We start from the raw sequence: 60,948 nt of genomic DNA, 5'->3' as shown, positions 1-60,948 counted from the left end.
ATGTATTGTAAATAAACTCAAGTGAGTATCCCTGGGCCTAAAAAGTATTGTTAGGGCAGAGTAGGCTGTGGTCAGGGCTACAGAACGTGTTCCTACCTGCTGTAAAACCAGAAATCATTTGTTGCTTCAATAATTAACGATGGATATAAACACACTGATCACTAAGCCTCACAGAATCATTAACACTAGGGAGTAAAACACTATCACATCTCTGCTATCTCCTGTGATAAATTGATGACAAAAAAAAAAATGTTGGCCAGGAGGTATTGTGCTGCCTTAAACACACTCCTGTTCGGCAGCACTATTTTAGACACCCCCACACACTTTTACCTGTAGTGGGTTACCATGAGGTTCTTCCGGCTGCTTAACCTTTTGAACTTAAAAAAAATTATAGCATTTACTTTCACTAGCTTCTTAGATGAAGCAATGTGACATGGGCTAACAAGCACTGTTTATTTCTCCACGATCATCCTCTGCTATCCAGGAAGAGACTTAGATACAAAAATGTTTCTAACCTCTTCCCAAAGATCAGATCAAGCTAAATTTAAAAGACTAATAGACATTGCTAATAAAAGCAAGGCCTGAGCCTGTTGCAATTGAAGGAACACTGAGACATTGTTTGATTTCCCTAGCAACGTAAGAATGAGTAACTGCTTCCTGTGTCAATAAGAAAGCACTCCCCAACACACGTCTGTTCTCCCAGGAGGGCCCTGATGATCTGTGTTCTTAGTAACATCATCCAGGGATCCCAAACCCACTGCGGCGTGCGGGGGAGGGGGGGGAGGCAGAAAATGCAAATAAGTGAAGCAGGCCAGGAGGAGCTCTGGTGATCAGAATATTCTCCCCCCTCAAGGAGCCACTGATTCTGAACCTCATTCATTTAGTGCTATGCATGGTTGCTGGCCTGGTGTTTCCAGAACTTCAGTTATTTAAGAGATGCTCCATATCCCAATTTTTAAATGCCGGATGTTTTTAGTGCTGTGCCAACCAAATAAAACACCTGTGGGGCAAAGCAGTCCACAGGCTACCACTTAAGTGATGCTGACCACAGCTTGTTCTTGCCATTAAGTGTGAAACAAAGCTTGTACCTTATTGAACTTGCCCGGGGGATGTATATATTGGATCACACTATCAAGTGTGGCCCTGGCTGGTGTGGCTGTGGATTGAGCACTGACCTGTGAACCAAAGGTTCGATTCCCGATCAGGGCACATGCCTGGGAATTGCAGGCTGAGAGGCAACCCATCGATGTTTCCCTCACACATTGATGTTTCTCTGCCTCTCTCCTTTCCACTCTCTCTAAAAGCATATAAATAAAATCTTAAAAGATATATCCAGTTGTCTATGTGAGGTTTCTTTTAAGTGGCAAACCAAAAGCCCTGTCATGTGATACCTCTTTCTTTTCAACAAGAGCATAAAGCAATTCAATATATGCTGTCTTTAAAATATAAATTTCAGTCCAGGCCAGGGAGCTCGGTTGCTTAAAGCGTCGTCCCAACACACCAAGGTTGCAGGTTCCATCCCAGTCGGCGCGTACAAGAACCGACCAATGAATGCACACGTAAGTGGGACAACAAATCAGTCAGTCTCTGTCTCTCTTTAAAATCAATAAATAAAAACATGTAATTGTTTTCCAGCCTAGTGTCCTGGAGCCTCACAGCCAAAGCCTTAAACTCACGTTTCAAATCGGTTTGCTCTGTTAGCGCAGTCACCCGGCAGAAGCTGCCAAGGAGATGAAACCGGACTGAGTTGGCCATCTGCTGTTGAGTAAAACACGGTTTTGTTGTCTGCCCAGTCCCCTTTGCCCAGGTCAGGCTGGGTGGGTTTTGTTTTGTTTTTTCAGGCTGGGTGATTTTTTTCCCCAGGATTTTAAACTAGCCGTTTGAGGAATGCTGTCAGGACAAGAACCCTACTAGGTATTTCCTACTGGTAGACCTGCTACACCAGCTTCATCCTATTGGAACTGCTACCACCCGTCAGACATTACCTCACCACTGCTCCCACACACCAAGTCTGGGACTCCCATTTTTATTATTTGGTTAATTTTAAATCCCTCAAACCCATTTACTGAGGGCCTAATAAAGGTTACTTGCACTAGGCCTGATTCTGCAGAGAAAAAAAAATCTGGCACCTCTTCCTTCCAAGCGTACTTTCTAGAATAGAAGGTAACTGGCATCTTCAGCAGGGACATGTGACAGCTTGCTTTGATGGTACATTCTGCTGCCTCATTTAAAACACCATCCAACCAACTCCACCAGCCTAGTTTGAGAGCAGAGTGCTAGCACCAGCTGAAACTGGAGCTGCTTCCCCCCTTTTGGCATTAGAAAAGAACTGCAGAGACAGTGTGCTTCCCCCCCACCCCTGCCCTTTGCAGTAGATCAAGGTGAGGTTCCCTTCATTACACAGTACACCGCAGGAAGGGGTTAGGATATATCGGCACTAACCTCTCATGCTCTTTTATGGGCTTTTAGCCAGGACCGTGCACCAGGGAGGTCAAGGATGGGCTTCCATTGGCCTTACAACAAAATCATACTATCTTGTACAAGAGATATCATCTGGGTGACCATGAACCTCTGAGACCGCTCATCCTAATGAGCCAACTTCCTGCAAGAGCAGGAAGAGTTAACGAACCACAGACAGAGATGCAGAGGCAGTGGCAAGAAGGCAGAACAAATGCAGGCACTGAGCACAAACCACAAGTGAGCCTGTAAGGTGGCTTTAATGTAGCCTGCTTGCTACTCGTGTGTCTTCGCCCATCAGTTCTTAGGGAACGAACATAAGACCCACCAGCCTGAGGTGGTAATTTAGTGGGGAGTGAGCTTTCCTTCTGCCTTCTGCTGCTTAGCAGTGGGTTTCTCCTCACTGATTTCAGCTCTGGGTAGATCTGGGAGATGTAAAAGTTTCGTTCTTCCTGCTTTGCATCAAATTATTCTCCCACTTACTGCTGAAGAGAAGCAGAGCTTCCTGGAGCTATCGAGGAGGTTTCCACTGTTGTCTGCTCAACTGTAATGCTTTCTTGGAGGTGGAGGACGGTTCTTAATGGTCTTACACTTGGGAATGTGCCGCTCAGCCACCTTGGGAGCAAAGTGGCGGCTACAGTGAGGACACTGAATATAGTCTGGGTTTTCTGCAGGCGGGATGGGAGGCAAGTCTGAGGCGTTTCCACCTTTGGCAATGACCTGCTGGACCTCTCGAGCCTGGCGGAGGGTACGGATGAAAGATTCATGCTTCTGTCTCCAGTTGCTCTTCCGAGGCGGTTCAGCCTGTAGGTAGAAGGAAGACCGATCATTCAACTTGGCGGTTGTCTCATCTCCTGAGTCTCCGCTAGAATGAGAGTAAGGAAATAAAAGGGGTGCTACTCCTCAAGGTCAAAGAGAACAGGAAAGGAGCGCCAGGGAAAACTGACTTGCCTGAGTGGAGGCACATAAACCCAGGGCCTGCGAAGGGGAGGAGTCTTGAGAGGCAAGCCCTTCCCCCAGCAGAGACCTGAAGAGCCTCTGTGCTCGGGAGCACCGGGCCCCAGGGCGGCTACCCAACCTTGCCCACCCCGCACCCTCACAGGACAACGGGGGTTTATTCTTTGGGAAAATCCAACCGGGCAGGTGTCAGACTCAGGAAATCCAGGCACAGGGAAGGAAAGGGTTCATCTTGGGGCTGAAACTAGGCATTAAGTGCAAGTATATATGATGAAGTGTGGACGTGTCAGCTTCCTTCCCCCGCTCGGCTCCCAGGTTACCAGGCACATGGGCACCTTCTCAGGAGGCTGAAAGGGTTTCAGGAGGCACCGAGCAGGCGACAGAAAAGCCATCAGACACTGGCTCTGGAGGACTCCAGTGAAAAGGCTATTTGAAAACCCTAATGCAACAGTCTTTAGTCAAAAAGCCCCACTTAAGCTTAAAGATAAATGGATTAGTCAAGTATAATGGATTAGTTAAGTCAAGTATTAACAGACATTTAAGTTCCAACAAGAGACAAAACAAAACAAGTACACACGCAAACACACAGGAAACAACAAAGTAGGCAGCAGAAGAAAACATTTTTTAAAATTTATTTTTAGAGAGGAAGGGAGGGAGAGAAACATGGATCGGTTGGCTCTTGCACACCCCCCACCCAACCCAGGACCTGGCCCACAACCCAGGCATGTGCCCTGACCGGGAATCGAACCAGCAACCTTTGGGTTCACGGGATGGTGTCCAAAGGTTGGACACGGAGCCATACCAGTTGGGGCACAACCTAGTTTTATGTGAACCAAAAATAAAGTCCTTTACCTTTAAGGTGTTTACACTGTAAATGGAGAGAAGAATTCCAAACTTAATCGTGTTTCATGTTTTTATTTAGAACGTATACCAAAATTGAGCCCTGGCTGGTGTAGCTCAGTGGATTGAGCGTGGGCCTGCAAACCAAAGGACCTTCAGTTCCATTCCCAGTTGCAGGCCAGGTCCCCAGTCGGGGGTGCTCAAGAGGCAACCACTCATTGATGTTTCTCTCTCTCTCTTTCTCCTTCCCTTCCCCTCTCTCTAAAAATAAAGAAATACAATCTTTATAAAACATTGCGTTAAAAAAAAGGAAGTATACCAAAATTGAGCCAATCTTGAAAACATAGATGTGGTTACAGGAGTGATAACAGAGTTTAATCTTGGGAGGTGGCAAAGTATATTGCAAATTGAAAGTAATTCTCTAGAAGTAGTGAAATACAAAATAGTTTAATTTTTAAAAATTTTTCTACAGTAAATGTTTATTATTTTTATAGCCAAAAGGACATATATTTTTAAGTCTAGATTTTGGAGTCATTCCAACCCAGATTTATATGCTGACTCTGCCATTTAAAGCTGTTAATATTCACCCTGGCTGGTGCAGCTCAGTGGATTGAGTGCTGGCCTGTGAACCAAAAGGTCGGAGGTTTGAGTCCCAGTCAGGGCACATGCCTGGGTTGCAGGCCAGGCCCCCGGTTGGAGGTGGGCAAGAGGCAACCAATCAATGTAATCTCTTGCACAATGATGCTTCTCTCCCTCTCTCCCTCCTTTCCCATCTCTCTAAAAAGTAAATAAATAAAATCTTTTTTTAAAAAAGCTGTTGATGTGCATCTCAAGCAAATTAGCCTCTGTGAGACTTGACTTTTGAAATAAGAGATAATGAAATCTCACACGGTTGTGGTAAGGGCCATATGAAAAGCTCCTATCACAATAATAATCAATAAATGTTTTCATTTTCTCTTTCGCTCTATGACACTTGCAATTTTTCTTTAAAAAAAAGTAAAAAACCTTATGAAGAATAACAGGCCCTTGCAATGATCCCCACTCAAAGTCAAATCTATAAGGCCCTCGTTACCTTGACTGAGGCTGGTCCCTTCCAGTTCAAGTACTGTTCTAGTTCTGTGCCCTTGGCCCGGGCCCTGGAGGAGTCAAACACTTTCCTCTTGGAACCCTGCATCCTGCTGCAGACACTGGAGTGCCTCTCTAGCCTGAGCAGGAGGAACTTGCGTCCACAGTGACTGCACTCGCCGAGCTCTGGCTCTTCGGTGGAACAGCTGGAACCCGCGGAGTCTGGTGCCCTAGGCAAGTTCGAGTTGCTGGTGCACCCTGGCAAAGCACTGCCTGGCGCCTGTGAAGGCTGAGAAAACTTCTCTTTCACCGGCTCCGAGACTTGGTCTTGGATTTTGCTATTGCTTGCCACTAGTCTTTCCCTTTTGAGGATCTGTATCCCATAATCAGAGAACAAGAGTGGACTGGAATTTTCGTGAGACCGTGCCCAAGTTTCAGCCTCTCCACTGTCTCTACCGAAGGCCTCCTTAGGCTCGTATTCCTGGGAGAAGACCGGTTTGTGCAGGGCGATGCTGTTCCCTTGAACTCTCCTCCTGAGGCGTGTCAGTCTTTGTACCTCTCCTTCTTCATTTTCCTCAGTCTGTTCCTTTCCTTTCTGGATCCTTCTGAGTTCCTCTTCCGTCTTCTTCAGTTTTTCCCTCAGGAGGGTCTCTTTTCTTCGGATTTCCTCCTCTAAACTCTCCCCTGCGGCTTCTAGTCTTTGGATCTGCATCCACTCAGTCCTCTTGGGGTTTGCCATGGCCCTCTCCACCTGCGTGGCAGCAACAGTACCGACTACAGATGAGTTTGCCCAGTTCCTCAGACCAGAGCTGCTGCTTGAAAACTCCCGTGGCTCGGGGGGTCTTGGAGAGACATTCGGGTCCCAGTCCATGCCACTCTCACCTGTACTTCGAGACTTCCGATGGAACACGGGTTTCAGTGGGTATGCCCGGTCCACCCCAACTCGCTTCCTTGTAAAGGGGATGAATTCCTGGTTATTTGCTTTGGGATACCGCGATTGAGGGCCTGATGAGTAAAAGAAACCCTGTGCTTGACTCTGGAGATTGCTTCTTGGATCTGGCTGCCCGGTTCCAGCACAGTGCGGACAGAAGTAGCTCTGGGTTTTGGTGCAGGTGTGCCATCGGGACTGAGTGTGCAGACTACCCAGCGCTGGCTCTTTGTTGCTCAAAAGCTTCTCCTGGGAATTGCTCCTCAGGTGCCCCATGGAGGACAGCAGGGAAGAGTCCGTTTTTTCACAGGGGCTTTGCTTAGTTGAGTGGAACTCTGGAGCTTCCGTTTTTTTATACGGCAGCATAACACCCACAGGCAGAGGTGGTGCCAAATGCAGACCAGCCATTCAGGGCCTGGACTGAAGCCTAGGGGGGATGTAAACCAGATATATGTGAGAAGTTTGTCTGAGATTCCCCCTGGGGGCTAAGGCAGACTGTTTCTACGTTTGTTCTACCTACATTTTCCTTTAAACTTTTTAGTTTAGGGACAGTGGTGCTGGGTCTGCTAGGTCTGCTGGGTCTGCTTTTAGTTTAGGGACAGTGGTGCTGGGTCTGCTAGGGCTTTCTTTCAATGGGCATTCGGTGAGTGCTTATTAGGTCACGTGAGGGCTTGTTAGGTCCTGAAGTTAGAAAACGGAGTGTGATACAGGTGTTCCTGCCTAAGCCCGTACCAGCCTCCTCTGTACACAGTGATGCTCCGCCCACACTCTGTAACAGGTGGAAGGAGTTACTGAAAAGAGCTATTGGATTGAAAGTCAGGTTTTAGTCTTGTGACACAGGACAAGCAACTTGCCCTTGCTGGCTCCAGTTTCTTCTCCCATAAACCGAGGGCTTCGCTCAGAGTTACATGACTGTAATTTAGGGATATTAGGACTACAAGATCATTTTACAGGTGAGAAAACTGTGGCCCAGACATAACACCTGGCACACAGAGCTCTCAGGGCTTCCCACCTGCTGGATCCGTGCTTGACTCCCAGGAGCAAAGAGGCCGCCCAGGGCCTGCAGCAGGTGCTGGCTGTCAAACCCTCACCCAAGGAGTAGGAGTCCCTTGCCGCAAGACTGCGGGACGTTTGTAACCTGACAAGCGAGGGCCACCTGACCTGACTGCGGAGCCTTTTGGATCCGGAACACGGAAGTCACATTCTGTCCTGGAAGGTCAGCCGGGCGCCCCCACTGGGGACTCCGCTTTGGAGACAAGCCTTCACTCTTTTGTCCACCGGGCCCTTGGGAGGTCGAGGTGCTGACCCCATGTCTCCCCGCCCTTCCGCATACCTGAGGCTCTTAGGGTCAACGGCTCAGGACTTAGTTTTCCGGACCAAACCCCCTTCACTCAACCGACGGCCACGCAGGCGCTCTCAGCTGGCCCCTGTTATTCCCGTTGCCTGGAGACGGGAGCGCATGCGCGCCCAGCCCCTCTTCTCGCCGCGAACGCCCCCAGCAGGGGGCCGAGGGCGGTGGGGGTTGGGGGCGCGGCGAGGGGCGCGGCGTGGCGGGGAATGTCGAATCACGCACAGTCGCAGTCCTAATCCGAATGGGAGCGGCTCGGCAGGGCCTGAGGTCGCCCTAAGGGTCACTTGACCCGGAATCCCGCCAACTTTGCAGCTCCGTCCAACTTTGCTCTTGGGGAAAGGAGGAGGGGACGGGAAAGCTTTCCTGGGCCTCCATCAAAGAACTTGTGTTTTTCTGAGAACGATGACCCGTGACCTGGGGCATGCCCTTCTCCGGCAGAGAAAGGAGGCCCTTAGCTGTGCCCTCCAGTCATTGTGCCGCAGGACGCCGAGGCCCGCCCACTTAGCGGGAGTGGGCCTGCTAATAGTCTTTCTTGGCAGCTTGGTAGGGGCCCCAGGTATGGCTATATATTATCTCTCCGTGCTTTTTCTCGCCAATGGTTTGGACTTCGCGGTCAGGTTTTAACAACTTGGCGAGGTTTTGCCAAGTGTCTTTCTGGGGTAGTTTTGTAGCCAATCTAATTATTTTGATTTAGTGTTTTATTCTCACGTGGTTACTCTGTCTGTCCGTCTCTTAGGGCCCAAGAATGACTCAACCAAATGTAATGCTAATAAAGCTATCAGATGGAAAATAATCAGTATAACCTGGTTTCGACACTAAATGATATTCTATGACTTGTTAACATCAGAAGAGGTTATTTCCCCCATGCTTCAGTTCATTTGTGTAAGCTGTTTGGAACAAGCAATTGGTTATTTTCCCTGTAACTACTTAAAAGATTCATGCACATGGAAAATAATATAGACAGCAGTAGTCGGTGTTAATACTTCAACATCTCATATTATGGCTTTTACATATTACAAAGAAATCCTTGGTGAGTCCTCCAGAACATTTTTTTTTAATTCCTTGCTTTCTTTCCTAGTTGACTCTCTCCTGCCGTCTCTAATATGGGAGTTCCAGACATTTCCACTCTTAAGGTTCCAATTACCTCGGCAACTGCCTGCCTGTCATCAACTCCCTTCCAGTCTGGCAGAATTTCCTAGGGTGCCTCCTTCCATCTTGACTTCTTTTCTTTTCATTTTTAAAAAATTAATTAATTGATGTATTTATTTAATCCTCACCCAAGGACATTTTTTTCATTGGTTGTTTGTTCAGAGAGAGAGGGAAGCACCGATGTGAGAGAAGCATCCATGGACTATCTCTTCTTGCACACCAGAAGGGTGGGTCGAACTTGCAACCTGGGTACCTGCCCTGACCCGGAATCTAACCTGCCACCTTTTGGTTTACAGTATGACACTCAACCAACTGTTCCACACCAACCAGGGCCCTTCCTTCTTGTTTTCGAGGAAGAAGAATCTTTCCCTTTCCACGAGTTCCAATCTTGAATTAGTCCCTTTCAGGAATGGACTCCACCTTGTTAACTCCGAGTTGTACCTATCAACATATTCCTTCTCTTTGGTTTTAAAATACAGGGGTGGCAAAGGTGAGTTTACAGTTGTGAGTACTCAAAACAGTTTATTCCTGTGTTATTTATTAATTGTTGTATTATTTATTTGTATTACAACTGTGATGGGGGACTCAAATGGTGGAAAATTTTTAGTTTCAGGTAATAGCTAATTAGGTTAGTAATCAATGCAAGTAAAAAGCTGTTGATTCAGGAACTGAAGGTATAACCCACCCTGACTCTAGGAGACCATAAGCAGCTCCACCTTTGTGCCTCAGGAGGACTGCAAGCAGTCAATAAAGTGTTTAAGCCATTGTGCTCCAGGGTGAGACTGAGCCCACTGCCCAGGGCACAGATGAAAGAATGCTGCAGCTTTTTATCTGATTAACTTTCCCCTGAATTCCAACCCCCTTACCTACACTTTTCTTCTCCTTATAAAAAGGGTCGGTTTAAAATGGAATTGAAGATGGTCTGTTAGGGTACAAACCCCTGTCTTCTCAGATCACCGACCACCTGAATAAAGTGCCAGTGAGGATTCAGTCCCTGCCTCTGCTTATTGGGTCTGGTAGGTGACAGCATCTACACCAGCTTTTCCAGTTTCAAACCTGCTTTTGCTCACTCCTGTATGCTTTATTTCCCCTATAAAACAAACCTTATTTCCCTTGACCTGCCACCTCTTATCTTAGGGTCCCGTTCATTACTCTTCTTCTAAAAGAAGAATTCTTGGTAGAAAACTTTACATTTGCTGCCCCCCCCCCCCCCCACACACACACACTTCCTCAACTCCTCCTCACTGTCCAGAACATTATAGCGGGCTTCTACTCTTTTCACTTTACTTAACTGCCAGGCTACTGGTGACCTTCCAATGACCAAAGACAAAAGCTGCTGCTTCTTCCACTTGCTTATTTGATATTATTTTCCACTCCCTGGAACTGTCTTCTCACTTGTTCCTCTGCCTTCTTGGTTTCTTCTGTCATGTCCTTGCCCTGTCTTCTTCCAGGCCTCTGTCATTTGTCTTTTCTTCACCTGCCCCCCACCCCACGCTTAAGTGTCCTCCTGAGCCCTCTTATTTCTCATGTGTGTGCAGGTCCAGACATTCTCTTCCTTAATGTCTCAACAAAATGCAGAAATCTCAGGTGTCACCTATGTTTAAATCATATCCAGCTTATCTCTCTCTCAATTACAGACACAAATTTCCAACTTACCATTTAGTTCCCCAGGAATCTCAAACTCAATATGGCAGGAAACACACTTGTCCCCATCCTCCCAATCCACTTCTCCAGTATTCCCTCTCATGCTGAAAGCATCAACTGCCTTCTAGCCACCTTGTCACCCCTTCCTTTAACTGGCCAGCAGGCTCTGTTGAATTTACTCTGCAAAGTCTCATGTATGACTCTTCCTGTACAGTTCCAGCTGAGTTCTTCCTCACTTCTCATTGGAACGGCATGCATCCCTGTCCTAACTGCTATTCTTGTCTTCAGAATCTGCTGCCCAAGCCCATCCTTCATGCTGCTGCCAGAGTAGTTATCCTAAATATTCCTGATCCTATCATTTTCCTACCCAGTGGCTGCTATTTCACTTATAGAATAAAGTTGAGATGTGTAATTTTAATCTGGTATTTCAACCTCTAGCCTCCCTTTGAAGCCCTTCCTCTCCAGAGTCTACTCCAGTGGATTTCAACCCTAGCTGTGGATTTCAGAATTATCTGAAAAGCAATTTTGGGGGATGAGTCCTCGGTATCAGCCTTTTTAAAAGCTCCCCCAATGCGCAGCCAGGATTGAGAACCCCTGGTCTAGCCACATCTGACTACTTGCACTTTCTTACCTCAGTGGTACTGCCTTACCCCAAGCACCACAGACTGGGAGGTGGTAGAGCATAGCCTTTATGGGAATGGGCTCTGTACTTAGACAGTTTGCAACTAAATCCCAGCTCCATCACTTGCTGGTTGTGGTTGGATAATAGGCTGTTTCCTCCAAGAATGTTTTCCCAATCTTCCCACTCAGAATGGATCTCTTTGCTCCTTTGTGCTCTTGTGTTATCTTCTGTTCTGGTTATAACACAGGGCTGGCTCATGGTTAACTCTCAGTGGATGTTCATGGAATTGGGCTAGTATGTTGTGCATTGTATTGTCATTATTTGCATGCATATTTCTTGCACTACATTTTAAAAGTCTTTGAGGACAAAGATTATATATCATTCATTTTTATATATCCTATAATGTCCCACACATAGTAAACAGTCAATCAGTTTTTAATTCTATAGAGAAACTAGTTTTTAAGTGAATTTTAGAGAAAGAACATCAGCCACATACTCTGTTTAGCATTATTTCCAACTACTGCCAAGCATAGCATGCAATCCAGCTTCCCCCCACCCCCCAACTCCACCCCATGCTAGCACTAAGATGATATGACTCTCCAGGATCCAGGGCCTCACTTTGTAGCGGGGAACTAATGAAATGACTAATCAACATGGCTTCCATTGCAAAGCCATCTCCCCTTGCCAAGTCTGCCGCCGTCTCGTATTCACATAGGCGTCTTGTATTTGAAGGGGTGAAATGTGTACAAGCAGTCCAAAGGCAGACTCTGGTGGGCAGCTTCTAGTAGCACAGAAGGAGAAGCAATCACCACTAGGACCTCTAATACGTGTATCTCCTCTGCCCCCCAGTTCCAGACTTAGGCATGACTTAAAATTTGAGAACTGAAAGAAAAAGGGAAGAAAGGCTGCATGTGTCCTATTGCAGTTCTTTATGACGCTTAATGTTTATTGTCTGCCTCCCATCTCCAGAATTTAAGCTCCCCCAGGAATCCTTTTTGTTCACTAATATATTGATATGTCAACTACCTAGAACTGTGCCTGACACAGAGAAGACTCTCAGTAAATATTTACTGAATGATTGAAATAATCTCAAGTGTTTCTTCGTCACGCCCTTCTTCCCACGAGAAAATGAGAAAAGAGATGCGCTTAGTGATAGAGAAGGGGTAAGGACTGGGGCTGTCCAGTCCGAGCTGACACCCTGGACAGATCCCCAACGGTAGGCTCTCGAGCAATCCCACACGTTGGGTCCCGAAATCCCACCCTGTGGGCGGGCTCTGGGCCGAGCACACAGTTTCTGATTGGTTGGAGGGTGTGATAGGCATGCAAGGCCGCGAAGGAGGAGCTGCGCTCTGAGCTTCCGGATGCGGCGGTTAGCGCCTCGGGAACCGCGCCGCCGTGGTTGCCCGATTTCCCGACCAGGAGGTTGAACCCGGGACCAGGCCCGGGGCGTGCCCATTAGTTCGATTAGCCTTAAATGTTAGTAAAAGGGGATTCTGGGGAGCTTGTGGAAGCGAGGCCCGTGGGAAGAAGGAAGGGATGGAGAGGGAGCGGGGACCGGTGTGGAAAGGTCAATGAAGAAAAAGATAAATGCCCCCACAGAGGCCTCTATGGGCCATTTTGACCCGAAGTTCCCTTGCCCAGGTGCCTTTCCGTTACTTCGCACACCTGCGCCGACGCGTAACCGCTTACCTGCGCTGAAGTTCCGGGACCTTCAGGTCAGGGACAGGTGGGAAGTGTGGGTGTGGCCCTTTCTGCCTCAGGATGGGGGTCCTGGAATTAATGAGTCCCGTTTATTTTTCTGTTTTCCCGGTTTCTGACAGATTTGAGCAGGAACATGGCAGAAGGGGACACCCTGATATCAGTGGATTATGAAATTTTCGGGAAGGTGCAAGGGGTATTTTTCCGCAAGTACACCCAGGTATGTATGTGGCCTACAGGCTTTTGGGACGTGCCGAGGTTACTTACGTGCGTGGAAACGAGGGACATGTCCCGACCAGGTGCATTAGGAGGAGAAGCTGGCTGTTTAGTAGCTGCATGGCAAAGGCGGTTTGCAGAGCAGTGGGTATGAAAGTGCTTTGCAACGGGTAAAATACCATGTAAATGGAAGGCTCATCTGCTTTTTAAATTTTTTTTTTCTCCTGACAGTGGTACTTGAGTACCTAGACACATATTCATGAGCTTCTCTCCTTCAAAGGGCAGTAGAGGTCTTTCCCAGTTCCCCCAGTTGTGGCATCATGAAACCAATCACAATTCTTGTAGGAAAGCTAAAGTTGACCAGGGAGATGGCACTGAGATGAACTCATGACATTTATGTAATTTATGTAACAGCTTCTTCTGTGGCTGCTGCCTTTTCTTCAGACCTCTTTCACGTTCCCCATCCCCCACTTCATTCATTTCTACTCATTTTGGCATTGAACGAACAATTGTCTTTTCCAGCCAAAGCTTTTTTAATGAAAATACGTAATCCATTCCAGGATAAGTAATAGTAACACTGAACACGGAATCTGGTACGGAGTAACTGAGAGGATGAACACACAACTGACAGCGGCTACCTTTGCCTCAATGTCATTAATCTCCCCTTAGCATGCACACAGAAATGCAATCTCCATTTCCCTTCTGTCTTTGGGGGCGGGCTGTGTCTGGCTGTTGCCTGCCCAATGTGTCTCCAGCCCCGAAGATAATGAGTTAAGACCGCAGAACTTTCCAAGGGTCACATTCCTGGGACTGTAGTACTTAAAATTCAACCTGAATCTTTGAAATATGAATGTTAAATGTCACTGCCTCTTTTTCCAATTACTTGCAAATCATTTCCCCTGTTTTACACTCATATATAATAGTTTAAAAAAAAAGAATTGTTGAAAATCATAGCAAAAGAGCTATGTTCCAGTTCATTTTGCTACCATTTATGCAGGGTAAGTTTCTGTGATACAGTAAATGGAGGTGTTGACTTCAAAGATTAATTAAAGTTGTGGAGGTCAAAGGACTGCCATTCCCCACCCCCCACCCCCAGAGACAATAAAAGAATGCAGAAAAACAAATACTGATTTGGAAAACTTCAAGGAAAATGCCATCTCCCCCCCGCCCTTAATTAGACTTGTTGCTTATTCTTTACCACCTATAATCACTTAAATGTGTTCTAACACTTTTGTTTTGCTACAGTCTGCATGTTGATATCACCTAGCCTCTTTATTAAATTCCATCACTCCTAGAATGAGTGATGAGGATACTTGAAGGAACTTTAAGTTGGAGTATAACTCGAATCCCATGAAATTCACCTTTTTAAAGTAATTCAGTGGGTTTTAGTATATCCCCAAAGTTGTACATTAATTCCTGAAGATGTCATCAGCCCCATAAGAAACCACATACCCATCAGCACTCACCCCTTATCCCTCCAGCCCCTGGCAGTCACTAACCTCATTTCTGCCTCTATTGATCTGTCTCTTCTGGACATTTAATGTCAGTGGAATCCTAAGAATATGTGGTCTTTTGCGTTTGGTTTCTTTTACTTAGCATAATTATTTCAAGGTTCATTCATATTATAGCATATCAGTCCTTAATTCCTTTTTATGGCTGAATAATATTCCATGTATGGATATACTACATTTTATGTATTCCTTCATTCATTGATGGGCATTTAGGTTGTTTTAAATTTTTTGGCTTTTATGAATAATGATGCTGTGAACATTTATGTACTTGTTTTTATGCAAATATTATCTTTAGTTCCCTTGGGTATATATACCAAGGAGTACTTGCTGGGTCACATAATAGTTCTATGAATAACTTTTTGAAGAATGGCAAAATTATTTTCCAAAGCAGCTGCATTATTTTACCTTCCCACTAATGATGTATAAGAACTTCAGTTCTCCAGATCCTTGATGACAGTTGTTACCTATCTCTTTTATTAGAGCCATCCTAGTGTGTGTGAAATGAAATGGTATCTCATTGTGGTGTTTTGTTTTGTCTTGTTCTGAGGTGTCAATAAACGTAAAAGGACTGAAGTCACACAAAGCACGTTCACTGACCACAGTAGAACTAAACTCAATAACAGAAAAATAACTGGAAAATCTCCAAATACATGTAAACTATATAATATGCTGTAAAAAATTGTGGTAAAATATACATAATGAATAATTTACCTTTTAACTATTTTTAGTACACAGTTTAGTGACTTAGTGACCTTAAGTACATTCACATTGTTGTGCTACCATCACCACCATCCCTCCAGAGAACTCTTCCTCTTGCAAGGCTGAAACGCTGAACCCATCCAGCAAGAACTCCTGATTCCCTCCGGCCCCTGATAGTCACTGTTCTACTTTCTGTCTGTGAATTTGACTACTCTGGGTACCTCACATAAGTGGACTCATACAGTATTTGTCCTTTTGTGACCGCCTTATTTTACTAGCCTGATGTCCTCAAGGACCATCCATGTTGTGACATGTGTCTGGATTTCCTTTTGAAGGCTGAATAGTATTCCAGAGTATGTATATACTCTCATTGTGGTTTTGTTGCCTTACTGTAATGACTAATGATGTTGAACATCTTTTCATATGCTTATTGGCACATGAAAAAAAGATACTGTGTATCTTCTTTGAAGAATTGTCTATTCAAATCCTTTGCCCATTTTTAGTCAAATTATTTCTTATTGTTGAATCGTAAAACTTTTTAAAAAGAGTATATTTATTAATTTTTAGAGGGAGGGAAAGGGAGGGAGAAAGAGGGAGGGAAACATCAATGGGTTGCCTCTCGCACACAGCCCGACTGGGGACTGAACCTACAACCCAGGCTTGTGCCCTGTTCAGGAATCAAACCCACAACCTTTTGGTTTACGGGACAATGCTCCAACCAACTGAGCCACATCTGCCAGGCCAAGTTTGTTGATCTTTTTAAAGAACCAACTTTTGGTTTCATTGACATTCTGGGTTTTTTCGAGTCTCTAGTTAATTTTATTAACTCCTACTCTAATTGTATTATTTCCTTCTTTCTGCTTTTTGGGGCTTGGTTTGCTCTCATTTTTCTAGTTTTCTAAGGTAGAAGTCTAGGTTACTGATTTGAGGGGCTTTGTTTTTAGATTGAGAATAGAGTTGGTGAGTATATTCCTTAAAATGTTTCCAAAATAAGGTTATGAGGGTGAATTAGCTTTTTGGAATTTTCTTAAGAAAAAAAAATGCTGTTTCCTTGTTTAGACAGATATTCAAAACTGAAAACAAGTCAGCAACATTATGCCATTGTTTAAAACGTAGGAACAGAATTGAGCACACAAATAAAACCTGTAGGAAATTCCCATTCTCAACACCAACGTTGGCAGTGTTTTCACTTTCAGGAGTTCAGATAAATCACATTGCAATTTAAAGACTTATTTGACTGTTACAACCTCGAGCTCAAAATTCAATACAATCAATTTTATAGCTGGTTACCATATAAGGTAACTCTGAGAATTAGGGCTAGCCACCTTCCCTAGGTTAATGTGAAGCAAAAGAGTGTAGTTGTTGTACAGAGTCAGTTGGATGTGGAGTTTTCCTCAAAATCCATTCTCTGCATTTTTTTATGTTGACATCTTCTGCATTTAATGCACACTGTAGGTGCCTCCTATTTTTCTTCATTCCTTAGTTTCTTCTGTGTGCCATAAATTGTTATTTGACTGCAGTCTCTTTTGTCCATTATGCATTGTGTCTTTGCTTTGAACATATGATTTGATGGATACTTCAGTTCCTCATCAAACATGGTTTTGCCATGCATAACATTTTCTTTGGCCAACTCCAGCAGTTTCCCACAATTACTAGGTCACTACTCTGGCATTTGGGCATGCGATCATGTAAACTCCATTTTCTTTTGGAATCCAATCCCTTCTATTTAGATAGATTACTTTAACAATAACTTTTATAATATCCTTACTTGGAAACTTTACAAAAATGAAATTACCTCTTAAAACATTGGTACCTTTCCAAATGTTTGGTGATCCCACAGTTTAATGGCTTAAAGGAAAAAACACTGGAAAGGCTAAGAAAAGAGCAGCTACAATGATTAGGTGGTGTTCATACACTTACTCAACTTTAAAGACATGATTATTTAGACTGAAGAAAAGACAGTAAAGTGCAAACCTAATAGTTATGTGATCTCATGAAACTTTGGTTTTTCAGAGGCTGATCACCAGTTGCTTTTTCCTTCTCTAGGAGAATGATGGAAAGTGGGCTTTGGATGCACCATAAAGACAGTGGGCTAGACAGTTTCTCTACAGGGAGAACAATGGAATGAGTTGCCCAGGAAATTGTGAAATACTTTCTAGTGATCTTTAAAGATATAATGGACCCTTATTCATCTGGATTTGTTTAGGTGTGGCCCTGGGTAAAGACAGAGAAGGATCAGATAACTTCATGCTTTCTCTATTTAATATACCCAATAGATTCTTGATTAGGAGAAGGGAAAATGTACAAGATATAGCCCAGTATTCTAACAACATTTAGCCTTAGGGAATCATTTTGAAAGCATCTGATTTGGTCTTCAGTCATTAGTACTACATAGAGAAAAAATTCTGGTGCCTGGGTTTTACAGGGTAGAAGGAGGAAATGAAGTACAGTGGCCAACACTTTATATTAAACTCAGCAATGAGATTCTTCTTGCTGTTCTGTTTTGACTGTTCTGGACAATATCAGATTTGTTTCAGTGGTTTGATTCTAAGCCAAGATTCTGGCAACATATTGTAGTCTTGTTTTGTTTTGTTTAATCTCACTGGATTTCTCTCTCTCTCTTTTTTTCTCTTTTTCCTTAGGCTGAGGGTAAAAAGCTGGGATTGGTAGGATGGGTCCAGAACACTGACCAGGGTACAGTGCAAGGACAGTTGCAAGGTCCCATCTCCCAAGTGCGTCATATGCAGGAATGGCTTAAAACAAGAGGAAGTCCCAAATCACACATCGACCGAGCAAACTTCAACAATGAGAAAGTCATCTTAAAGTTGGATTACTCAGATTTCCAAATCATAAAATAATGGCCTGAATTTAAATTTTCCAGGAGAAACTCAGTCGTTTTGTTTTTTATTGTTAATAGAGATAGAATTATTCTGAGTTCAATTTTAGAATTCTTCAGTAAGTTATTTTAGTATCAGACACTTCAGTATTACTGTATATGATATGTATGATGGAAGGGAGGATTACAACTGTACACAATTCTAATAAAAACATATCAGATCCATCTGTGTAGCCTGAACTTCATTGGGACAATATAAGAGGTACTTACTCACTGAGCATCTGTGGGAAGGTAATTTTGAGTAAAGAAGTCTGGCCCTGACCAGTGTGGCTCCGTTGGTTGGGCATCGCCCTGCAGAGAGAAAGGTCTCTCTGGTTTGATTCCTGTGTGTATAAGAGGCAACCGATCGATGCTTCTCTTTCACATTGATGTTTCTCTCCCTCTTTCTTTCCCTTCCCCACTCTCTCTCTTAAAAAAAAAAAAAGAAGAAGAAATTAAAAATAAAGAGGTCTGAAAGAAAAAGTTAGTTACTTTGTGAAACATTTCTTTAAATGGTCATGAAGTTTTCTTCAGGAAATTGCACACCTAAAAAGAACAAATGCCACAAGTTCAATTTGTTAGCTGCTCAAATGATATTTTGGATTAATTACTCTTAGTTTTCTTGAGTTTCTGCTGTCATTCATCTTCCCTGGGAAAGGACTTCACAAAAAGTAATATTATGGGCTAAATTATGGACCTCCATTCATACATTCAAGTCTTAGCCCCCAGTACCTCAGAATGTGACTGTATTTGGAGACAGCACCTTTAAAGAGCTGATCAAGGTTAAATGAAGCCATTAGTGTGGGCCCTAGTCTAGTGTGCCCCAGTGTCCTCACAAGGAGAGGAGATTTGGAATCTGACCTGCATGCACAGTGGAGAGAACACTGAAGACGGAGACGACAGCCATCTGCAAGACGAGGAGGGAGTCTGCAGAGGAGATCAACCATGTCTTATACCTCGATCTCAGACTTCTAGCCTCTGGAACTCTGACAAAATATATATAATATATATCTGTAGTTTAAGCCACTCAGTGGTGGTTTATTGTGGCAAACTAATATAAGCAACAATCAGGATTTTGCCTCATTATCCCCAGAAATCTCTTGATTGGTTTGGTCAGCCATTAAGCAGGTATATATCAAATGCTTACTGGGTTTGACAAATTTGTCACAAATTCCAATTTTTAAAAATGTTTCAATGAAAATGAGAGCTAACACTGGTTAATGATCCCCAAATCGCCTATTTTCACAGTGTTCTTAGGTCTCCACTCTCATTCTGCTAGCAAAGAAGTTGTGGTGGTATTGGGAAGACACCCAAAAAAGCAGTGGAGGGCGTCTTGGCGTCCTCATCCATAAATTGAGACTGTGAAAGTAGACAGTTTCTCAGTCTTCCCAACTCTTAAACGATATGTAATTTAATACTATAGAAGGTTCTGGATTTATTCATTCATTGAGTGCCTAACATAAGCCAGGCACTGTTCTTGGCCATGGGGATACAGCAGTAAACAAAACAGTCAAAACCCATGTCTTCCTATTGCTTACACACTGTAGTGAGAGAAGACAATAAACAAATATAATATATTGAATTAAATGGTATATGCAAAGGAGAAACAAAAAGAGGAAACAAAAAAACAAAAGTAAAAGTTGCTAGAAAGTTTTTCACACCATGCTAAAAGGGGATAAGGATTGGGAATTTGAGGCACCAGCGTGAAAAGACCTTGGGACCCAACGAATGCGCGTGCGCCTTGAGGTGTCACGGACGACTGGGATTTCTCGGCGAATCGCAGAAGCGCATGCTCTGAGCTCGCGCGTGCACGACCCTCGCGAGCCAAGGAGCGCGCAGCCGGCGTCCGTGGCGGTTGGTATTTGGAGTTGGTAAAGCGGGATTTGAGGTGACTTGGAGGAAAGCACGGGACGGAAGGAGGATTCCGGGAGCTCTTCTAACTCTCGCAGCGCCGTGGCGACTGCTGCGAGTCAGCTTTCTGCACCACGGAGGCCTCGCGGCCTTCCTGACAGCGGGTGCCGAGTCAGGGTGGGCGGGGTTTAAGGTTGCGAGTCGGGGGAGGGGCAGGGGTGGAGTCTGAGCGCGGCGTGGGGGTGAGGGAGGGGGGTTCTGCGGCGGGGGCCGCACGGCCCCATCCCCCAAAGCCTTATTACGTATTCTTTGAAATCGACAGGTCTGCGATTATAGCTCTCTGATTTTCCTGGGATTGAAAAAACTAGCCATACCACCTGCGGGAGGTCTAGCCCCTGCTGTTCTCTCACCTCCGGAAAAGGAAGGGGACCTTTAATTGCATTATAATCTTAATGTTCCTTTTTTTCCCCATCTAGGAGAAAACTTAAAAATCAAGGTTAGACAGCCCCTTACCATCATTGTTATTGCCAAAGTAGTTTGCGCCTGTTCTAACGACTAAAAATAAAAGGATAGTAGTAATAACTTTCTGAAAACTGTTTATCAAAGGAAATACACGAACAAAATTTAAAAATCAAACGACAGAGAAAGGCTTATAATGAAGACATTTTCATGCCTTATCTTTTTCCTGTTCTCAGTCTTTTCCCCTGAAGGAACTACACTTAACCATAATAATAAAAGTTAATAATAATAATCTCTTAATGCCCATCTCTTCTTGATACAATATTTTGACTTTATTTCCTCCTCTTCCTTCACCTTGTTATTACAGTGTCTTCATACTCTATTGTGAGCTGTAAAAGTCATGGTTATTGTGTAATGTATAAATGTTATGAAACTAGCATGGATTTTTTGTGTGAATAATTTCTAGCTAATGTTTTCTAGCAGAATTTAAGCATCTGTTTTTGGTGAAGTGATTAGAATTTCAAACACTGTCTTTATGGATTAACTTCAGATGTGACTATGATTTCACTTTAGGGCATGTGGAATGTAGAAGGAACCGGTGAAAATTATGAAATTATCAGTGCCGCTTTGGATGTTAAATCTGTTGCCTCAAACATGAGCTGCGCGATCTGCCAAGAGATCAGAGCTATAATTTGTTTTGTTTTGCTTTACATGGTTTAATAGATTTCATTTACGTCAGATGATGTTTTTTCGTAGTGCTTCAGAGAAATGGGGAATGCTGTGTTAACTCTGAAGCTTTGATAATGTGCACGTGTGTCTTATTTTTCTCCCCCTCAGGCAATTACTTGCAGCCAGAGAAGGAAACCGCAGCCTGGCATTCGCACCAGCTTTCTACCTGCCATGATTAGGTGCCTGTCAGATGAAGTACAAGCCAAACTGCGTTCTGGTTTGGCTGTGTGCTCCTTAGGCCAGTGTGTGGAGGAGCTCGCCCTCAACAGTATTGATGCTGAAGCAAAATGTGTGGCTGTGAGGGTGAATGTGGAAACCTTCCAAGTTCAAGTGATAGACAATGGATTTGGGATAGGGAGCGATGATGTGGACAAGGTGGGAAATCGTTATTTTACTAGTAAATGCAACTCTCTACAGGACTTGGAGAACCCGAGGTTTTATGGTTTTCGAGGGGAGGCCTTGGCCAGTATAGCGGACATGGCCAGTGCTGTGGAAATTTCATCCAAGAAAAACAGGACAATGAAAACTTTTGTGAAACTGTTTCAGAATGGAAAAGCCCTGCAAGCTTGTGAAGCTGACTTGACTAGGCCAAGTGCTGGGACAACAGTAACAGTGTATAACCTGTTTTATCAGTTACCTGTAAGGAGGAAATGCATGGATCCTAGACTGGAGTTTGAGAAGGTTAGGCAGAGGATAGAAGCTCTCTCACTCATGCACCCTTCCATTTCTTTCTCTTTGAGAAATGATGTTTCTGGTTCCATGGTCCTTCAGCTCCCTAAAACCAAAGACATCTGTTCCCGATTTTGTCAAATTTATGGACTAGGGAAGTCCCAAAAATTAAGAGAAATAAATTTCAAATATAAGGAGTTTGAGCTTAGTGGCTATATCAGCTCTGAGGCCCATTACAATAAGAATATGCAGTTTTTGTTTGTGAACAGAAGGCTAATTTTAAGGACGAAGTTGCATAAACTCATTGACTTTTTATTAAGGAAAGAAAGTATCATATGCAAGCCCAAAACTGGCTCTGCCGGTAGGCACATGAACTCGAGCCCTCGGCATCGGTCCAACCCAGAACTCTATGGGATCTATGTAATCAACGTGCAGTGCCAGTTCTGTGAATACGATGTCTGCATAGAGCCAGCAAAAACTCTGATTGAGTTTCAGAACTGGGATACTGTTTTGGTTTGCATTCAGGAAGGAATGAAGAAGTTTTTAGAGAAAGAAAAGTTGTTTGTGGAATTGTCAGGTGAGGACATTAGGGAATTTAGTGAACATAATGATTTTAGTTTACTTAACGCTACTCTTCAGAAGCATGTGTCCTCTGATGAGAAGTGTGACCAGGTAAGTTTCCAAGAAGCATGCAATAATATTTTGGACTCCTATGAAATGTTTAATTTGCAGTCAAAAGCTGTAAAAAGAAAAGCTGTAGAAAACATAAACACACAGAATTCTGGGGATTCAGAAACTATCAGAAAAAGGACACATGATTCATTTTTGTATACGTATGGATCAGATGACCCAGGTCATAGTGAAATGGCAAAGTCAGCTTTGCAAAACAAAGATAGCTCTCGCTCAGAATCAAGCATCTTAGAACAAGAGAGACCTGAAGCATCAGAGTCAGGAGAAAATGAGAAACATAAGAAATCTTGCTTGGAACTTAACTCTTCAGAAAATCCATGTGGAACCGGTTCAGAAGTGTTCGCAAACCCTTTTCAGACATTAGATCACTTTGAAGAAAATGGAGAAGATCTAGAAATACAGAAAGTAGGTACTACTGTTAATGGCATGGCTGCCGACATCCCGAAAAATAAGAGAATTGAGAATCAACTAGAGACATTTAAAGGTGCTACTGAAATTGAATGCCAGCCTCTGCATTTTGAGACAACATCACTGAGAGTACATGGCACTCAGTGGGAGGAAGAGAAAAGAAAAAAAGAACCTAGTAATTGTGGAACAGTAAATGTTTTTAGTTATGGGCAAATTAAATTATGTTCCACTGGCTTTATAACTCATGTGGTACAGAGTGAGCAAACTAAACCAGCTGAAACAGAACATGTATTTAAAAATTGTGTCCAACCTGGTCCTGTGAGTGCCAGAGAAACATTTGGAAATAGAGCACACCATTCCGTTGAGACTCCACACATCAAAGGTTTAACCAGTGCTTTAAGTCAAGAATTTGCTCAGCTGCCCAACAGAAAATTGCACAGAACCAATATAAGTTATAGGCTGGAGAACAAACCTGTACCAAAAACTGCATATTCTTGGTGTGATGGTAGTAAAAGAAATGGTGAGCTATTTGGCTCCTCCAGACCCACAGCCCCTAAGAAGCTAAGCTTAAATTCACAACTAGGATCTTTAGAAAAGTTTAAGAGGCAGTATGGGAAGGTTAAAAATCCTCTGAATGCTGAAGGGGAGGAAAATAATAATTTTGAAATCACTACCAATCTCAGTCCCCAAGTTGAACCTGACATTCCACAGAGAGACAACAACCACGTAGACAACTGTGATTCGTGTGAAGTCACGGCTGTGAGACATAATGATTCAAACGGTAGTCGTCAGCCAGTAAGTCACATCCTTTATTCAGAAAACTCGCTGTTCTCCAAGAACGAAGACTGTTGGGAACAACAAATGCCTTGCTTCAGAGAAAGTTCTGTAACACTAAAGGATCTACCTCATTTTAATGGAAAACCTTTGGATGTTGAGAAGTCATCTGAATCACTAGCCTCTAAATTATCCAGAATGAAAGGTTCTGAAAGAGAAACTCAAACAATGGAGATGAGTCATTTTCTTGAACTTCCACTATCGGATTCCAGTAAGAAAGGCAGTGACTTGTACAATGGGTTATCCCTGGATTCTTGTATGTTATTTAAAAATGAACTTAAAAAAACAGAGAGTGTCATTATCCCAATGTCAGACTCTGTCACACAGGATAATTCCTTCAATAAAGATAGTGAAACATATTCTAATAACAGTGCAACAGAGAACTCTGTGGTATCAGAAACAAATTTGGTATTACCCTATAGTAATCCCGCAGTTGATAATAAAGATTCGGATGTTCTTATAGCTTCAGAACGGCAGGTGGGAAGCCCCAACTCTCCCAGTGGAGTGGTAATGAATCACATAAACAATTCCACGGCCAACCCAGATGGAACTTGTGTTCAGAGTGAGGAATCTGTAGCGAGGACTCGTTCTGAGAACGAAGAGTCAAGCGCATGTTCTTCGGATTGGCAGCAGCATTTTGATGTAGCCCTTGGAAGAATGGTTTATATCAACAAAGTAACTGGACTCAGCACGTTCACCGCTCCTCCTGAGGACGTCCGGGCTGCGTGTACGAAGGACCTGACGACTGTGGCCGTGGACGTGGTCCTTGAGAACGGTAAGCGCCTGGTGTTTGCTGGCCGGAAGTGCTTTGGAGATGATCTCAGCAGATAGACCATTTTGAAGTTTAATTATAAAATGTGTTTCATGATATATGAAGATTCTCTAGGTTCAACACTATTCAAATCTAGAAATACAGTGAAAAATTGTTGTAGAATGGAAGTTTACATAGACATGTCTATGGGTGTATGTCTGTGAGACAGTTTTTATTCTTCTAATCCTCACCCAAGGATGTTTTTACAATTGATTTCAGAGAGGGAGGGAGAGAGAGAGAGAGAAACATTGATGTGAGACGGAAATATGGATCGATGCTTTTCACACCCACCCCAATGGGGGATCCAGCCCACAACCTTTTTGGCGTACTGACGATGCTCCAGGCAGGGCGAGGCAGTTTTTAATGAGATGGGACAGTTAACGGTAGAGAAGATCCACTGTACTTCCCGAGGCCCCGTTGCCCTCTCTCCCAAACAGATAACTTTCCTAGAAATTTAAAGGCACCTGCAATGAGGATTTTTCTGGAAGTTGCTCTCTTCAGCTCCCCGGTAGACAGCCAGAATGATCCTGTAATCACCCTAGGTTTTCCAGTAAAATCTAAGGCTCAGTACGGTACTAAAAGTATGTTTTTATTATTGTTTTTTTTAATAGGACTTGACCATTATATATATGTTTTTTTGGAATATAGGTTACATACATGCCTTCATAACTATACTTTTTAATTGTACTTTATTATAATGCATATGCTAATCCACTTGATCTGTTTATTGTTTAAGTGGCTATTTTTCAGGAAGAGGGTAATGTGGCTTTTAGATCACACCCCAAGGCTACATCAGTGGCTAGATTAGGACTCTGAGTTCTCAGGTCTGCGTCAACATTAAAAGTGACATTTTTTGGTTGTGTGTTTAGAGCCAGATGTTGGGAGATGGTAAAGCTGATTTCCAACTGGTTATAATCTTGGTTTTGTACCAGGAGGATAAACATTAAAGTGTGCATCCATATTAAAAGTCTTGAATGCTGCCAAAGAATGTAAACTACATGAATGTAATAGCAAATTAACCTGTAATTTCTCTTTAGCATTAGTGTCTGTGGCAGGAGGTTCTGATTTAAGATTAAATAAGATCTTTATTTTTCAGTGGGTTCTAGTTTTTTTTTCTTACGAAAAAGATATTCACTGCAGTAAACTTCAAAGTGTTAAATAGGAGGCAACCCTTTTCTTTCAACGTGCTCCTGAGACTATCGCGTTTTTTTAAAGACACGTGGCTTTTTCAATCTGTGTAGTTTTATGTCCTGATTGATACGGACTGCTTATCAGAGGTACATCTAAGGAACTGGCACCTCCTCTTCCTGAAACGCAACTGCTTCTGATACGGTAATAAAAAATAGCTGGATTTCATTACTCTGAGATGGCTGTCGCTCGCTAAACAAAGGGGGAATTCTCGGTTGGCTGCCATAACTCAACACACACATTTGCTTCTGTTAAGTACATCTAGATGTTTCAAAAACGCTTCCACCTACTTAACTTTCTGCATTGGTTTTGCAATGAACTTTTGAGGGTCATGTTGACTCAGATGATGTGACTAGATGATGAAAAATAAAGTAATTTGAATATAGAAACAAGTTCCATGAAAAGATGGCTCCTAAGTACCCTCCATACCTGAAATGCTACCTTTCTGGAAGTGGCTGATGTATAGCAGGAGATTAAGACATTGTTAAACTATACATAAAAACATAAGATGCCTCCGGCCCGGGTGGCTCAGTTTGTTGGAGTGCTGTCCCATGAATCGAAAAGGTTGTGGGTTCAATGCCCCATCAGGGCACCTGTGTGGGTTGTGGGTTTAATCCCCAGTCAGGGCATGTAAGAGAGGCAACCGAGTGATGTTTCTCTCTCATACTGATGTTTCTCTATATCTCTGTTTCTCTCCCTCCCTACCCTACTTCCCTCTCCCTCTTCCTCTCTCTCTAAAATCAAGAAACATATCCTTGGCTGAGGATTAAAAGAAACATAAAATGAGTTGTTAAGAAGTAAAGTTAACTCTGCAGAAAGAGGATGCAGAAAGGTGGTTTCAGGAGTTGTGTTAAGTCTCCAAGCCCTGGCAGTTTTCCTTTTTAATGTGCCTTTAACTCTGCAACCATATTTCACTCCTACTTTAATTTTATCATTCTGAATTAATCTCCAGTTTTTGTGCAACAGATTTATCTTTTTGAAACAATAGTTTCATTATGTTCAAAAAACTGTCAAATTCATCATTGTTTCTAAAACACAAATCTGACCATCCTTCAGAGAGGAAGGTATGTTCAGGCCAGATCTCGCCGGACTTTGGAGTTTAAATTGAGAACTTACTACTCATGTACCTATTCCTGTACTGCTGTTCACACAGCGCTGGGCCCGCCACATTGCAGGTTAACTGACTTTGCTTTAGGAGTTTGCAGTCTGTCAGGGCAGATAGCTATCTGCTCTTGATCTCAGCCAAAGGCTGAGAAGCAGTAGAAGATAACCATCTAAATATAATTATAACATGATGAGGTAAATGTTGTTATGGATACATATATTGGGACAAGAAACATAAATCGGGGACTTGTGAACGTTGTACTCAGTAGTGAAGGGTGGCAGTAGCACCACTGTGTGTTTAATACAGTGGTTCTCAACTGTGGCACTCTGGACACCTTGGACTAGATGATTCCTTGTTGTGGGGTTTGTCCAATACATTGTAGGATGTTAGCAGCATTCATAGCCTCTATCTGCGAGATGCCAGGAGCACCCCTCACCCAAGCTGTGACAACCAAAAGTGTCTCAAGATATTGCCATATGTCCCCCATGCAAAATTACCCCCATTGAGAATCAGGTGCAGATTTTGAACTCCGCATTCTGTCCGGTACCGATAGATAATGGAACTAAGCATTAATGGAGGTTTCTAAGTTAGCAGAGTAACTCCATTAATGAACTTTGGCTCTTGATCTGGTATTTAGCAGTCTGTCATAGACCTTGATTCAGTTTGTGCAGAGATTTCAATTTGTAATAGTTTATTTATACTTTGAGTTCAAATGCCTAGGTTTTCCTTTTTTTACATTTAGGGTCTCAGTACAGGTGTCATCCTTTTAGAAGCGACCTTGTTCTTCCCTTCCTTCCCAGAGCTCAGGAAGAGAGCACTGTGATGAGACAGCGTAACGGAGGTAGGGGCGGTGACAGGGATTGCTGGGACACCGAGCACACAGCGTGCCACCTAACTAAAAAAATAAAAAGGAGAGAAAAAGCAAAGCAGGGCTGTGTTCTTAAGCTTGATCAGTGCCAGCTGTGCCTTACTGGAACCAGGAGTGCCCCACGGTCCTGTTTCACAGCAGAACTCAGTCATTCTGTGCATGCATTCAGATCAGAAATTACTTTCCCAGACTTCACGTCCATACTGGGTGATTATGCAGTCTGTGGTGTCTTGTGATTGAGAAATTGTTTCTTATTTTTAAAGATCGGAGTGTGCTCCATAGTGCCGTAGTTTTATGTAAACAGAACTCTTTTAAAAAGCTACAGATATTTGTTATTTTTTCTTTTCTCTATTTTTGAAAATAGATAAGGTATATTTTTTTCTAAAGGAAGTGAGGCCACTAATTTGAACCAGTTTCTTCTGGACTTGTATTCTGAAATAGCTCTTGAAAACAGTTTGGAGAAAAAGCTATAATGCCAAAAGATACGGTCATCAACTCCAGTTAAAAGTAACAGATAAAAACAATTTAGAGATACAGCAGACTCTGAACCTTTGTAGAATATCAGGACAATGTGTCTGATCTTTGGTCTTTAGTCTGTACCACACCGAGTGTGAGATGCCATTCACCTTTTCCCCCAAGGCTCTTGATGCCCACTCAGCCTGTCCCCTTTCGCATTAGATGCTGCGGAGGACGCTGTTGGCAGAGAATCGCTTCAGTCTCTGTTCGCAGAGTGGGACAATCCGGTGTTTGCCCGTTATCCAGAGGTGGGTCCAGCAGTTTTCCTCGGCTCCTTAATTGAATTTCATCTAAGTTGGGTATGGGCATGACTGACTCCACCAATTTGTAATTATGAATGGAAAGTGGGTATGTTTCCAAATAATGTATTTGGAAATTAATGCTTAATGTAGAAAGGAGGAATCAGAATGCATAGCATGTTGGGAGCTCAGCTTTACTTTTGGATTAAACATGTAATCAGTGTGGAAATAGTGAGAGTGTTTACCACTCTTAAAAGCCTCTGGCAGAATATTTAGGGTGGGGATAGTAAAAACTGTTATTAAATGAAGCAGTGAGTCTTCCGCCCGAGGAACAGTGCATCACTGGAACTGAGTGTCTGTTCTCCTGGCGGTGGGTTATCACGGAACATACTGTGTTGTAATGAGGGTGAGGGATGCAGGAGCGTTTAATTCTGGATTCTTCAGTTAAGATGTCTTTAAGGGCTTGATCACGGAGCCTAGACAGATTGTTATTCTGAAATATTACTGGTTTCTGTCAGTAATTTTGTTCTTAGGGCCTTTCGGATTTCTGTTAAGTTCTCTGAATTCAGCCCGCCCTCAGTGGGTTCTGTGAAAATGAATGTTTTTAAAGCACTTTGAGGCCTGTGGTAAAACAGTTCTGCAGACATAAAAATTTACATCTGCGTGACGTTCGTGCTGGGTCTCTCCAGGTGGCCGTCGACGTGCGCAGCGGGCAGGCTGAGAGCCTGGCGGTGAAGGTCCACAACGTCCTGCACCCTTACCGCTTCACCAAAGCCATGATTCCCTCCATGCAGGTAACGGTCGACTTCGAAGTCCCATAAAAATATATATATGAGCCCCAGGCTAGACTCACTCTTGTGAAACTGGATTTATTTAATGGTACGGACCACCCTGGTCAAGGCACATGTGTTTTGTAAAGTTTTACTGGAACTTCATTATCAGAAGAAAAAGAAAAGGGCTAAATTAATTATAAAGGAAAAAATGTCCTTCGTAGGGGGAGCAGGTTTGGAGGGATGAATTATGGATTTAGGCTCTCAGTTTCAAGGTTTATATATCGACTTTATATTTTGACAATAATTTATAAATCAGCTAAGTCCTACAGAGATGTTGTCCTCAGATGTGCAACGATGTCCCTTTTTAAACAACCCTGTATTGTGTGAGGCTACAGATGACCTGGCTTAGGAGATGGACTAGACTGAGGAGCCCCGTTAGCAAGAGGGACCCCTGGGCTCGTCCGCTTTTCTAGGTTGCCCTCTCTCCACACCACTCTCGGGACGGCTCTGCCTCCTCGTTTCCAGTATGGGAACACGTTAGGAGGTTAGACAGACTAGGAGCGAGGTAAACTCCTGATCACTTGATCCAAAAATAGGCCCTGGGGTGGTGGTGTAGATGACGGGGTGTGAGGGGAGCCGCATCAGCACCTGGACCGAGAGGAGCCCCCAGGGCCTGCAGCCACAGGTGGCTTTTTAACTCACCGCTTTAGTGGACTAGCTCTTTCGAATACTTTTCCTTGCTTTTGTATAGATTGTTAAAATTTATCTGTGCTCTATTTGTTGTCAGTCTCTGGTCATATTAATAACTCTCTGGTTATGTTACACATTAAGAAGGGTCATTCTGTTGGGAACATCTCAGGTCCACTCTCAAGTTTTGTTAGCGTATCTCTCTGAGATGCCCAGTCTGTGTTCCTTGTAAGTCTCCTGACCACTCTGCCTGCCCGTTCTCTCATCCTCCCCGTTCTCTCATTCTCCCCGATGACGCCCTCGGGCTCGTCAGCACCTCTCCTCAGCACCTGTGAAAGTCACGCTGCAGACAACTCTATTTAGAGTCGCTTTGTCTCTTTCTGCACAGATAAGCCTTCGTTAATTTTTATTTAATGTTGTACCATTTGTTTCAATGTATGGCAGGTTCTCCAGCAAGTGGACAAAAAGTTTATTGCCTGTTTAATGAGCACTAAGACGGAAGAGAATGGTGAGGCAGGTAAGAACGGAGATCAGCCCTGACTGATAGATACCCAGCTACTCTCTGACAGCCTCCCTGTGAGGTTATTTTTGTACACGGAATACATTGCAATGATTTGGAAAGATTAGGGGAAACCAATCTAAATTAATATTAAGAAATGATAGTTTTAAAGCACATTTAGTTTTACAAACATACACATACGTATATAAGGTACACACATCTAAGTACATGCTAAGCTGCTAAACTCTGGGAGTGAGAATGGAAGTAGGCCCAGGGGGAATGTCATGTTTTACTCTTTAAAGTATTTTGTATTGTTTGACTTTTAAATAATGTTTTTATGTGTTCCCTTCATAGTAATAGAAAGTTCTGAACTGTACTGTATTTGTCAAAAGTTAAATACAATTTATTGGTGACCTGCTTTAATAAAACAATAGTAGTTTGTAAATAATATTAACTCATTCAATAAATATTTGGTGCCTAGTGTATGCCCAGGACTGTACTAGGCCCTCGGAATACAATGGTGGGGAAAATACATGGAGGAGAAACAGGTGATTACACAGATGTTAAATATCCCCAGCTAGAGTTAGGGAGGAGAGAAACAGATGCTCTAAGAACCCATATTGGGAGATCTGATGTAGTGAGGGGGCTTGGGCAAGGTTTTCTTGGTAAAGGAGAGAGAGAGAAAGTGTGAGTATGAATTAAGTGGGGGAGGAAGAGAGGGAGGCGTACTCTTGGCAGAGGGAGGAACATGCAATTTGTGACTCCCTCTCCGTTCGGGAGGGGAAGCCAGGCAAGTGCAGTTGGAGTGAGAGCAAGAAGATGAGGGCAGATCTCAAATGCCAATTTCAAGTTTGCCTTTGCCCCAATACCAACTGGAAACAGTTGAAAGCTTTCTGTTTTCTTTGTTGTTGTTTTTTTTTTTTTACTGTCTTTCTGGTGTTATTTTTGCGGTGGCTCATGTTACATCATATTTGTGTTTTGAAAATATTGCTCTGGGTGCAGCATGGAGAGTGGACTGGGTGTGGGGGTGCAGTCCCAGTACCTGCAGAGAGCCTGTCAGGAGGAGAGTGCACTGCAGCGGGGACCGAGGTGACTAGCTGGGACTAGACGGAAGTGAATGATTTGGAACAAGATTGAGGAGACAAAGTCAGCGGGTTTGGTCGTGGGTGGGATATACGGAAGCTATATCAAAGATGACTCCTGGTTTTCTGGCATCTGTAACTGAGTAGATGATGTTGCAGGAGAGTGTGAGTTTGGATGAGAAGCAGGCAGAGAGTGAAAATCGTGAGTTCAGCCTGAAATCTGTCTGAAGTGTTCAAGAAGTGGTGTCAAGAACGTGGTTGGATTTTACAGGTTTGGGACTTGAAAAGCATTCTGATACGGAGATGTAAATCTGAGTTGTCAGCGGAAAGTTGGTCATGAAGTCACAAGTGTAACTTTAATTAACTAGAAAAAGAGGAGGGGTAAGGGAGAGAGATTCTGAATCTAGAGTAATTCCAATATTTAATAGCTAGTCAGGAGAGGGTGACCAGCAAAAGAGGTTGTGCAGGAAGAGCTAGAGAAATAGGAAGAAAGTAGACGAAGGCTGTGTTGCAAGGCCAAGACTTCATATAAATGCTGCCAAGAGGTTAAGTAAGATGAGGGCCAAAATGATCTGCACAATTTTGTGACAGAAGTCAGGTAGGAACTGTTTCAGGTGGGAACTGATTCAGGTGGGAACTGATTCAGGTAGGGACTGATTCAGGTGGGAACTGTTTCAGAGAGCAGATGGGGGATGCTGCCTCTAAGAGACTGCACGGAGAGAGACTCCAAAATCTGTGACATGGCAGAGAGAGACTGAAAGAGGCCGAGGGTGAGAGGAGGCTTTTGTCTTTTTTCCCTTTAAACCGGGAGACTCTTGAGTGCTTTGACAATGCTGAGTACTGTAAGGTTCAGCATGGAGGGGCGGAGAGCCCGCAGCACAAGCCGGTGCGCTGGCCCCAGACTGGTAGGCCTGCGGGCGAGTGCTTCTGAAGTTTGAAAGCAGTTCATTCTGTTTGTATTTCAGAATACTCCCTGTTGTCCTATTTACAATGTAGACTTTTCTAATAAATGCCATAGTAGACCAAAGGCAAATTAACCAAAATTTTGTCATAATTATCATAAATATGGAATTAGTAAAGGTCAAATTATAGTATTACTGTTTCTAGAAGATGAATAGATTTTGTTCTAAAGTTTTGATTATCTGAAATTCTTTGTTAAAATATCCAAATCTCAACTAATGGCATCTGAGATGGGTGTAGCCACAACATCTAGAAATGTTCAAAGAAATAAAAGGGACATATCTAAATTTCTCTTAAGTTTCTATATTATCATTGTATTGGTTAGCTGCCACCAAAGGGTGCTCTTAGATAAATACATTTTTCTAGATCAAAATGTGTTTTCACTGTTGCTTATGCATATCAAAGGCAACCTACTCCATAATGAACTGACTTGTATTTTAATATCTGCACATATTTTTTGTAATGGACAAATATTATTATTTAAATTATAGTGAAATTATTGTCATATATTGGCATTTTTTACTGAATGTTTCTGCCTACAGTAAAATAAGGTATTCAGTTATGATAAAAGAATAAGAATTCATTCATTTATTCTGTAAGTCAATATTGAGTGCCTATGACATGCCTGGTGACTGTTATGCATGCTGGAAATACACCAGACAGAAACCCCTGCCCCTGTGAAACTCGTACTCTGTTGTGTTGGGGTATTGAAAACACAGCTTCCGGCATTAGTAAGTTACTCTCATATATTCTGCATCATTCAAGGAGCGAAAAAGGTCTTGAACACTATGTAAACTATAAACCATTCCTCCGGAGTCAGGGACAGGATTGCTTCTTTTGGGGTCACGGACTCTTGGTAATCCACATTGGCTCTAGTTTCAAATTCGAGGTTACTCCCTCACGATTCATTATTTATTCCATCGTCTTGCCCAGCACAGGATGTTCAGTATTCATCACAACCAGCTGCAACTGCTTCTATTCTCAGAGGAGCTTAACATTCAGCATGTTGGGGCCTGTTCCTCTGGTTGAACAAGCTGTCAGAAAAATTATTTCCTTTTTTTCTTTAAGTCTTAAGCTCTCATGCCATGAATTTGATAGTGTCAGAGAAACAATTTTTTAGTAGAAACAGGGAAAGCAGGCATTATCTATTTTGATCAAAGTCAAGAGAACTTTTATTTCAGTGTAATCAGTAGCAATAAACCTCAACTCTTTGGCCAAGAGTACTAAAATTACAAGCTAAAAAGATGTAGTGATGTAAGTGAGAATCAGTCCTCCTGTCAATAAGAAAAAGATCAGTTTTGGCTTTGGGGGCCGGGACAATCTGCCTCCTCTCTTGCACTTGAACGCCTAAAGCCTTTCCACTCAAAGTCTGTGAACAGCATCCCTGCCTGGGAGTTTATTAGAACTGCAGAAGTTCGCATCCCGCCCCCACCTCACTGAACCAGAAGCTGCGTTCCAGTAAGATCTCCAGGTGGTCAGTGTGCCCATCGAAGTGTGGGAAGCCCGACTCTGAGTCGAGGCAGTCTGTGGCCAGGGGGGCCGGCTCCGGGCATCACCTGTGCTTTTACTGCCGGGTAGAGAACAGTGGTTTTTACATGTTTCAGTGGTTGGGGAAAAGGCCAAAAAAAAAAAAGAATATTTCTCGATATATTAAAATTATGGGAACATAGCTATAATATTAACATGTCTGTGGCTGCTTTGGTTCAAAACGAAGAGTTGAGTAGTTGTGACAGAAACCATGTGTCTCAAAAGCCTGAAATAGTTACTCTCTGGCCCTTCACAGAAACAAATGTTCTGACCTCTGGTCCAAAGCATAGTAGGGCTGCATTCTTCATCATTTCCAGAGCAGCTTGCCGAGCAATGCCCCTGATTGTAATTATGTATTGTTTAATGATCCTTCATTGTACCAAATCTGAGTTAATAAAGCCAAACCAGTATTTACAGATTAAAATGTGGGGCTTTAACCTTGTTTTATAAATGAAATACTAATGAACTAAAGAGTTTTTCATCACAGCTAAATTTGTTGTATTACTCCCCATAATTTCATTTTTTTTAGGAAATAAAAGATACAGTTGTTACTACTCAGTATGTTTCTCCTTTGCTCACCTCATTAAGTAGTTTTGAGTTAACCTTTTTCTCTCTCAACACATGATTATTTTAATCTTGATCGGCTAATATGACACTCCAGTAACCCTTGACCGTCCTCTAGGTGGAAACCTGCTGGTCTTGGTGGACCAGCATGCCGCCCACGAGCGCATCCGCCTGGAGCAGCTCATTATTGGTAAGAGTGTGTCTGGGGCTGGAAGGGTCTGTCTGGGGCTGGAAGAGACGGGAGACTCCTCCGCTGAATTAGCATGCCTGAAAGTTTTTCTAACTGTGACTGTTGTGAGGAAAATGAATTGTATGTTTAAAAAATTAAGCTGAAGTTCTTTGGTTTGGCTCCTTTTATAACTGAAAGAGTGGAGTAGTTCACTGATTCAAACACGTGGGTCTTACAGTGTCAGAGATGCATTTGCTGTATATTTATTGTCAACCCTTACGACTGGGTGTCTGAGGATTAGGCTGCTTCATTGCAGCATCCAGCACGAATACATGCCAGGTGTCCATGTGATCTTCTTTTCTGAAGGTTTTTATTTGTTTATTTTTAGACAGAGGGGAAGGGACGGAGAAGGAGAGGGAGAGAAACATCAGTATGTGGCTGCCTGTCACACTCCCCGCTACTGGGGACCTGGCCCACAACCCAGGCATGTGTCCCGACTAGGAATCGAACCGGTGACCCTTTGGTTCTCAGTTTGGCACTCAATCCACTGAGCCACACCAGCCAGGGCTGCCCGTGTGATCTTAGTGCACCTTCCTCACAGTTCATCAGGCAGAGACCACCAGCAGCTCAGAAGGCCCAATAAATTGTGTTTATTTTAAATTTTGTGGTTGAATAGCAGTGTAATCAAATAGGTTTAAGTCTGAAAGGTACAAAAGGGAATATAATAAAGTCCTCTTTCTACCTTTGTCCCTCACCCCACCTCATTTCTCTCCCCAGAGGCCACCAGGGTCACAAATTTGTTGTGTGCCTTCCAAAGTCACTGTGTGCTTTCTCATCTTTGCGACCCTGTCTTCTCCTCATGAGGCAGTGTGCGCCCCAAGGGGTAAAATAAAGGAAAGTCTTTACTCCTGTGGTCCAATAACGAAAAACCTAATGTCAGAGAGTTAGGTCACGAGGTGTTTTATGGACTAGAGTGGCAGTGATGTTACTTCCACGGTCGCTTTTTCTTGTAAGACCAAGACCTAATTGTTGGAAAAGATGCGATAAAAACTCACTCGCTGTCGGGCCACCTGAGAATAGTGCTGATGCCTCCGTCTCTCCGAAGACTGGGGACCCTTCTGATGGGGCGGGGAGGCCTTCCTGAGCCACAGGACTGTGTAGTAAACCCGTCTGATTTCCTCAGCAATCCACGTTACTCACCTGTGTTACCAAACCCACGTTTATTGACTGTTTATGGGAACATGGCATTGCTCATTTGAATATAAGATTTAAGTCTTATATTTCTTACTTTTGAAAATGTTTCTGACACAAATAAACAGACTGCATATTCACTGGTTTGACTTTAATAATGGAACTTTAAAGCCTACAACCTGCCCATTGAACCACACTGTTAAGCACTGCAGTAACCACATTACCGCAGCTAGCCATGCTTCATTTTTATCTGAATCTAGAAGACTTCGCTTCCAACTCTTAACCCACTTGTCTTTCTCCCAATAGATTCCTATGAGAAGCAACAGCCACAAGGCTCTGGTCGGAAAAAATTACTGGCTTCCACCGTGAGTCCTCCACTAGAAATCACAGTGACAGAGGAGCAAAGGAGACTGTTACGGTCAGTGCCCCCACAAGGATGTGCTGTTGATAGTGTGAATATTCACAACAATTCTGTGGGGTATAAGCCTGGCCATTGTTCCTTTTTTCACGAGTCACCTGAGACAGAGAGGTTACAGGACTGCCCAAGGTCAGCACAGCGCTGAAGTGGTGGAGCGGGCCCTCAGACGCAGGTTTTCTGACTCCAAATGCTGTTCTTTCCACTATACTACAGCTGTTGAGTATAGGATAGAGTTTCCCTGATAATTTTTTCCAGCAGTTGGCTTAGAGTACTCTCACCATTTCTTGGAACAGTCAGTGTTTATGCTGTGCTGTTTCTGAAAGCAAAGTTACTGCAGTAATTGCTTCCATTGTGTTCTGCCTCGGTGCATTCTGGATTCTTAGTTTTCATTATCATAATCACACTGGGCAGAGAGTAGAACACTGGGCCACAAGGAAGGGGCAAATCGTGTAATGAATCACAAGATAGGACCTTTTCCCACTTTGGGGCAGCACAGGTTGTTGGACGTGAAAAAGAGAATTGTCTCTGAATTTATTTCAGGTTTGGGAACATGCCACTGCCAATAAGTATTTTCCCCTGGGGCATAACTTATATTAGAGGCAGATCCATTTATTTGTGTCCCCTTAATCAGGACTCCTCAGTTCCTGGGGCTTAGTTACCTCCCAGCTTTAACGGTGATTCAAAACACTCGCAGCCCTTTCGTCTGTGCCAGACTCCTTCAGGTGCCGGCACGAGAAGTTAGCAGTTGTTCAGTGAGGAGTAAAATCTTAGGAACAAGACTTAGACCTAAACTGAGTCTCTCAATGGAAAAGAGAAAAAGAGAAAGTTAGTGTGATTCAAAAAGGAAATTTAATAATAAAATCCTAAACAAATACTCCTAAATGTGAGAAAAGCAGTGTAACTTACACAGCTTGTGGCAGCGTTTGAGAAACTATCCAGTGTTTGGAACCAGGATGGAAATGCAAATGAAGTAACACTTTTACATGTGAGGTTGTAATGCTTTTACATGTGAGGTTATCCCTTTAGGTGTTACCACAAAAATCTGGAAGATCTGGGCCTTGGAATTCTATTTCCAGACACTAGTGATTCTCTGGTCCTTGTAGGAGAAGTACCACTCTGTTTCGTAGAGAGAGAAGCCAATGAACTTCGAAGAGGAAGATCCACTGTGACCAAGAGTATCGTGGAGGTAAGACATAGCTACAGGTGTTGGAATCACTGAGCGGTAGCAACCTCCTGTTCCGTTTAGAAACTCTCTATCATCATCTTTTATTCAGTAAGCATTTATGAAATACCTGCTGTGTGCCATGTGCTAGCGAGTCCAAGGTGAATTAGCTCAGAGTGAGGAAGAAGGACATTTAAATAATCATAACACAGTGAAAATTGGACCATAGAAGTATGTTCAAAAGTGCTATGGAACTATAAAATGATTTCTGTGCCCAGAAAGGTGGAAGTCAAGGAAACTGTCACAGAAAAGCTGGCTTTTGTTTTTGTTTTCCTTTGTAGAAAATGTCTTGTAAAACACCAGGAGCCTGCCAGGTACAGGAGAGAGGAGAATGGCGTTCTAGACAGCGCAGCGGGTATTGGAGACCTGATGCAGGCCCTGTGTTTAGGGAACTGTCAGATGGCTCACATTAAGATATATACGGGGCAGTGGTGGGACTAGGTGGGGCTAGATAGATTGTCAAGACCAAATCACAAAGGGGGTTAGCATATTCTGCTAAGTAGCTTGCATCCATCTGCAGGCATTTTCAGTGTGACTGCATGAATGTGGCTTGGTAATGGTCTGGGAAGCTGCTGCTGGGATGTGGCGTTTTGGGGGTTAGAGAGGATCCTTCCTTCTTACCTCACTTATGTGTCTTTTTTTTTTTTACAACAAATATAATTTATTTTGTCTTTGTTGCCTTTTCTTTTCTTTTCTTTTCTCCTTTTCTGTTTTCTATTAGTATTTTCTTCTTCTTTTTTAATCCTCACCCAAGGATATGTTTATTAACTTGAGAGAGAAAGAGAGAGAAACATCGATGTGAAAGAGAAACATTGGTTGCCTCCTGTACGTGCCCCAGCTGGGGATCGAACCAGCAACCTAGGTATGTGCCCTGACTGGGAATCAAACCTGCAACCTTTTGGTTCATGGGGTGACGCTCCAACCAACTGAGCCACCTGGCCAGGGCTGTGTTTTCTTCATTTCTCTCTTTTTTTCCTCTACTAGCTTAGAAGTTGAATTTGCATATCTAACAAAGTTTAAAAACTTAAAAAGTTTAAAAGTTTAATTTGTTTCTCTGTTTTCTTTTCTAAACTGCAAAAGTCAACCATCACCTCTCTCCCATCTTCCATGTTGTTGCCTCTTTTGATTACACCTTGTTTTTAATTCCCCTGGTAGTCATTAATTTTGCAGTAAATATATACATTTTTAATCCTCACCCAAAGGCATAGTTATTTTTATTTATTTATTTATTTTGGCGGGGGTGGGGGTAAGAGGAAAGGGAAAGAGAGAGGGGGAGAAACATTGATCGGCTGCCTCTAGTATGACCCTGACTAGGGACCAAACCTGCAACCTAGACATGTGCTGTGACTAGGAATTGAACCCAAGACCTTTTGGTTTATAGAAAGATGCTCCAACCAACCGAGCCACACTGGCCAGGGCTGTACTCAGTATTTATTTAGATTAACCAAAATGTTTAACAGAGTCTTTGTTCACTGCTGCTTCTTGCATCCTACTTTGTGTTCAGTTTCTTTTTATGGAAGTTAATCTCCTAAAAGTTCTTTTTTTAAGAGTCCATTGAAAATATCTTTATTTTGCCTTCACAGTTGCATGATTGCCTAGCTAAAAATAGAATGCCATATTGCAAGTTATCCCTCCGCACTTGGAAAATACTCCATTACTTTCTTTTGAGGACAAGGAGATTCACGTTCAGTTTGCTGAGGGAATGACATTTCTTCAGGAGCATCATTTACTTCAGGCCACTGATCTCAACATAAAATATTAAAGAAATAAAATATTTAATTAAAACCAAAAACCCATCTTCTCCCCAAACTCAGACACCGTGTTTCATTCCTTCTGACGTCCCGTTTCTCCCGTTGAAGTCACTGTCAGTCTCGTCGCCATGTCTTCGCGGGCGATCTGCTCTTCTCTCCGGCTGCCCTCAAGAGTCTTTCTCTGATGTTCGTTCCCCTGTTTCCCTGGGATGTATCTTTGTATGGATTTATTTTCATTTCCTTCTTGAGATTCGTCATCATTCTTCAATTTAGAAATTGTACAGTTATTATCATTTCAAACATTGCTTCTTCCCCCATATCTGGCCTCCTGGAAATCCTGTGAGACATGCACTCGACCTTCTCTTTTCCCTTTTCATGTCTTTTAACTTTTCTTTCATGTTTCCCATTGTTTTCTCTCTCTGTGATATGTTCTGGGAAGTCTCCTCATTTATCTTCCCATGAACTAATGAGACGTTTAACTTGTCCACTGAGTTTTTAAAAAATTTCAGTCACTATATTCTTATTTCCCGAATGTTGGTTCTTCTTCAGATCTGCCAGCTCCCTCTCCATGGGGCCCTGTCTTATTCATTACGGGTTCTCACTCCTTCGTTTCCAACTCTTTCTGCTGGAGCACAGGCAAGTGCGCATCAGCTTAGTGTGCCATTTTCCTCAAGATCTGAGTGACTTCAGCAATATGTAAAAATTGGCAGATGTACCTACCGGGTAAATAGCAGGGTAGATGGACGTGGGAAGGATCTGAGGGAGGGAGAGCAGGGAGAGGCTACTGCACTGGGGCAAATAGGAGAGCCTGAGGACTGGACCAGGTCAGTGCCAGTGGTAACGCACAGGAGGAGCACATGGATTTGGGATGTACATTGGAAGGTAGGATCAAGAAGACCAGGTTAGCAATAGAACATAACAGGGATAAAGGAGAACGGGTAAGTAACAGTTCTGAGGGTTCTAACTCAGATGACTGGAAGGAGGGTGGTGCCCTTGACAGGAAAGGAGACAGAGGAGGAGGGGCACACCTCCAGGGAGTCAGTGTGAGGCTGGGTTTAGATGCACTGGGTGTGCCTTCAGGTGGGGTGTCCAGTACATAGGCAGACCGGGCTACCCATCTCTCTTTGGGAGTGAGTAGTATAACTATTCTGATAATATCAGAAGCTGGCACACGGTCTAAAGGAAGTGAGATTGTCCAGAGAATGTATGAAGAATAAAAAGAGAAAAAAACAAAGGGTGGAGCTCATGGAACACCAGCATTCAGGGTGCATGTGTTTTAGCAGAAGTTTGGAAAGCTGCTGCTGGGAAGAAGAAACTGAAGGGTCATTGACTGTATTTGGCCGCGAGGGAGGAGGGAAGTTGGGGAAAAGCAGTATTGCCAAAGCCAAGGGAAGTTTTAAGCAGGCAGGGAACGGTCGGCAATAGCAAGTGGACTCGGCTCGCATGAGGACCTTGGTTACCTTGTGGAACTGTGTCCAGCGAGTTGGGCGGGGCAGCAGACGGATGGCTGTGGGTCAGGGAGTGAGGGGAGGGAGGGGAGGTGGAGCTAAGTGTACTAGTCTTTCAAGACCTTGGCTGCATACAGAAAGAGAACTCTTGGGTTACCTTGAGTTCACCCTTTCCAAAATCGCCCTTTGATCTGACAACCTTTGCTTTTTCTTCAGCATTGCTCTTTTCTCCCAGCAAAGCTCTTTCTCCAAGGCTCTGCCTCCAAACTGTCTTAACTCCAAAAGATAGGATCTGTTAGAATCTTTTATTGTAATTCAATCCCTAAGTATTTAACCAGAAAATTACAACAAAAACTTCCCCTGAAGTACCTTTCAAAGACTGCTGGTAAGGAGTTTACCTCAAGTTGAAAGAAGGCTTATGGTTTCAGAAAATCTTGATTACGTTGAGTCAGGCTGATCAGGACAGAGACTGTTGATTCTGGAAGAAGCTGGAATAGTTTTGGTGTCTTGAAGAAAATGATAGCTACTTGGATCTAGCAGTTGAGAGATCACTAATACATCCTTCTAAAAAGTTCTGTCCTCTAGCCTGATGAATGAGCTGTTTTAATATCATTTAAATTATCTAGCGTCGGTTGAGCCATTGAAACAGGAAATGAACAGAGAGTAAGATCCACCCACCCCTCACAGCTTACGGAGCACTGTTCTGCCTGCCAGTCCCAGGCATGCAGGCGCTAGAGAGAGCAGCAGAGAAGTTAGGTTTGGTCTGTGTCCACACCGAGCCTTCTTGGTGGGTCGGGTATTATGAGACATCTGTCTGTCTAGGTTTGTTTGGGAAAATAGGTGGTTTTTAAAAATGCATAACATCTGCCACATAGGTCTTTGTGACTGTGCTCACTTATAAGCACAGTGGACTAGAGTGCACGTGAGGGAGGGAGAGAGTTTTCTGAGTCTGGTTTAAAAAGAAAAATCTACCATGTTGTAATCTTAGGAAGCTGATTTATGCATAGGCATTTCTAGGAGTAGAGAAATCGTGTGTTTTCTTATAAATAAATGATAAAATGTGCCATATGTAAAACAGTTACCTCCAGAGGTTAAGCAAATTGGTAGCGTGAAATAGTGTCTGCTTTGAATTTCTTTAAAGTCCTTTTGTAAATATTAACATCTGTCAGGGTGTAACTGTTAAAACGGCCACCCCTGGGACAGAGATATACTGGGAAGGAGGAACTTCTGAACAGAATGCCTTGGAAAGTAAGCTGTTTGACCTGAAGGGAGTTATCCTAAAAAAAAAAAAAAAAAAGCTTGTGGGAACTGAAGTGACTACTTATGTTTATGACATTTAAGCAAGTGTCATACTGAGTGCACAGTTGTGTTCATGATTCTTGTGTATTTATTCTGTTTCTGTGTAACATGACACTTGTTTTAGTTGAGATTACGAATCCAAACAGACAGCCTCTCAGGGAGATGCCTCCCTGATATTTCCAATCGGTCGAACCCTCCAGGCTGTGCTCGCACCAGTCACATGACCGCACGAGTTGCTGGGCCGCCCCTGGAGGAAGTTTCAGTAGCTGAACACATTCTCTGCCCAGTAAGAGTTCTGTTCAGTTGTCTGGGTGTTTCATATTTAAAGTGCCTTACAACAAATACAGTATTTGCACCTAAGCACTGTATTGCTGGAACTCTCCTCCAGGAGGCACGTTTTAAAGAAGAAAATCGGGGTGTTTTGTGAACTGTCAAATGGCAAGTATAATGCAGCAGTAGATTAATGACTGTTCTCCTTTTTGCTTTGTAGGAATTTCTTCGAGAACAAGTGGAGGTAAACTTCTATTTGATGTTCCACACACAAAAGGCACCACTGCCCCACTTCCTTTTCCCATTAATGAAGACTATGTTTGTGCATTAGCTACTCCAGACCACAGGAGGCATCCAGGGGACACTGCCACTGACGGTCCAGAAGGTGTTGGCGTCTCAAGCCTGCCACGGTAGGACTCCACACAGCAGCCACCATCGTGCGCCTCTGCGTGCTGAGCCCTGGCAGGCGCACGGCGAGTCTGGAGGAAGCGGAAGGCACATTCACTGCTCGCCGCTGGGAGGGTGCAGCTTAGGTCAGGGAGCTGAGTGCACTCAGAACGAACACTAAAATTCCTGCTACAAAGCAAAATACCAGCCACATACACAGGGTGGGCAAGAATGTTTACGGTTGTGAGTACGCAAACCAGTTTATTCTTGTGTTATTATTTATTAATTACTGTGTTCTGTGAGTGGAGGAGGTAACATTTTGAGTCAGGCTGTGAATGAACAGGGACATGGCTTCGTAGGGTGGGAGGGAAAGTTTAACCACAGTGGGAGGAGAGAGCCGTTGCGGGGGCCCAGAGGCTCGTATGAGTTGCATGAGCTGCAGCAAAGCCCGTCGGTAAATCGGGCTGGTAAAAAGAATAGAAGCCTAGACGGTCACCACAAAACCTTTGGATTTCACACAGAAGGCATTAGGATCGTTGAGGGTTCTCGAGTAGGGTAATAGGATAAAATATGGAAAGTGGTTCGGAGGGTCTTACCTTAGGACCCTGGCAGCTACAGAGTCCCCTGCAACTCTCATTCGACCACAACGAGATGCCCAGTCTGCTGACACCCTTTCTCCGTTTGCCCTGTCTTCGTCAGCCGCCTCCTCTCCACACTTCCGTCTCTTCGGCTTAGTAACCGCAGTCACTGTTTCCTGTAACTCTCCTCAACTCCTTCGCCCCTTTGTCCGCTCTCCCCTGCTCACGTGTGCTCCGTCACCAGACTCCACCGTGTCTGCCTTCAGAGTGTGTCTTACATCTCTGATGTGATCTGTTTCCACTGCCACCTCCCTAGCTCGTGCCACTTGAGTCCTCTTGGTCTCCCACGTCCATTCTGGCTCTGCTTCAAGCTACTCTTCCCTCAGCACCCAGAGGGGTCTTTTTGAAACATCATTCTTAGTGTCTCTTTCTTATAACTAAAGTGTGTCACGACTGTTCACTGCTTGCCCTGGCCGGGTGGCTTAGTTGGTTGGAGCATATTCCCATGCACCAAAGGTTGTGGGTTCGATCCCCAGTTAGGGCGCATACCTAGGTGGCAGGTTCCATCTTCAGTCAGGGTGAGTGCAGGAGGCAGCTGAGCAAAGTTTCTCTCTCACGTCAATGTTTCTCATTCTCTCCCCCTTCCTCTCTCTAAAATCAATAAATATGTCCTCGGGTAAGGGTTAAAAGAAAAAAAAAGACTATTCATTGCTTAGGATAAAAATTTTACTCTTCAGCCCTGGCTGGTGTGGCTCAAGGGGTTGAGCGCTGGCCTGCGAACTGAAAGGCTGCCGGCTCAGTTCCTGGTCAGGGCACGTGCCTGGGTTGCGAGCCGGGTGTGAGAGGCAGCTGATCAACGTTTCTCTCCTCTTTCTCCCTCCCTCCCCCTCTTTCTAAGAAATAAATACAATTTTAAAAAATCTTACTGTTCACCATGGTCTGCCGGGGCATCCGGCCCCTGCCTGTCCAGTTTCATCACCCCCCACCTTGCCTTTACGTTCCAGCCTGCTTCCCTGGCCGTGTGCACGCTTCTGCACTTTCACACTCGCCTCTTCCCTCCGTCTGGAATGCCTTTCCAGTTCCTTCTTGTCTTCCTTAATTTAAGGTCTCAGATTAAATATCGTTTTTCCAGGGGAGCCTTCCCTGACCTCCCAAATGGGGTTTGGTTTTTCTATTACACATTCTTTCATACCCTACATTTTACAGTACTTCTGAGTTATTATACAAATATATACTATAAAATGTATTTTTATATACTTATAAATACGTATTCATGTATATATCATTTATCATTTAAATGAGTGTGTCATTATTTGTTCAGTGTTTTCTCACCTGTTAGACCCTCAGATCATAAACTTCCTGAGGGTGGAGATTCTCGTCTCACTCGCTGCTGGCATGGCTCCTAATACACACTGTATACTTGTACATATTTGTTGACTAAGTTAAGGTATGCATACAGGCAGGTTCTGACAGTATGAGAATTGGGATTAGGAAGATTACTATGGAAACAGAAAAAAGAAGCAAATGAAATGGACATTGTAGGAAACCGAGATTCTGGTGGCAGATTGCTATGGACAAAAGATGACCTTGACTTCATACACCTGTAAGAAGTGGGCAAAAATACTGCTCTCATCTCTTTGAGAAAAACTCTGAAAACCAGATCCTAGTAAGTTCAGGAATGCCTCCGACGGGGATTAGAAAGACAGGGCCTCCGTAAGGAAAAGCTGAGAGAGAGGGTAGTCCTGAAGCCTCAGCGTCACCCAGGGTCTCAAGTGCCCATTTCAAGCAGCGTTAAAGTCACGTGAGAGAAGCCTTGGAAATGTCTTCCTTTTCCCAGATATTTGGCTCAGACCCAGGGTCAACATTGGTTTCCCACCATATGCCCATAATCTTGTTTCTGTCTTTTGTTTAGGGGCCATTAAGTTTAATGACGGCCTGAGCTTGGAGGAGAGCTACCGCCTCATCGAAGCTCTGTCCCGGTGCCAGCTGCCGTTCCAGTGCGCGCACGGGAGGCCGTCGATGCTGCCGCTGGCCGACATGGACCACCTGGAGCAGGAAAAGCAGGTACAGTGGTGACTAGCAAGAGAAAAGGAAAAGCTTAGCTGCTGCTGCTTTTTCAGATTCTACTATCCAAGTGTAATCTGTCGTGATCCTTTGCAAAACAGATTTTTAAAAATTACACATTGAAAGTTGTATGTAAAATGTAAAGTCTCACCATTTCAGCTTCTAGCTTAAATTCAAAGCAGTTTAGGCTAAACTGTCAGATTATGCACATGATTTTATTTTTCGTATTTTTTAAGCTTAACGCACACACAAAATGATGTATTCTAGACATCTGTTGCCTACTGGTTCCAGGTTTGATAAGACCCAGAAGTTTTCTGGGACTGCAGAAAGTTGGTACAAACAGCAAATTCACTGCTGGCAAATGTAACCGAAACGGCCAGTTGCTTGATGGTGCTTGCTGGAAATGGTGACCTTGCTGGAAATGGTGGCCATCTCCAAGTTCCTCCGGCATCATGTTTTGGGGGTCCTCAAGTACAAGGGAACCAAGCTAGGAGGTTTCCACATTAGGCTTTGGCCCTGATTACTCAGCAGCCCAGAACAATGATTTAATTCAGTAAAGGCACAGAGTGACTTTTTAAAATTTGATTTATTTATTTTTAGAGAGAGGAGAAGAGAGGGAGAGAAACATCTATGTGTGAGAGATACATGGATCAGTTGCCTCTCACACGCCCCCAACTGGGGACCTGGCCTACAGTCCAGGCATGTGCCCTGACCGGGAATCGAACTGGCAACCTTTCAGTTTGCAGGCCGGCACTCAATCCATTGAGCCACACCAGCCAGTCACAGAGTGATTTAAAGAACATTTCCTTTCCTTGTTACAATCATAAATGAAACAACATGAGAGCATAATAGGACTGTCCTGCTTTCTAAAATCTTTTCTTTTGCTCACCTTTCCTGCCAAGGGCTATGAAGTCTTTTCTTGCATGGAGTTTTCGGGTGCTGATGTGTTCTGACGTGTCCAGGAGATTTTACTCTATTAAAACTTTTTTGCTTCATGTGACAATGAAAAACTTTGTCCCTATTTCTGAGGCGATGGAAATCTAGACTTTTCAGTCCCTTTTATCATGGAAAATCTGTCTTTTTTGAATCCAGGTGTGAACAGCTGTAATTAAGTTCATATATGCTATTTGGGTTTTCATACTGGTAATTGGAGCTATTATCTTTCTTCCCATAGATTAAACCCAACCTTGCAAAACTTCGCAAAATGGCCCAGGCCTGGCGTCTCTTTGGAAAAGCAGAAGGATGTGATACAAGGCAAAGCCTGCATGCATCCATGCCTCCTTGTGAGCCACCGTAAGAACAGAATTCTTGATCTGTGAAGAACCAGAGAGGCTAACCCTGTGCCTCTGAGCAGAGGGCATAAAGAGCAGGTATCAGCAGCGCCTTGACCGAACCAGCCAGAAGCATACCAGTCTTCCTTGAGCAGATGATCCCTCTGGTTGGGTAGCCACATGGAACTCTTGCCTAAAGACACTCCATTCATTTGCATCCATGGACACAGGAGGTTGCCCTTTAATATCTACTTTTTGTAACTTATTTAGGGATAAAATTTAATAATTAATTGTCTAATTGGTTGATTGGTTTGTGGTTTTCTTGGGGTGGGATGTGGGGTTTTTTTGGTTTGAATTTGCAATTTTTTCCAGCCTCATAATTTGCATTAATGCTTATCTACCTGATGCTGAACCCCCAGGAATCAAGTCTGCCTTCCTAAACCGCCCAGGGCCGCGCTCCGTTAGTCCCCTCCCCGCCCTCCAGTCTTCTTCACTTCCCTCTGCCGCCCCTTCACGTTCTGAATCTCAAGACTTAAAGGGTTTCTCTGCACCCAGAAAAATCGCTGTCTGTAGTCTTCCATCAGGCCTGCAGTTAGATTAGTTTAGGGGTAAAAACTTGATAAACAGGACAGGGATAGAATAGGGAAAATTAAAGTCCTTTTCTTCATGGTGTTTTTGTTGTTCATATCTCAAACCAGTAAAGTGATGAAAGTACTATGAGCTTGTTTTTTTAAAATATAATTTTTTATAGTTTATATAAAATATCTCTTTATGTGAAAGCAGTTTTCATATCAAAATGCAGCATTTTTTTTTTCAGCCTAACCAGCTGTGTTCTCTACATTTGCTTAGGAGATAAGGGTTCTTCTAGTCCCTTTCAAATTACGTCTTGGTTTTATTACAGTATGCGTAGCTAATGGCCTTATAATTTCATTTGGGATCTTTTTGCAAATGCTTGTTATGCCACTTTTAATTTGTATTTCCCCCACCTATTTAGATGACTTGATTTCTAGTTAATAAGACTTAATAAAGTCCTCTAGAAGGGGGGAAAAGGCAAAAAAAAAAAAACAAAAACAGCTGGCAATGTTTATGGCAACTGGGATGTTATACAATGAAAAAGATGTGGCAATGAGAATTTCCACTTTTGCATTTCCTGACCAGCCTGCTCAAACTGGCCTTTGTATCAATGGAATTATTTTCCTTATTTTTAAATACAGGAAGCGAGTCTGTGCTCATGGAAGAAACGTGGGTTTGCCAGCAGCCCTGCCGTGAGCCAGGAGCCATGCAGGAGCAATGAAGTGCTGCATTCATTAGCGTGCGCCGCAGAGAAGGTCCGGGGAAGCCCGAACCTGCTGTTCAAGGGACCCTTGTAGAACTGTATAATTGGAACCCTGAAGAATAGGCACCACTGTCTATAAATGGCCTTTATTCTCCTAAATGTGCATAAACAGTTTCGTCGGGAGAGACGACCTCAGAAAGGAGAGTGTTTTCAGGGGATTTGCAAGGCTGTGGAGGGTTCTGCCTGCAGACCCAGTGGGGTGTCGTGGCCTCTGGACCTCTGTCTCTGGTCTCCAGCGCTACAGGGGGGCCAGTGGCCCTGGGAGTTTTAAAGACCTCTTTAGGTCAGACCGATTTGTGGGATTAAAAAAAGTGTTACGATCCTTCTTATATTAGGATGATGGGGTGTTATTAAGATTTTGCTAAAATCTCAAACAACTGTTTTCTGGAGAATACGAGATTTTAAAAAGTTCTCCATAAATTATGCAACCAATTTTCCTAGCTAGCCTGAATCGATCAATGTGAGATAATTACACTATTTTAATAATTTATAAACTCAATAGCATGCATTAGCATAAAACCAACCTATTAGCCAAAAAAACCCCTAACATTACTTTCATTATTGCCTGCTAGGGTTTTGCTCTGTTTTGTTTTTAACTCAGGTGCCATAGGAGCAAAGATGCATTTAAATTTTCCAATTTATTAATGGAAAATAATTCCATTGATACAAAGGCCAATTTGAGCAGGCTGGTCAGAAAATACCAATGTGGAAATTCTCATTGCAACATCTTTTTCATGATCTTTAAGGTTTACAAAATAATTTTTACAGACCTAGCCCACCTGAATTTCCTGGTAACCCATGAGGTAAGGTGGTATTACTCTCCCCGTTCTACAGGAGGGGATACTAATGCTGAAGAATATTAAGCGATGTCTTACGATCACACAGCCAGTAGGTAGCGCCGAGAGCGGCGTCCACGTCTTCCAGCTCGGGCGACAAGCTGCCGTGTGGATACTGTCTGAGCCCCACCACAGCCCTCAGGAAGCCCGCGTCTCTGCTGCCGCGAGACGACTGAGGCTCAGGGGCGTTAGCAGGGTGGCGGAGGGCCTTCCTAAGGGAGCCAGAACTTCCACCCAGGCCGTGGGACTTCATGTCATGCACGCCTTCCCATTGCTGCCCCGCTGCTGCTCCACACGTGCTTAGTTTATCAGCGGTTTATCAGTCTGAAGGCTAGTGGTTCCTTTTTGTTAGATTCTGGCCGGTAGAGACTTTGTTAACTTCAGGGTAAAACTTGAGAGATGAGATGGCAATGAAGCTGTTCTCAAGAGTGCCATTTCTTGGTAGCATCGTTCAAATTTTTGTTGAGAAATAAAGGTGCAGAACTCCAAGGTTAGCTGCAGTCAGGGAAGCAAGGAAACTAATGATAGAATATGGTGACTTCCTCTAGGTTTAGGGATCACTGAGTTACAGCTATGTCTTTATTGTGGTAAGAGGAAATAATTCTGTCAGAATTAAGGCTACAGATGGCAGTAGGAACCGGTATCAGGAAGCTCAGAGTGTAGGCTAGAAGGAAGGGGAAGGACTGGGGAGAGAGCCAGGGCAAGGTCCAGAACCTAGCTGGGGGTCTGGAACTCCACGAGCAGTTGACAGTGGAGAGGTTCTAGCACTCAGACTTCAGAGCAAGGAAGAAGGGTCAGAACAAATGAACAGCTGGGATCTGGGCTTAATAGACCGGAAGAAACAGGGCAGTAAGAACAGGCGCAGCGCAGGAGGGAGCCAGGTTCTGGAGATGGGCAGGGGGCTGAGGAAGCCATGCCGAGTGAGAACGGACGCGGCCCATCGGTTCCTGGAGAGCACTGCCAACCGAGCCTGGCAAAGCTTCACTGGTAACAGCACATCCGAGTGGAGGGAACAGCAGTCTCTGGCACAAAGAACTCTGTCCCTGTTCCCCACCTGAAGTGACACCCCATTCCATCAAAACTCTTCACGAACCCAGGGTAACAACAAGAACTGATGGGTATGTTTGCCACTGTATATCCGGCCTGTTTTCACCCTTTCTGAGCCGGAGTTGCTCATGAACAGTGAGATGGCAGAAAGGCAGGCTCAGAGGAGAGAAAAAGAAGTCTGGGAAACCAGAACTCTGGATAACTCCATCAATTAAACCCTTTCTCGTATCCTTCCATTCATCATTCGGTAATCTGAGCCTCTTCTAAATATACTGCATCAGAACTGGTGGGGGATGTAAAGAAAAAAGGGGTTGTCCTGTGGTTTAGGATTTTTTTCAAACCCTTGGGTCCTTTTCCATGCATGCGAATTTCTTAGAGCACTCGGTCTTATCCAGAAACATCTGATAAAGCTCAGGCAACCTGATCAAAGCCTGTTAGGAATCCAGGTGTCTTACATGTTGGAATCCATGGAGCCAGTAAGCGAGTGTGACTCAAACAGCAGTCTGACGACGCTACTTTGGCCTGACTGTCTACCCTTACAACCTGCCTGACTAAGCACGTGCTCATTTACTTCAAAAGCAAGTAGTACCCAGTGATGGTTCCCACAAAAAAGTGTTTTGGACTTAGCTACTGTTACCAGTTGATCATTATTCAAGGTATTTCATCACCTCTTTTGTAGTAGTAAATTACAGAATTTAACATCTCAGTTATGAATTGTAGGAATCTTGGTCAAGATTTTTCTAGGCAGGTCTTAATTCTATATTAACATGCCTGGGGGAAAACCATCACTGAAAGTCTCCTCTTCAGCACAGTATTTAATGCAAGTGTCAAGCGATCATTTCAAGTGTGGTTAGGCTCCAAGGCTGCCTGCCCTCCGCCGTGGGGGTGTGGTGGAGGCTGAAAGCTTAGACTGTAGCTCTAGTATTAATAATAATTGCTTAGGCACTTGCACAATATCCTGGAACAGCTCTTTGGTGAATGAAAAGAACAATTCAAAGCAAAGCAGACCAGATATAAAACACTTCCAAGGCACATTTCAAAGTAGCTCCTTTTGGCAAAGAGGTGCAGGTCTGGAGAGGGAGTTTTGCAAGGACAGGTGGGTCGTGTGGGGTCTTTGCCGCAATGATCACGTGACCATCTGGTACCGTCTTCATGGCAGAGCAGTTCCGATGTGCTGAGTTCTGCACAGGGCTAGTGCAGAGCCGTCTAGCTCAGCGACGGAACGGCGTGACTGGCAGCCTTCATGAACCCCCACGCTGATGCAGCAGACTGCCCTGAGAAACGGTTTTGAAGCACATCTGTGAAACTTGTGATCCTGTGGGCACCGGCATTTTTTTCTTTGAGGTATCACTTTACTTCTGAGTTTTTCTTGGTAGAGTATTTTTCAGAGACTTCTCTTCTGAGGCTAAATTAGGAATTTCTGTTCCTTATTTGAGTTCCAGGAATTGTGCTTTCCTGCCCTCCGCCCAAATTGGAAGATACAAACCGTGGGAAAAAGTGTCTTTATAAACTGTATTAAGTAAGTTATCTAACTGGGTTTATTTGGCATAGGAAGCCTTTCACATCCACGGAATCCTCTTTTTCTTAATCACCTCTAAGCTAAAATAGTTTTTTCCTTTTCCCCCAAACGAGTCTCTGGGTCCTGCGGGCGAAGGCGGGGAGTGGCGGGCATGAAGGCCGACAGGCGGTAAGTCAGCCCGGAGCAGCGCGGTTTCCCCCTGTTGAAGTCGGGGTCTCCCTTTCCAACGCTCACTCTGCCTCAAACAGGAAGCGGGAGAGAGGGAAATAGAAATAACAAGGCATATAAATAGCCTTGTGGGATTTACTGGAGGTCCTGAAGATCCCAAGACCATGCATTTGTGCAGTTCTGTTCCAGGCACTGCAGGAGCCGCCCGAGAGAGAGCCTCTACCCTTCATCCACCTCGGTCGTGCCTGGGAAGGAGGTTGCTGCTAATTTTAAACCCAGAGACTAAGATGCGCAAAGAACAAGAATCATAAAGCATTCTTGGGGCCAGAAACAGATTTAAGTTCCTTGACTCACTGCTGCTCTTACTCCAGACCACACAATTATACCCAAGTGAACTGCTGTTAAAATTGGTGCCTTCGGAGGAGACAATTGCTTGTAATTGGCAGCTGTGAGCCACTTCACCGAGGAAGCCTGGGGTCTGGGATGCTGTGAGGAATGTTTGACAGGCTGAGGCCCCAGTGAGTCAGGCTTTTCTGAGTCACAGGACTTTCAGGTCAGTCTTTCAGGCTGACTCAGATCTTGTTTTCTTCCTCCTTCAGGAAGACAAGGGCCTGAGGCAAAGATCCCTCTGAGGCAGAATCAAAAGAGTACTTCTGGCCAGTGTTACCCAAGCGTGGTTACCAAATCACCTGCTACAATGCCTCAGCGAGCTAGTTAAACATGAGGACTCCTGGCGCTCGCTCCGCCCCAGCCACACTGCGAGAGGCAGGAGGCCAGCCTTCGAGAACGAATGGCATTCCAGGGGCTTTCCCTGCCCACCCAAGTCTGCCTCGGACTGCAGCTTCGGACTAGCTCTTCCCCAGCACACACCGGTGGCCTGGTTTACCTGCAGAGACCCTTTAAAAATCTAATTACTCAAGGAGTACACATAAAATAGGGGAACAATATATAAACATACTAAATAAAATTAGATGTCTTCCTGCTTGTCACTGTTTGGTGTTATTCTTCCAGACTTTTATCCTCTACAAGTACAGATTTTGTTTTACTGAAAGATCATACCATGCATATCACTCTGCAGCTTGCACTTAACTAACAATATGAAATGGACTTTCCTCACAAATCTAACACATTCATTAACACAAGGCTCACACATCAAATGCCTACCGGGGTTCGGCAGATAACATAGTTAAATGGACCCCGGAGGAGCTGCCGAACACTGGAGGTTTTCCATCTGATGGCGTCAGAAGCTACCTAGCTCTGGCCAGCTGCTGCCTCTTGGGAATGTGGATCCAGAATCGCCAAATTTTCTGAGTTCTCTCAAAAGAATCAAGAACTCTAAATGGTTTAATGTGCAATCTCTAGGTATTTAAATATTGATAACTAATTCAAATTAAATACTGGGTGAACCAGCAGCCAGAATGTCTTCAGTCCAGACACTGCCCTCAAGCCGCCTTTTGAAACCTCAACTGCAGTGGAGACACGATGTTCCACGGTATGTCATAACTATTTTAAAACCTTTCTTGCTTTCAACTAACAGAACACAGAATGTTACTGCTGGACACGCAGGCCATGACATGGCAGCTGCTACAACGGACGGTCCCGTCTGTACCTGTGTGCTTGTACAAATAACTAGACGTGCAGGTTCAAAACTGCCCTGGGAAACACTGCACCAGCTTACAATCCTATTAACAGTACACGAGAGGGTCCTTTTCTGGGGAGCTTTAAATGGATTCCCAGGTGCCCCCCCAGAGATCAGATGTAGTGGGTCTGGGGTGGAGCCCAAGAATGTTTGTTTGTTTAAGCTCCCAGATGGTTCTGATGATCAGAGAGGTTTTGGAACCACCATCTTAGATTTACTAGCAAATTGGGGCCATTTCCAGTACATTCTGAATGAAACTGTAAATACTTTCATTTGTACCTCTCTGTTTTAGACTGTTACTTCTAAGTACAGCCCTCTATGCAAACAAGACAAGGGCTCTGCTGCTGCTGTTCCAGGCGGTTCAGTCAGAGCAGAACAATAAATAAACCAACTCGGGAACCTTCGAGCAGCTTTTATTGGCACAGCCTACGAAAAGGTGTGGTTGCCATTTCTGAGCAAAAACCTGTATCCCAGCAAGCTAGTCAGTGTTATGTTTAACACACCAGTGAACCAGAAAGTTTAAGTTCCTGAAACAGACATCCTAGGTCACTAAGAAGCTCCAAAATCAATAGGTCAAGCCCTACTTCTCTCTCAAGATCTGAAAGGCAAAACAAACAAACAACAAAAAAACCCCAAACGAGTCCTGGATATACATCTTTGCTGTGGGATGACTAAAACGGCAGGAAACAACCCAGCTTTTTCGGCTGACCCCAGTCCTTACAAGGAAGAGCGTTTCGGCAGTGGCACTGAAGTCCCCTCTCCATTCTGCGTCGGCCTCCGCGGCTCTGCTCAGGACGAGCGGTGTCACAGGACGTGGTCGTCAGGGTGGTAGAGCTCGCTCATCAGCCGGTAGATGTAGGAAGGAGCGTTCCCGCCAATGTTGGAGATGAAGAGGGTGATGAGCTCCGGGGGGACATAGTCAAACACAGGGCAATGAACGCTGACTTTCTCCAGGATGTCCCCTGAAAGGCAATCGCACGTGACAAGAATAAAACTGAGGATCCTGCTCTAATGGTTAAGCGGTATACGGGTTCCAGGCTCAATAATGCAGACATACTTGCTACCCCAAGGAAGGGGAAGCTGCAGCGGAACGCAGGCCGCAAGAGATGACCTCAGACCATGGCACTCCCCAATTAAAACCCTTCCAGGCCTTTCCAGAGCCCTGGAATTCAAACTGGGGCCTGCAGCCTTCAAGACCTGGCCCCTCCCCGCCACACCAACTACAAGTCGTACCACTCCACCTCTTGCTCACTCCTCTCTGGCCATACAGCCACCTTTCTCCAGCTGGCTACGTGTGTACCCAACTCAAGACCTCTGTGCCAACGCCTTGATCTTCATGTGGGGCCCCATGCATGCAGAACTCAGCTGAAATGTCATGTTGTTAAGACCCTCCCCCATCTAAAGCCATCTCCCAACCACTTTCCATCTCATCATCCTTATTTGCTTCTTCCCTAGAACATCCCATGATCTGACATGTTCTCGTCCATCCACTGCTACAGACGGGAAGCTCCGTGGGAGCAGGGCCCGCCTGCAGGGTTCACTGCTACATCCCTAGAGCCTAGGTAGTACAAGGCACAGTGAGTGGGTGCCGACGGACACAAATAATTTCTACATGAATGAATGTTTAAGTAAATGGAGGAAGTTATTCAACCTAAGAACTACCACCCCGAATATATGCTTTGCTCCCAGAGGGCATTTAAGACCATGTTAACTATCGATGAGGCTCACGGAACACAGCTGCTGCCTTCGGAAGGCAGAGAAAAGGGCCCAACACACAGGGTATCCAAGGTATAGGCAAGCTTTACAAGTAGGAACATTTCAGAGTTGCTTCCTTGGGCAGCCACGTTGCCAAAATGACTCCCGACAGCAAGTAAAAATGAGTACGTTTCCCATGGGGTTGTTGCCCGCACCTCAAACGACATGCAAAGCCGAACGCAGCCAATACTGGGTGATCCAAACCTCCATGGCCCCACCACCTCAGCTGAAATATATTATTCCGGAACAAAATGAACCTAAACTAGATCAGGTCTCCAGGCACTCTAAGCCGCCAAAGAGAACAGTCCCCACAAGTACGGTAAAAAGCACACCTGGCAGCACTCAGTCCCACTGACCACCAAACCCAGACCAAAAGGCCAAAACACACCCATGTGCGTGCACACACGCACACACTTCCGTACCTTCTGTGAAGGGCAGGACTTCTTCAGGAGCCACAAACCTGTGAAATGAGTCTTCTTCATTGGGGAACTGGAAAAGGAAAAAAAAATTTAAAAAACAGACCCAGCAATTCTATCTCTAGGTATATACCCAACAGAAATAAAAAGCACGTGTCCACACAGAAACGTGTACACACGTGCTTACACCAACACTATTCACAAAAGCCAAGAGATAGCAGAAACCCAAATGCCCGCCAACAGGCAGGCAGCTCAAGTGCACCCGCACACAGGGACGGTACGCGGCCAGAATGAGAGGCCGAGTGCTGCGCTGCGACTCGGAGGGCCCGGGGCACGGTGCGCTAAGTGAAGGAGGCCAGAACCCAGAGGGCACAGTGGACTCTGTTCATGTCAAGTTTCCCAAACAGGCGAACCCACGGCGACAGAGAGCAGACCAGTGATCGCTAGGGGGCGAGGAGAAGGGAGAAAGTTATTAATGGGTGCACAGAGTTTTTCTGGGGTGATGAAGTTCTGAAACCAGGGAGTGGTGGTTGCACAATGCTGTGAATGCAGTGAAACCACTGAACTGAACATTAAAAAATGGTTAATTGTATGTTATGTGAATTAAACCTCAATTAAAAAAGTAAGAGACCTATAAATAGATTGATATTTTAAAGTAAATAGTTTTTATCACTAATGAAATGACTCTTCACTTAGTAACTGCTGGTATTCAGGCTTCAGAGGAGAGTCTCTGGAACGGGGACAGATAAAACTGTACGTTCCTAAATGTTACTTGCGTGGCGTTTTGAAAGGTGGTCAGGGTGATGAGGAGTGGCAGCAATGTGAACAATGGGCCGCCCCCAACTATGTATTGTCTTGACCTTACAATTTCGAATTCTTTAAGCTGACAGGTTATAAATATCAACTGTTTTTCCTGGATCGAGACTCCTGGAGCTTTTTCCAGCCTCCACTGGATCTAATCCACTGAGTAAATGCAGACACAAAGCCCCAGAGTGAGCAGGTTGAAGGCCCAGCGACCAAGCCCATGCTCTGGCTCTCTGCTGGCTAGAGGCAGACGGTCATACCTGGGGTGAGAGCTTGAACATCGGGGCACAGACGATGAGAGGGGTGGAATGGTGCTTTGCTGCCAACGCCAGAGTGTGCGTTCCTGTCACAGCTCTCAGGGCACCGTTGGCCAGGATGGTCTTTGTGCCAATGATCACCTTTGAGACAGGAAGAAAAATGGGAGCCATCTGGGGACAAAGCCTTAAAAAGGGCCATTGGGCACAACGGCCTAAATGCTCAGGCCTGAGTCTTGGCATCCTGAGGGGTCACACAGCAGTAGAGGGAAAGAGATCCTAGGCTCAGGGCCACCAGCCCTAGCTTAAAAGTGGGTCCCCGAGGAAAGAGCGAATGTGGTGCATGACAGAAAATTGCAGTATCTGCTGCTGGGAGCCTCGTCTTCTAAAAATCACACCTCCGGAGAAACAGGTCTTTCTTATTCTCCGTCCACCTTCGCTGAGCTCTCTGGGCATAAGAGGGCATCCTAGTGGCTGGCCTGCTTAGAGTAGTCCCACTTCATTTTTTCAGTGCTTTAACCACAAAGAAGGTATTGCAAATAAGGAACAATGATACAGACAAAGGAAAGAGAATTCAGTTAAAAGATTAAAAAGGCCCACGTATGTACTTTCAAAAGGTGCTAGAAGCTCTTCTCATGGATATTACAAAGAGGACAATAAAAACCAGTATTTCAGAGATATAATCCTCATTAATTCAACCTAACTTCAAACACACCCACCTTGTTGACTCTCGACATCACAGCAAAAATGGCAGCGTCAGTCATGACAGTTGTCTCGATACCTGCTTTCGACAAATTGACTGCCATTTCGTGACCCTGCAACAGGAGAGAAGGGCTGACGCTGGGACAACGGGTGAGAGACCAGGAATGGCCTCTCAGAGTGACTGGATCTGGGAATTCTGTGATGCCAGGCACTTGCAACAGACAGGTCCCAGCACATAACTAACTCACCTTTCTGCCTGTGGCAGGTATTCTCTGGGAAGCTGCAAGGAAGCCCAGAGGAAGCTAATAAATGTTTAATACTCCACTGCAGCACTGGAGCTGCCACAGAACTGGAAATACTACCTGTCTGCACAATCAGGCATCGCTGACAAGAGAGCCCTGGCTCCTTATTTACGACATTTTATTTCCTTACATATTTCCTTTTTTGAAACCTACTATTCATACCTAGGGATTGAGGGAGGTCAAGCCAAGACTCAGTCATCCCCCAGGTAATTTACCCTATTTTGATACCTGAGAGAAACCAACGTTTATCTTTTCATTGATCCACACCCAACTTTCTCAAGCCAATGTTTAAGGCCCTTTTTAAGAATGTTCACAGGATGAACAACTTGATAACTCCCTTAATGTTTTATTCATCTTCTCAGTGTCTCGCTAATCAATTCAAGGTCAACATGGACCCCACCTATCACTCCTTTATTCTCTCAGTCTTTGTTTTCCTTAGCAGCTCCAGCAGTCCCCCTACCTGACAGAAAGGCGCACACTCGGCCACGATGACGTGGAACTTTCTCTTCCGGGCAGCCTCTTTGAGGAAGGCCTCCACTGTTCGGGAGAAGCCAATGGTCATGATCACCTCATTAGAATGGATGTGCTCCAGGGCCTGGGCTGCGATGTTCTCCATCATCCCTTCTGCAAGAATAGTCCGTGGTACAAAGACAGTTGGAAACTGCCCTGCCACAGTGGCACAGGCAGATGTGACAGAGCCCCAAATGGGGTGCGTGCCCACCCAGCTGGCCCTTGCAGCGCAGGCTTCACAAACTTAATATGAAATGTCACACTTTCTTGAAATCCCTGCTCCTCTGCAATCTTCTGTCTGCCAAGTTCTCAGGCTGCCCTCTGCCCCAGCAGTACCCCTCCCCAACTTACCCCCTTGCCCTGCCCTGCCCTGCCATGACACCCGCTCCTTTACAATGGATTGTGAAGACGGTGACTTCAGGCAAGAAATGGTCCAATCTGGGAAACCCTCAAGTGCTGAGTATGGGGTAAACAGAACTCGCACCTAAAAAAAAATTCTCCAAAAGGTGGCCACGACACCTCCACCTGAGAGTCACAGAAGAAAAATAGGAAAGGAATTTGGAAGCAGCAGCTCAGGGCACAGACAGTCCCCACCTCTTCCTCCTGGAAGAACTCCGAGAACAGGGAGTACCTGCAGGGGTTCTTGGTCACAAAATCAAGGGGAATGGAGGTGGTGTGAGCAGGCACAAAAATTCAAGAGGAAGTTTAGTGAGGGTCTAACTAGGCATGTTTTAGGGAGTTCATCTTTAAAATGAAAATAAAGCCCTGTCCTAATGGAGTCTCTGCCATACTGGATTTGCAGTCTACAAAGCACTGGTCTGTAATGAAACATAGAGGTTACCATAGTCCTACCACCTGTTCCCACTTTCCTAATCAGGATGGAAGGGAGACCTCTGAGAGCCAGAGTACGCCTCACCTCCCAACCCTGCTGACAAACAACTGCAAGGTCTTCTGTTGTTTTCTCCTGTCCCTGCAACTTGTCCTGCCCACCAGGGATGGGGGCTCTTACCCAGTTCCACAAGCAGCTCATTAATTGCCTCAATGATGTTGGGCTGCAGTTGGGCATAATGGAAGCTGAAATCCTCGTTCAGGCCTCCAGATGTTAAGAGTTTGTGCAGGGACTCCTGCTGGTCACTCTCATCGCTGCGTCCGTGAAGTCTATGGAGGTAACACGACGCAGAAGGTGTGAAGGCCATGTGATGTGTAACATGACCTGTTCAGCTCCAACAAAGGCTCCAAGCACAGATGGGGGCTCGTGCAAAAAATCATCACTGGATCCAAACCGGAACCCGTGACGTGGACCTGACCTGCCATACTCCTCGCGGATGATCCTGAGCACTCTCCGCACCATATTGCCCACGGTGGTCTCTGAGGGCTGCGCGGCTGTCATCCTCCGGCCCTCTCTGCGGATCAGCTTCATCAGCTCCCCTGCAATCCAAGCCAGAGAGGGTGAGCAGAACAACAGCGCGGCGAGGCCTGGGCGACTTTCCGCCTGGGAACAGGGAACGCAAAGTGGCCAAAGTGGCGAGGGACGCGATGGAGCGAGGCCCGCCTTACCTGCATGGCTCCAGCGGTGGTCCATGATGATCCGGCGCAGCAGCTCCAGGGTCTCCCGAGCCATGTCCTCGGAGGTGCGCCGCCCGCCGCCTCTCTTCAGAGCCTCCACGAAACTCTCCATCCTCTCGGACAACTCCGAGACCTCGGCCTCGGCCCCTGGCATCTTGAAAGAAGCCGCGGTGACGGCCGAATCCACTCCAGCAACACTCTTTGGGTTTGCACTTCCGGGGGACCAGGTCGGCTTCCGCTCCGTGAAAAAAACTCCAGTTTGGGAGCTGGCAGGCCACGCCCCTCGCTGCTTGAGCCAATCAGAGACGTGGAGCTCCAGGGCTTTACAGCTGAGGACCTGCTCGCCTTCGCACAGAAGTGGAGCTGGCCTTTGCTGGCTCCTCAGACGCTGAGACGTGACTTGAGAGACTTCAAGAGGGCGGTTAGTACAGTTGGTCTGGGACAGCCTGTCTTTTCAGCTGACAGTACTACCCGAGACTACGCTGGAGAAGCTGCAGCCTTCTTTCCTGGTCCCCTAGCTCCGGTGACAGTCCCATTGTCCTTACACAGACGCTCAGAAAGCATGTCCAGGGCCCGCTGCCCCGTGGGCAGACCCCTCCCCCCTTTATAATGCAGTGTTTGTGCCTGTGCCTCTCCAACAGACTCAGCCTCCTGAAGGCAAGGACCTTGTTTTTTATGCCTTTTCGTTCCTGATGCCCAGCTCACCTAAGATAAGATAGAGGAACCAAGAACAAGGAAACCAATACCCACCAAAATAAGATTAAAAGTGGGAGGTAACACGGGAACAAAGACAATGTCCTTACATTTAGACAGAATACACAGGCTGTATAGTATAATACAATACCAAGAGCTACCATTTGCTTATAACTTACAATATGTGAATTGTCTCATCTAATACAACTCTGAGATATGTTCTCCTATCCTTATTTTACAATTAGGAAACAGAGCCACAGAATCTAAGCAGTTAGTAAGTGGATGCAGTTATATTTAAATCCAGGGCTGTCTGAACACAAAGTCTGTGTGTAATGAGAATCTCTAATTATTTCCTAAAGATAAATTCTTAGAAGTGGAATCTTTGGACACATACATTTTAAAGACTTGTTACAATTGACAAGCTGCCCTCAGAAAAGATATATCAATACCAAAATCAGATGATAGTTCAAAAAAAAAAAAACAAAACAAGACTACAGACAAGTATTCCTCATGAATAGCAGACACAAAAACTGCAACAAATTATTAGCAAATCAAATCCAGCAATACATAAAAAATTAATGCATAATTACCAGGGAGAATTTAAATCTGTAATGCAAAGCTGTTTCAATATTTGAAAACCAATTTAACAAAACATTTTAGGGTTTTTAACAACCTAAAAAGTTGAAACACATGATTATATCAATTGATGCAAGAAGCACTTGACAAAATTCAACAGCCATTTAACTTTTAAAAACTCACAGAAGAATAGAAAGGAACTTCTTCAACTTGATAAAGGGTACCTACAAAATCCTAATGTCATACTTCATGGTGAAAAACTGCTTTCTCCCTAAGATCAGGAACA

General features: G+C 44.4%; 3 protein-coding genes across 14 annotated transcripts; 1 reads left to right on the top strand and 2 right to left on the bottom strand.

Annotated features, from left to right (window-relative positions):
• Positions 1 to 2,562: 2,562 nt before the first annotated feature.
• ZC2HC1C (zinc finger C2HC-type containing 1C) lies at positions 2,563 to 8,363 on the bottom strand. 3 transcript variants are annotated; one of them, XM_045822351.1, is made up of 3 exons: positions 7,409 to 8,363; positions 5,327 to 6,674; positions 2,563 to 3,261 (listed from the first exon to the last, which is right to left on the bottom strand). In XM_045822351.1, exons 2-3 carry the CDS (start codon positions 6,653 to 6,655, stop codon positions 2,998 to 3,000), a joined length of 1,593 nt encoding a protein of 530 aa, XP_045678307.1. In that variant the 5' UTR covers positions 6,656 to 6,674; positions 7,409 to 8,363; the 3' UTR covers positions 2,563 to 2,997. The 3 variants fall into 3 exon arrangements, with proteins under 3 accessions (XP_045678307.1, XP_045678308.1, XP_045678309.1); XM_045822352.1 differs by having other exon boundaries at positions 7,581 to 8,363; XM_045822353.1 differs by lacking the exon at positions 7,409 to 8,363 and adding an exon at positions 7,260 to 7,344.
• Positions 7,334 to 46,837, top strand: LOC123808073 (acylphosphatase-1). Of its 10 annotated transcripts, XM_045822350.1 has the most exons (14): positions 12,453 to 12,489; positions 12,834 to 12,931; positions 21,160 to 24,427; positions 27,499 to 27,597; positions 28,303 to 28,388; positions 29,069 to 29,173; positions 30,284 to 30,356; positions 34,590 to 34,661; positions 36,138 to 36,249; positions 37,276 to 37,435; positions 42,460 to 42,483; positions 42,571 to 42,649; positions 45,117 to 45,268; positions 46,443 to 46,837. In XM_045822350.1, the coding sequence occupies exons 2-14, from the start codon at positions 12,848 to 12,850 to the stop codon at positions 46,563 to 46,565; spliced, it is 4,437 nt and encodes a 1,478-aa protein (XP_045678306.1). In that variant the 5' UTR covers positions 12,453 to 12,489; positions 12,834 to 12,847; the 3' UTR covers positions 46,566 to 46,837. The 10 variants fall into 10 exon arrangements, 9 of the variants coding, with proteins under 9 accessions (XP_045678305.1, XP_045678302.1, XP_045678304.1 ...); XM_045822342.1 differs by lacking the exons at positions 12,453 to 12,489; positions 12,834 to 12,931 and adding an exon at positions 19,757 to 19,866; XM_045822341.1 differs by lacking the exons at positions 12,453 to 12,489; positions 12,834 to 12,931 and adding an exon at positions 19,797 to 19,900.
• A 6,644-nt stretch (positions 46,838 to 53,481) lies between these two features.
• EIF2B2 (eukaryotic translation initiation factor 2B subunit beta) lies at positions 53,482 to 59,608 on the bottom strand. Its single transcript, XM_045822882.1, has 8 exons — positions 59,385 to 59,608; positions 59,135 to 59,255; positions 58,837 to 58,985; positions 57,778 to 57,941; positions 57,033 to 57,128; positions 56,320 to 56,457; positions 55,262 to 55,328; positions 53,482 to 54,046 (listed from the first exon to the last, which is right to left on the bottom strand). The coding sequence occupies exons 1-8, from the start codon at positions 59,545 to 59,547 to the stop codon at positions 53,889 to 53,891; spliced, it is 1,056 nt and encodes a 351-aa protein (XP_045678838.1). The 5' UTR covers positions 59,548 to 59,608; the 3' UTR covers positions 53,482 to 53,888.
• Positions 59,609 to 60,948: the final 1,340 nt, after the last annotated feature.

The sequence above is a fragment of the Phyllostomus hastatus genome, unplaced genomic scaffold, assembly GCF_019186645.2.
Source record: "Phyllostomus hastatus isolate PE091 unplaced genomic scaffold, TTU_PhHast_1.1 phas_scaffold_501, whole genome shotgun sequence".
Classification (NCBI taxonomy): domain Eukaryota; kingdom Metazoa; phylum Chordata; class Mammalia; order Chiroptera; family Phyllostomidae; genus Phyllostomus; species Phyllostomus hastatus.
Note: the sequence above shows the minus strand (reverse complement) of the source record. Positions and strands in the feature narration are given on the sequence as shown.

What these genes read in the sequence shown, in the direction of transcription:
- LOC123808073 (XM_045822350.1), top strand. Translation starts at nt 12,848, where the DNA reads ATGGCAGAAGGGGACACCCTGATATCAGTGGATTATGAAATTTTCGGG. An exon ending in GAGCAAAGGAGACTGTTACG is followed by an intron (nt 36,250 to 37,275) that starts GTCAGTGCCCCC and finishes TTATCCCTTTAG; the next exon opens with GTGTTACCACAAAAATCTGG. An exon ending in ACCTGGAGCAGGAAAAGCAG is followed by an intron (nt 45,269 to 46,442) that starts GTACAGTGGTGA and finishes TTCTTCCCATAG; the next exon opens with ATTAAACCCAACCTTGCAAA.
- ZC2HC1C (XM_045822351.1), bottom strand. Translation starts at nt 6,655, where the DNA reads ATGGCTGGTCTGCATTTGGCACCACCTCTGCCTGTGGGTGTTATGCTG. An exon ending in AGGGACCAGCCTCAGTCAAG is followed by an intron (nt 3,262 to 5,326) that starts GTAACGAGGGCC and finishes TTCTACCTACAG; the next exon opens with GCTGAACCGCCTCGGAAGAG.
- EIF2B2 (XM_045822882.1), bottom strand. Translation starts at nt 59,547, where the DNA reads ATGCCAGGGGCCGAGGCCGAGGTCTCGGAGTTGTCCGAGAGGATGGAG. An exon ending in CCACCGCTGGAGCCATGCAG is followed by an intron (nt 59,256 to 59,384) that starts GTAAGGCGGGCC and finishes CTTGGATTGCAG; the next exon opens with GGGAGCTGATGAAGCTGATC. An exon ending in AGTCCTGCCCTTCACAGAAG is followed by an intron (nt 54,047 to 55,261) that starts GTACGGAAGTGT and finishes ATTGCCTTTCAG; the next exon opens with GGGACATCCTGGAGAAAGTC.